This window comes from Myotis yumanensis, unplaced genomic scaffold (genome assembly GCF_028538775.1).
Source record: "Myotis yumanensis isolate MYYU_CA2020_CCGP unplaced genomic scaffold, mMyoYum1.0.hap1 SCAF_3, whole genome shotgun sequence".
Classification (NCBI taxonomy): Eukaryota; Metazoa; Chordata; class Mammalia; order Chiroptera; family Vespertilionidae; genus Myotis; species Myotis yumanensis.
The window spans coordinates 160,345,203-160,417,291 of NW_027223754.1; the positions used below are offsets into that span (position 1 = coordinate 160,345,203).

Consider the following 72,089-nt stretch of genomic DNA (forward strand, 5'->3'; position numbering starts at 1 on the left):
ATGTGAAATATGTTTTATTTATTTTTCAAAATATTTCCCATTTTTCACTTAAGTTCACATTCACTACATATCTCAGTATTCAGATACTAAGCAACATTGATGCATCTCTATCATTCCTTCCAGTTTGGTTAACATTTCAGAAAGCTTTTCTTAATCTTTAACTGGAAGTGTTATATCATAGATTAAAACCTAGGAAGAAATACAATAACTAAATACATAAATTTAACATAATTCATGATTGTAACTAAATTTTATCTTTTGGCTCAATAGGGACACAAGGGAATCTGTTGAAATCAGCAAAGTATCTGCTGAAATCAGCAAACAAACAAATAATTAAAATATTTCCCAAGAGACTGGTATTCAGAAAATACTAGTTATATTCCCCAACCCTCCCCCCCAAAATAATCCACTCAGCTTTTTCTTTTTTTTAATGAGGGAAATATGCAACAGAAACATCAACTGCTTCATAGTCCTAAGGCAATATGAAAACCTTCGTATCTGTTTTTCTCCAATACAAAATTTATCTTCCTATTGCAGACATAATAATAGTAATAACAGTAATAGGCAAGTAGCAGACTTAATGTTGCTGCAACTAGATTCAGTTATTTTAGCACTTCCAAAAGGCTTTATTTCTTTTCCCTCTGTTTTTAATCCATGGTTTTTTAATGCTTGCTTTATTATTTTTAATTAAATTTATTGGGCAGGCATTGGTTAATAAAATTCTATACGTTTCAAGTGTACAATTCTATAACATACCATCTGTATATTGCTTTGTATGTTTATCACCTGAAGTCAAATCTCCTTCCATCACTATATTTGGCCCCTTTATCCTTTGCTAGTCCCCTGTCCTCTTTCCCTCTGGTAACCACCATACCAATTTTATAATAAGGTTATTAATTGTATATTACTAGAATATTGTCTGAGGTGTTTTGTTTTTTTGGTTTGAAGAGAGTGTGGGATTTTTTAATTATGAGGGAAAAAACAACCTATGGTAAAACATTTAGTTTATGACATGAGAGCCTATTCAGGAGACTTCAAATATCTGAAACGTTTGAACTGTATTGGTTGTTAAGAGTCTGCTCAAAATGAGTAAAATGGATTGATTACATATATTATATCAGAGACCAAGCTACAAATTATTATTAAACAAAGTTTCCTATGATTTTGTCATGATCCAAAAAAGATCATCAAATGAAGTAAAAAATATGTGCTACTGGTGTTTAAATATAAAGAAAATTTATTTTTAAAATGTTAAGTCAAAAATGTTAGTTTAAGTATAGTTAGTATATGATATTATATTAGTTATATTAATTTTATGTATGCAATATAGTGATTTGACATTTTATAATTTACAATGTGTTTGTCTCACTAACTCTAATTATCATCTGTCACTGCACAGACTTACCAGAATATTAAGAAAATATTTTAAGACAACTTCAGGTCTACTATCAGAATTCACAGAGTTGAATGGCAGCCCAAACACTGCTCTTTTACAACATACACTTCAGATCAAATGTGTGTGTGTGTGTGTGTGTGTGTGTGTGTTTGTGTTGTCTATTTCTGGACTCTATTCTGTTTTATTGATCAGTGTATCTACTTGAAAATAATCAACACTGAATTGATAACTGTAGCTTTATAGTATAAAAATAGATCACAGATATAAGTGCAAAGCTTTATAGAACTTTTAGAAGAAAACATGAGAAATTCTTTGTGTTCTTAGGTTAGGCGTATATTATCTATAATAATAAAAGAGTAATATGCTAATTAGACCAGACGTCATTCCAGACCTCATTCCCGACGTCCTTCCAGATGAACCAGGGCCAGAGGAAAGTCCAGGTCCCGGGTGCCGGCCGGCGGCTGGAACGAAGCCTAGGTCTTCTGTGCCAGAGGGAAGCCAGTGCAGGTAGCCGGGGGAAGGAAGGCCTACTCTTGCATGAATTTCATGCATCGGAGCTCTAGTATGTGACATGAAAGGAATGATCTATTTTTTAAAATTACAAAGGAAACATCATCAAAATTAACCAAACTTGTTTTTTCTAAAAACACTGTTATTATAATTAAACACAAATTACAATTTGGGAGAATATATTTGCAAATTGTATATCTGATAAAGGACACTTATTATAATAAACAAAGAACTCTCAAAACTCAATAATAGAAGACTCAGCAAGATGAAGAAATAAATAATAAATCTTAGCCCTTGCTTCCTCACCGAAAAACATGAAAAAACAAAATACATTAAAAACAAAAACAAAGAAGCTTTTATAAGAAAACCCAGAAATCAATAAAAGACTGAATTACCCCACTGACCACAAAATTGAGATCAATCACACTGAAATGGGTAAGAACAGCAATTTTCATCTTACCCATGTTAGTCCCTCCATCAGGCTGGCATAGATCAGTGCAAAGAGATAACAGCTCTTCCCTGGATTTGGGTGAGCACAGGAGATAGTGAGGCTCACATTGAATATCCTCAGCTTTTTAGTATGCTCCCTGAGGGGCTGCAATTAGCCTGGCCTCACATGGAGCACTGAAAGAACTGGTATCGTACAAACACATGGGGAAGTTGGTGAGATGGGTACCTGCCTATGTTTCAAGGCATGGTTCTCCATGGCTTAAAAAAGGCACAGATCTCACACCTCTTCTCCAGAGGGAGAGAGGAATGGAGCATAGCTCCCTTTATCCTGCCCTTTAATTATGCCTCCCAAAGGGGAAGTTTCTGCCCTGCTTCACACAGAGAGCTGAATAACCCTACATAATCTGAACAGCTGGGGAAGCTGCAGCTGGCATGGCTCTGCAACATTAGAAAAAGAAGCATAAATGAGGGGTCTCCCAGAATATAGAGGAGGAAGAGTGCATTGAATCTATAGATTGCTTAAGTTTATTCCTAGATATCTTAGTTTTTTTGGTACAATGGTAAATTGTATTGTCTTTTTAGTTTCTCTTTCTGTGAGTTCATTACTCTCTATAATAAAAGGCTAATAAGCAAATAGACCAAATGGCAGAACAACTGGAACAACAAAACAACTGAACAATTGGTTGCTATGACGTGTGCTGACCACCAGGGGGTATATGCGGAACACGGCGATCGTTGATCATGGCAAGATGGTGGAGCAGGTGAGCAGGGGTGCCAGGGCAAGGCGGGTCACCAGTCGCTGTCATCGGGGCGAGCCTCTGGTGATTACTGAAAATTCTTTGCTCTCTTATGCCACAGTCCTGCCTGGCACTAGTACCTGCTGCCTGCACTGGCCCTGCTTGCACCCACTGCTGTTGCCCAGCACCAGTCCCGAAGGCTTAGTGTCATCAGCAGGTGTGAGCAGCGGCTGCTGGCTCTGATTGTCCCTGAGGGTTTCTCTACCTTCCCCTGCTCCTGAGGAGTGATTGGGGCAGCAGCCACCATTTGCACCCGCTGCTGGCGCTGTCCCCAATCACCCCACGTTGTCAGCGGGTATGAGCAGGGCCAGTGCCCTCAGCGCAAGGGAGTGCTGGCAGACAGGAGACTGGGGACCAAGGCGGGAGGCATAGGGAGGGGTCATGGAGGATAGGCCGAGATCTGCCACTGTGCCCATCACAGCTTCGCAGCCCACAGTTCCTTTCAAGGTGCACAAATTCATACACTGGGCCCCTAGTTGGTGTATAAAAAAGCCATAAATTTCTGGGTTTTAGTTTTGTATCCTGCTACATTGCCGAATTCATTTATTAAGTCTAGTAGTTTTTTGATGGCATTGTTAGGGTTTTCTATGTACAATATCATGTCATCTGCAAATAATGAAAGCTTTACTTCTTTTCCAATTTGATGCCTTTTATTTCTTCTTGTCTGATTGCTATGGCTAGAACTTCCAGTACTATGTCGAACAGGAGTGGTGAAAATGGGCATCCCTGTCTTGTTCCTGCTCTTAGGGGAAATGGTTTTAGTTTTTGCCCATTGAGTGTGATGTTGGCTATAGGTTTGTCATACAAGGCTTTTATTGTGTTGAGATATGATCCCTCTATCACCATTTTTCTGAGAGTTTTATCAAGAAAGGGTGTTGGGTTTTGTCAAATACTTTTTCTGCATTGATTGATATTATGTGACTTTTGTCTCTTAATTTGTTCATATGATGTATCACAGTTATTGATTTGTGGATATTGTACCATCCTTGTATCCCTGAAATAAATCCCACTTGGTCATGGTGTATGATCTTTCTAATGTAATGGTGGATTTCATCTGCAAGAATTTTGTTGAGAATTTTAGAATCTACGTTTATCAGGGATATTGGCTTGTAGTGCTCTTTCTTGGTGGTGCCTTTATTTGGTTTTGGGTTTGGGTTAATGCTGGCTTCATAGTAAGAGCTTGGAAGTCTGCCTTCTTCTTGAATTTTTTTGAATAGTCTGAAGAGGATATGTTTTAGTTCTTCTTTGAATGTGTGGTAGAACTCCCCTGTAAAGCCATCAGGATCAGGGCTTTTGTTTGCTGGAAGATTTTTGATTACTGCTTCAATTTCATAGGTAGTTATTGGCCTATTCAGATTTTTTTATTCTTCCTGATTGAGTTTTGGAAGCTTGTATTTTTCTAAAGATATGTCAATTTCATCTAGGTTGTCCTGTGTATTGAAGTAGAGTTGTTTGTAGTATTTTTTCATAATCCTTTGTATTTCTGTGGGGTCTGTTGTTGTTTCGCCTCTTTCATTTCTGAATTTGTTTATTTGGGTCCTCTCTCTTTGTTTCCTGGTGAGCCTGGCTAGAGGTTCATCAATATTGTTTATCCTTTCAAAGAACCAGCTCTTGGTTTTCATTGATCTTTTCTTTGTTTTTTGGCCTGTCATTTATTTCCACTCTGATCTTTATCATTTCCTTCCTTCTTTTTATGCTGGGCTTTTCTTGCTGTTCTGTTTCTAATTCTTTAAGTTGTAGGGTTAGATAATTTATTACCATTTTTTCTTGTTTTCTTTTTTTTTGTTGTTGTTTTGTTTTGTTTTTAGGTAGACCTGTAGAGCTATGAACTTCCCTCTCAGGACTGTTTTCACTGTGTCCCATAGATTTTGGATTGTTGTGGTTTTATTGTCATTTGTTACCAGGATGCTTTTTATTTCTTCTTTGATCTCTTTGGTAACCCAATAATTGTTTAATAGCATGCTATTTAGCTCAAAGTGTTAGATATTTTTTCATTGTTTTTATTGTAGTTGATTTCTAATGTTATGACATTGTGCTCTGAGAAGATGCTTGATATGATTTCTATCTTCTTGAATTTGAAGAAACTTTGCCTGTTTCCCAATATGTGATCTATCTTTGAAAATGTCCCTTGTGCACTTGAGAAGAATGTATATTCTGTAGCTTTGGGCAGAAATGTTCTGAAGATGTCAATTAATTCCATTTGATATAGTGAGTCATTAAGGAATGATGTTTTTTTGTTGATGTTTTGTTTAGAGGATTTATCTAGTGGTGTCAATGGGGTATTAAAGTTCCCTACTATGATTGTATTGCTGTTGATCTCTCCCTTGATATCCTCCAGAAGATTTTTTTATGTATTTGGGTGCTCCTGTATTGGGTGCATATATGTTTACCAGAGTTATATCTTCTTGTTGAATTGCTCACTTTACTATTATGAAGTGGCCTTCTTTATCTCTTGTTATGGCCTTCAATTTGAGGTCTATTTTGTCAGATACAATTATTGCTAACCCAGCTTTTTTTTTGTTTCCATTCGCCTGAATTTTTTCCCCCACCCCTTCACTATCAGTCTGTGTGAATCCTTTGTTCTGAGGTGGGTTCCTTGTAGATAGCATGTATATGGGTCATGTGTTCTTATCCATTCAGTTACCCTATGTCTTTTGATTGGAGCATTTAATCCATTTACATTTAAGGTTATTATTGATAGGTACTTCTTTATTGCCATTTTTATTCTTTATGCCAATATTCCTTCTTCCCTTCCTATTTCTTCTTTTTACAACAGTCCCTTTAGCATTTCTTGCATTGGTGGCCTGGTGGTAATAAACTCCTTTAGCCCTTTTTGTCTATGAAGCTCCTTATTTCTCCTTCAGTTTTGATTGATAACCTTGCTGGATATAGTATTCTTGAATTCAGTCCCTTTCTTTGCATCACTTTGTGTATTTCATTCCATTCCCTTCTAGCCTGATGTATTTCTGTTAAGAAATCAGTTCATAGTCTAATGGGAGATCCCTTATAAGTAATTTTCTGTTTCTCTCTGGCAGCCTTTAAGATTCTTACATTGTCATTGGTGTATGCCAATTTAATTATTATGTGTCTTGGTGTTGGTCTATTTGAGTTTATCTTGTTTGGGATTCTGTGCGTTTCTTGGACTTATGTTTTTTCTTCCCAATATCAGGGAAGATTTCTGTCATTATTTTCTTAAACAAGTTTTCTATTCCTTGCTGTTTCCGCTCCTTCTGGCACCCCTATTATTTGGATGTTGTTTCATTTTGTGTTCTCCCAAAGCTCCTTTAGGCTCTCCTCCTGCTTTTTAAGTTTTTTTTTCCCCTAGTTGCTGCTCTGCGTGGGTGTTTTTTCCTACCTTGTCTTATAGCTCACTGGTGAGGTCCTCAGCTTTTTCTCATCTGTCAATGCTTTCTATTCATTCTTTATTGCAGCTATATTGTTCTTCATTTCCTCCTGTTTCTTCTTCATTTACTCTTGATTCTTACACTCATTGTTGAATTACTCTTCCATCCTTTTAAGCATCCTTATGACCATTGCTCTGAATTCTTTCTCTGACAAATTGATTGCCTCCATTTCGGTTACTTCCTTTTCTGGTGATTCCTCTTTTTCTTTCATATGGGGGCTGTTCCTTTGTCTCCCCAATTTTTGTTCCTCTTAGGGTGTTTGGTTATGTGGCTCACTCTCTACCATGTTGACCGTAAGGCACAAAATATAATTCAATAAGACTTGAAACGGAGGGAACAAAACATGAATGTATTCATGACACTGATAATTCCAATAAAGGTGACCACCAGAGAAAAAGAGAATTAGGGGAGAGAAAAGAGTATAAATATGATATTGAGAAAAGGAAAAAAAAAAAAGGTAAGAGAGAAGAGAAAATAAAGAAGGAAAAAAATATATGTATACAGGAAGAAAACTCCACAAAACCAACAACTAAATAAAAAAATGCAAATAGCAAATACCCATAAAAGGGGGGGGGGCTAATCTGAAGAGGGAGAGCTTATTTCCAGACAGTAAGGTAAAGGGATTGAATGAATGTTGAATGGCCACGGCTCAGCATAGAGCAGGTTGAAGCAGAACGAGTGGATAAGAAAAAAAGTAAAAAGCAAAATAATCAATAAATAAAAACTTTAAAATTTTTTCTCCTTTCTTTAATCTATCTATTTATATACTCATCTGGTTTTGGAAAAGGAGAATAGAGTAGAGAGAAAATAGGCTTGAGTTTGGTGAGTGAAACTAATTAAACAATTAGGAGAAAAAGAGAGCAAGCAAGGAGAGGAAAAACAAAAGCATAAAAAATAGGAAAAAAATGGCTAGCAAAGAAAAAGAAAAGAGAAGGGTGCATGTACTTGGAACAAGGGAGAGGAAATTAGATATATGAGTAAGCCAACAGAGGCTACTATAATAGTAATGGGTCAATAAATCAGATAATTAAGATCAATTTTTAACAAGAAATAAAAAGAAAGGAGAGAGAAAAACTAAAGCAGGAACAGAAGAGAAACAGGATGAAAAGAGGAGAAGTGAGGAAGAAGAGGTTGGCAAAAAGGAAAAAAATAGATAAAGTAAAATAGACAAAGTAAAAAATAGAATGTAGAACACTAATCAAAAAAAAAAGGTTAAAACAATAATCTATAAATATAAAAAGCCAATGACCTAACACCGTAACAACCATAGCGACCAGTCGCTATGATGCCCACTGTGGCCAGCGAACTAGCCCAATCAGGTACATATGTCTCCTTTTTTCCCCATTGACCCAAGAGCTCTCTATGTGGTTCACTGAGGCTGATCCCTGGCCAGCATTGCAGCTTTACTTATTCCTCTGCTCAAACCTAACTTTTTTCCATTCTTCCCAGTTACTGTTCTCAAAAGTATCCTTTAATATGTACTGCCCACTACTGGACTCTCCAACCCCAATCAAGGGCAGGTGGCCAGCCAAATGCCCCACCCCCTTCCACTCGGCCCACCACACCATGATTGGCCTGCAGCTCCTCCCCCCAGCCAGCCCTGCCCTTGATCGCCCCCCAACCCAATAGGGGGTGGGGCTGACTGGCCAACCTCCTGCAGCACTTTCCCCAGCCAGCCCCATCCCCGATGAGCCCCCACCACCCTGATTGGCCTGCAACCCCTCCACCTGGCTGGCCCCACCCCTGATCACCCCACCACCACCACAATAGGGGGCAGGGCTGGCTGGCCAACCTCTCGCAAACCCTCCCTCAGGCAGGCCCCACCCCTTATGGGCCCCCACCACCCTGATCAGCCTGCAGCCCCTCCCCCTGGCCAGCCCCACTCCTGATTGCCCCCCACCCCAAAATGGCCCCTCCACCAGGCTGCTGGCCTCCTATCAGCACCCCCACCCCAACTGGGGGCAGGGCCCACTGGCCAATCACCCACGGCCCCTCCGCCCAGCCAGCCAACCCCCCGCCATTTCCTCCACCCAACAGGCCCAGCCCTAATCTGCCCCAATTGGGGCCTGCCGGCCAAACCCCACCCATGCATGAATTTGTGCACTGGACCTCTAGTAATGGTAATAATAATAAATTAAAATAAAGGAAAAAAATTTCCTTTTTCTTTCTTAAATAAAAGATAAAAAATAAAAAGGTGAAGTAGTGAAGTGTTGTTCACTTCAGCTGAGTTTTATTGTACCATGGGGGCTGGTTTGAGACCCCTCTCTACTGTTCTGTCTGGCACTTCTCAGTTTTCTCTTAGGTAGTCAGCACCATGTTGAAGTTCCCAGTGATCCACTGCTGCTCTGTGTCTGTCTCCACAGCCTTGGTTTCAGGCAGACAGGACCAACCTGCCCACTTTGTTTGTCTGTCTGCTTTCAGTTGTGTTTACACAACTGTCTATTTTTGACACTGGCTCTAGGTGGGGGTGTTGCTGTATTAGTTTCCTGGACCAAATGGCCCCTCAACCCAGTCCTCGAGGGCTCCCTGGGGGTATTCAGATTTTTTTGTTTCCCTGCAGAGCTCGAGGCTGGGTGCGGCTGCGCTGCTAGGAGGGGTCAGCTTTTCAGGAGGAAAATTGCTGCTCAGGGCTGGAGGGACTGGACTGTGTCAGAGCTGGATTCCCAGTTGCCTCTCCCTGCCTTGCTCCTCAGCCTTCACAAACCACCTTCCCCTGCACTGCAGCCTTGGTGAGTGTTTGTAATTGAAAGATCCTATGTACTGGGTTTAGTGAGTGAAAACAAGGAAAATATAAAGACAGAGCCACTGCGTGGCAATGCGCTTTTCTCCCCCCAGCACGGCCAGTGCAGAACTTCAGGCTGCCCTCCTGGGCGCAGCCTCCTATGGCTGTGGACTTAGATCTAGATTCCCCGGCTGCCAGCAGCCCTGTGGACCCCTTCCTCAGTCGAGTGTTACGCATGTCCCCCAAGGGACGCAGACTTGATGCAGTGCAGTTTCCTTCTGACCCTCTAGTCCCAGTGGTCATGCATGTCTCACTCCAGCCCAGATCCCTGATCTTACCATTCTCCAGGTGTCCTCTGACCTTTCTGGCTACAGATTGTCTCACCAGCCATGTTTAACTCACCAATTCCGGTTGGATGTTATTCGACTTAGTTGTTTCTTCTATCTGCTCTGTGGGAAGGGGCAGGACACGTCCGTCTATTAGCTGCCATTTTGTCTCCCTCCAGACAAACTTTTTAGGAGCCCATGGCTGGGGAGGTTGGACTCTCGGTGTCCGTGGGTTCGCAGCTGAGGCAGCTGGTCCTTGGCTGGTGTGGCTGGAGGGTCCTGGGTGGTGTCCGAGGTCTCCGTGGGTGGCTGTGAGGCTGGGCTCCCAGTCACAGCCTGGGAGAGATTGCAGTGGCAGCAGAGGCTGCCCAGCAATAGGAGCATGGCCCACCAGCCCCCAAAAGTCCCACGGAATATAACTGCCCCTCCACACACACACACACACACACACACACGCCCCACAAGTCCACGCACTCCCCTTTCACTCCCTCACTCCCTCATACTCCCCCTCACTGCCGTCCTGTCAGCCACCATCTGTGAATTTCCTTTCAATTCCTTTTAATAATGTCTTGTAACTTTCAGCGTATAGGTCTTCACATCCTTGTTAAGATTATTCTTAAGTGTTTTATTTTTAGTTGCAATTGCAAAAATGAATTGTTTTTAAAATTTCATCTATTTTTCTGAAGTTATATTGATGTACGGGACCACAATGTCTTTTTATACATTAATTTTGTATCCTGCAACTTTACTACATTTGTTTATTATTCCTAATAGCTCTGTGTAGGAATCTTTAGAATTTTCTATATAAAGAATCATGACATCTGTAAAAAGTGACAGTTTTACTTTTTCATTCCCAATTTGGATGCTTTTTATTTTTTTATCTTCCCTGATTGCTCTGGCCAGGACTTCCAGTACTATGTTAACAGTGAGCAAAAAGAACCCTCATGCACTGCTGGTGAAAATATAAATTGGTGTAGCCTCTATGGAAAACAGTATGGAGGTTCCTCAAAAAATTAAGAATAGAGTTATCGTATGACCCAGCAACTGTTCTTCTGGGTATCTACGGAAAATATTTGAAAAAAATTTATTCATAAAGATATATGTACCCGAATGTTTGTTGCAGCATTATACATAATGTCCAAGACATGAAAACAACTGAAGTGTCCTTCAATAGATAATTGGACAAAGATATACATAGGGAATCAGAAAGCTGGGAGTGAAGGCCGCATTCCTGAGAATTTACTTATAAAAACTCTTTTAGTCTGAGGAAAAAGCCCAGAAGAAGAGGGGAATAAAGCAAAGGGTGTTCAACATTGACTCTTTCTCAGGGATGAGTGCCAATCAAGAATGTTGTCATAGTTAGGCCAGTGTGGCTCAATGCTTGAGCATCGACCCAAGCCCTGAGAGATTGCTGGTTCTATCCCATGTCAGGGCACATGTCCAGGTAGCAAACGTGATCCCTGATTGGGGGGGGGGGGGGGGGTGCAGGAGGCAGCCGATTGATGTTTCTCTCTCAATGGTGTTTCTATCTCTCTCTTCCTCTCCCTAAAAATCAATTTAAAATACTTTTTTAAAAAAAAGAATGTCATAGAATTCTCTCAGAAGGAGTTAAAAAAAGGCCTGGACATAGCTCAGAGGGCCTTCTACAGAGATGTAATTCTAAAGAGCTACCAAAACCTGTTCTTCTAGGAAATTTCTGTTCTTAATCTGAATTTTATCTCCTTTTTGGAGCAAGGGAAAGCTCCCTGGATGCTGGAGAGTGATTTGAATATAGCAAAACAAACAAACAAACAAATAACACAACAAATTAGTGATAATGAAACAAAGGTGTGAACACAGTTATGTCTTCTGAAGACACCCAGGACTATTGCCAATGTCAGACATAGGAGATTCCTTGTACAAAATGCTACTGGTAAGATATGAAAGCTGTGGCCTGAGAATGTATACTTAATGAGAGACTGGGAATGTGAGTGGGATTGGAAAGGGCAGAAAGATGCTATGATGGACATAGTGATGCTGGGACAATTACTCATAATAAAATCCCTGATGCCAAAAGAGATCAAAGATATACATCTTAGGGAAACTATTACTTTAAAAGTTACATTTGCAAAAACTGTGTTTCTGAACACAAAGACTCAAAACAATTTTTTAAGCACACATATTCTCTTAAAGGAAATTTTGAAAGTCTGAAAAGTCATCTAGTCTGTGCTACAAATAATCATTTGGACCACTTGAAATGTAGTATCAGATTAAACAACAGTCAAACATTTCTGAAAATCAGCGATTTAAGAATAAAGACAGAAATTCTAAAGGCGATCCATTTGAGAATCTATTAACAAGGGACTCCTTATTCTTTTACTCAGAAAAATGCCCACCTGCCCTGACTGGTTTGGCTCATTGGATAGAGTGTCGGCCTGAGGACTGAAGGGTCCCAGGTTCAATTCCGGTCAAGGACATGTACCTTGGCTGCGGGCACATCCCCAGTAGGAGGTGTGCAGGAGGCAGCTAATCGATGTTTCTCTCTCATCGATGTTTCTAACTCTCTATCTCTCTCCCTTCCTCTCACAAAAAATCAATGAAATATATATATTTTTAAATGCCCTCTTGCCCTAACCGGTTTGGCTCAGTGGATAGAGCTTCGGCCTGTGGACTGAAGGGTCCCAGGTTTGATTCCGGTCAAGGGCATGTACCTTGGTTGCGGGCACATCCCCAGTGGGGAGTGTGCAGGAGGAAGCTGATCGATGTTTCTCTCTCATCGATGTTTCTAACTCTCTATCCCTCTCCCTTCCTATCTGTAAAAATCAATAAAATATATTTTTTTAAAAAAATGCCCTCTTTATTCCAAAGACTATAATTTTTATAAACTTGGGATGGTCTTTATACCACCATCATGATTCAGTAGGTATCATAGAATAGTTATTTGGTAATAAATGTACACCCTTAATGACATTAAAGCCCCCATTAAATGAAATTAATGGCCTTTCTTTTATCAATTATTACCATCCTATGTGTAATGGAGAGAGAAGTAATCAATTCAATGAATCTTGGAAAAACTTTAAGGGTCAAATTTTAATAAATGTCTGAGAACTCACTTTCCAGAGAACCATTATAAATGTGGAAAGTCTTTAGTCAAAGCTCAAATCTGTTATTATACATCATAGTCATAGTGCAGAGAAGACAAACAAATACAGTGAATGTGACAAATCTTTGAACCAATCTTTAAATCTTAGTGGTTATGAAAGTATTCATACCAGGGAAGATGCTTACAAATGTAATCAGTGTGTGAAAGTCTTTACTCAATTATCCAGTCACAATAACTATAAGAAAATCCATACTGGAGAGAAGCCTTACAAACTTGAAGAATGTGTCGAAGTCTTTAATTAGAATTCACATCTTACTCAACATGGAAGAATTCATACCAGAAAAAACAAAGCCTTGCAAATATAGAAAATGTGGAAAAGCCTTTATTCACCATTCACAGTTTACTTGACACATGAATATTCATAATGGAGGGAAACCTTATAAGTGTAAAGAATATGGGAAACCCTATAGCTGGACCTATAGCTTCTCTCTATATCAGAGAATGCATATTGAGGGGGAATTCTACACTCATAATACACGATAAAAGATCTTTCTCCAAAATATATACTTTGAAAAACCCCATAGAATTCATGCTGTGAAGTGACTTTAAAGGTTTTTTTTAAAAATGTGGGGAAATATTTAATTGAAAATAAAATCTGAAATGTTGGAGAATTCACATTAAAAAGTAGTAAGTCAATAAAACTTTTCAGATATTATGCTAAATTAGGATACATAAAGAATAATCCAAAGTTTTAAAACTTAGATAACTATTTTTAGTATGCTTCAAAATATTAGGAAGACAGATGTCTGGATAGCTGTAATTACTTACAATGTATCCTTTTTATATTGACGCTATTTGGAATTATTCTAAAAGAAAATATTAATGTGATTTTACTATGAAATCACTTGATGCTACATCTTTATCCCTCGTGCATTTGTGAAATCACGGGGTTGATTGTTGCTGCCTCAGAGACCTGAGAGCCCTTGCATATTGAGGGTTGGAGGGATTCACTCATATCTATTCTCTTGAAGATTGAGGGCAATGTGATGTGCAACATATGAAGAAAATATAAATGGATATGCTGTTTGTGGTTGACTTAAGATGTTAATGTAAGTCACCATGAGGTAGCTATTCAGAGCATTGTTCCTTGCATTAATGTAAGACATAGGAACATTTTACATTTTAAGAAAAATAAGATGGCAGTTCATTAAAATCCTGATGTATCTTCATAATAGTTACAGATAGAAGTCATGAGTATTGTCTGATGTGGTTAGAATAAAGAAATCTTTAGAAATATCTTAGAAAGTATGGAAAACTCATCTCTAAATGCATAAAATTATTGTATATCCATGTTTACCAAATAATGCACCTGTCTTAAAATCATAGAAAAGCACTGCTCTCAGATCATTGTATCAGGAGAACAGGAATGCTTGAATGCTTGTAATGTGTATTTTAAGAATTGGTCAAATATGGGTTTGCAATGCTTTATTTACTAGACTATGTGTGAACTGAATATATTTTTGTTAATAAAACTGAATAAATTTTTTTAAAAAGATGTATGTATGTACAATGAAATACTACTTAGCCATCAGACAAGGTGAAATACTGCCATTTGCTGTGACAAAATGGATGGAACTTGACATGAACATGTTAAGAGAAATAAGTCAGATGAAAAAAGTAAAAAACATATGATTTCACTCATGTGTGAAATATAAAACTGAAAGCAACCAAAGAACAAACAAGACAAACAAACAAACAAAATTATAGACATAGAAAGCAATATGGTGGTTACCAGAGGGAAATGGTGGTACGGAGGTAAGAATTGGGTAAAGGCGTTCAAATACATCGTGACAGAAGGAGACTTGTTTTTGGGTAGTGAACATACAATGCAATATACATGTGATGTGTCAAAGAATTGTACATTTGAAGCTCATATAATTTTATTAACAAATGTCACCCCAATACATTTAATAAAATTTAAAAACTGAACAACACCAAAAGCTTTTCATTAATACAGAGGAATGTTCATAGTGCATTTATGGCTTACAAGGTTTTTAAACATAAAAAATATTAAAAATTAAAAACATAACAATAAGCTAAGATTAATTATTATTTTTAAATATATTTTTACTAGAGGCCCAGTGCACAAAATTCATGCACTCAGGGGAGAGGTCCCTCAGCCCAGACTGCAAGAGAGCGCAGGCCAGGCCGAGGGACCCCCACGGGTGCACGATTGGGACTGGGGAGGGATGCAGAAGGTTGACCAGCCAGGAAGGGAACCCGGGAGGGCTCCAGGGCGTGTCCGGCCCATCTCACTCAGTCCCGATTTGCCGGACCCCAGAAGCAAGCTAACCTACCCGTTGGAGCATCTACCTCCTGGTTGTCAGTGCATGTCATGGCAACTGGTCAACTGGTTGATTGTCTGCCCCCTGGTGGTCAGTGCATGTCACAGTGAGTGGTTGAGTTGCCTTAGCATATCATTAGCATATTACGCTTTGATTGGTGGAACGGATGACCTGATGACCAGACACTTAGCATATTAGGCATTTTATAGGATTATTGATACTATTACAGATAGATTAATTTATTACTAAAGAAAAATAATTACTAAAGAAAAATAATTTTTATAGATTTAGTGTGTCCTAAGTGTACAGTGTTCATAAAGTCTACAGCAGTGTACAGTCATGTCCCAGGCCTTCACATTCACTCCTCACTCACTCACTGACTCACTCAGAACAACTTCCAGTCCTGTAAGCTCCATTCAGACTAAGTGTCATATACAGGTGTACCATGTTTTATTTTTTATGCTGTATGTTCACTGTACTTTTTCCTATGTTTAGATTTTTAAATACACAAAAAATTATTAGTATGCCACAATTGCCTACAGAGTTCAGTAACATCCTGTACAAATTTTTAGTTTAGAAGCAGTAGACAGTACCATATATCTTAGTTGTGTCATAGGCTATGCTATCAAGGTTTGTATAAGTGCATTCTATGATGTTCATATATTGATGAAATCATGTAATGCATTTTCACAATGTATTCTGTCTGTAAGTGACATATGACTGTATTTGTTTATAGTATAATAAATCTGAGCATGTATATAATTAGCTGACACTTAGGATAATTAAGTTTTATTGATTAAGATAACTTGTGTTCCAAACACTTAGAAGAAATGCACTGAGCTAGAGGGGGTTAGTGTGTTTTTTATTGTATACAGGATTGACTATTATGTTATGTGAAATTATGACTTTGTTATTTTCTTTATTTGGAGACTAAGTAAGGTTTAAGAAAATGTTTATGAGAGTCAAATTGACAAGGTCTAGACTTGAGATGGTTAATTTTATGTATCAACTAGTGGCCCGGTGCACAAAATTCACGCACTCGGGGGGGTGGGCCCTCAGCCCGGCCTGTACCCTCTCACAGTCTGGGAGCCCTCAGGTGATGTCCGACTGATGCCTTACCCAGCTCAATGGGCCTAAGCCATCAGTTGGACATCCTTAGTGCTGCAGCGGAGGCGGGAGAAGCTCCTGCCACTGTCACTGTACTCACCACTGTGCTCACCAGCCATAAGCCTGACTTCTGGTTGAGCTGGGCTCCCCCTGTGGGAGTGCACTGACCACCAGGGGACAGCTCCTGCATTAAGCATCTGCCCCTGGTGGTCAGTGTGCATCATACCAACCCGCCATTGGCTATATTTTCAGCTTTAAATGGATTTGCATATTATCCTTTTATTATATAGGATTTGACTAGGGTATAGGATATGCATATTACATATTATTTCTGTGAGAGTGTTTTCAGATGTGATTAACATTTGATTCTCTGCCTGAATAAAACAGATTGCCCTGTCCCAAATGAGGGTGAATATCATCCAATCCCTGAAAAACCCAAATAGAACAAAATGGCAGAGGGGTGGGGTGGTATTTGCTCTCTGTTCCTGCCCTCATCTTGGACTTACACCATCAGTTCCCTGGATCTCAGAATTATATCAGTACTTTCCTAGGTCTCCAGCTTGCATAGCAGATTGTGGGATGTCTTAGCCTCCATCATTAAGTGGGACAATTCCTTGTAATAAATTTCATATTGGTTCTGGTTCTCTGGAGCACCCTGATTAATACAGGCAGCATATGCTTATTTGAGATAGTGATATTTCATGTGGATTAGTTCTGTGTATGAAAGATCCCATTTTATCAATACTAATGCCTTTTTCAGTAAAATCTACTGTATCTGCCATTAGTCTAGCTAAAACTTATGTTTTATGGTTAATATGTTCATGTTACATACTTTTCCGTTCTGTTTTTTTTATATTAAAAGCATATCCAACTTAATCATTATATAATTTTATAATTCAAGTGAAAATTAGCTTGAAAAATTTTTCATCCATGTAAATTCAATATAATTACTGATATCTACCTTATTACTTTGTATCCATTTGTTTGATTTATTTTTATTCCTTATATTCATTTTTACATGCCTTCATTTGGGATAATAAACTTTTATTATTCCATTTTACCTCTATTGATTGCTTTGTTATATTTAATTATTCTTTCAGACATTACCCTAGAGATGACAGCATACATTCTTACCTTAATTAGTTTTCAGATTATTAGAATAAAAAACCTTAGAATATTTTAGCTTAATTTATCTCTTCTTACCACTTATGTTATTGTTGTTGTGCACTTCAATTCTATATGTCTCAAAATCTTCCTGAAACTATTATCTTCTTACATCATTACTATTAAATCAATATTCATTTATTTTATCTAATTTTTACTATTGCCCTTCTTGCATCTCTGTGCTTCCTTCTAACTGATATTTTTCTTTAATGACAGAACTGTTTACAACACACTTTTGAGCTACACATCTTTATTTATTATAAACATTTTATTTGAATATTGAATTCTAGATTTTTTATTTTGTGTTATTATATATGTGTTCTGATATATTTAATTAGTTTTGAAAATTCTTAATAATTATCTTTTCAACTAAACCTTTTGTTCTATGTTTCTCTGTTATTTGTGTCCTGTGACTGATTTTATTTTACTAAATCCCATAGTAAAGAATATGTATTCTGTGTACTTTTTATAAAAATAATTCTGGATATTTCTCCTAACCATTTTTCCAGTACATAATCCCCTCTTCTGCTGTCAATTATTGTATGCATATTTCTTGAATCCTCAATACCAATTATTTAAGATCATTAATTTATACCTCTTTTATGAAAATGATGTTCTAATTGTTTTTACAGACTGTGCTAAATACATGCATATCTCCTTGAGTCTCTTTCTATTTCTGTTATTTTCATGGTTTTTTATCATTTGAAACTCCCTTGGTAAGCTTGTGACTTTTTTACTGTATACTCAAAACTATACAAATGTTAAAGGCTCTGGATTATGACTTATTCCCACAAATAGGATTTGATTTAATCTGGCACACAGGTACAGGCAGACATCCTTGACCAAAACAATAAATAAGTTTATTCAAATCTGTTTTCCTTTACAATAAACATTACCATCATTGCCTTAGTCACTTTTCTTTTAGAGCAATTAAAATGAGAAAAAAGGATTATATTTTACTTCCCCTTATTCCAGTTTAGAAGCTCTTCACTTCATGGAGAAAATTTAATTTTTTTATTTAAAATATTTTGTTTCGGTCAATAGGAAATCCCTTAACATTTCTTGTAAGGTAGGTTTCTTGACAATGCATTCCCTTGGTTTTAATGAGTATTTACTTCTCTTTCATCTTTGAATGTAGAATTCTAGGTTGTGACTACATACCTTTTTTGCTTGTATTGCTTCTGATGAGAAGTCAGAACTAATTGTTATTCATGTCTATATGTCGTAAATATGTTTTTCCCCTTGCATGCCTTCAAGATTTTCTTTTTGCCTTGTTATTTTTTTTCAGCTTTAAATGGTTGTGCCTAGTTGTTTTCCTCTTTTTGTGTTGTCTCAGTTTCTTCAACTTATGTTTTGTCATTTCTCAATACTTTCAGAATATTTTCAGCCATTTTACACACTCACATACACACACTATTGGAATTAGATGTGATCCATCATTAGGGAAAGTAAGTGAATTATAAATATAATAAAGAGAAGAGCATTGGGGATTCCAATATTCAGGAATCAATTACAGGAGGAATCAGCAAAAAAGAGAAATAGATAGAGATAGAGATATATCCTCTCTAATAATAGAGAAACATGGTAATTAGCCGTAACTCCGCTACCCTTCCCATTGGCTAATCAGGGCGATATGCAAATTAACTGCCAACCAAGATGGCGGCCGGCAGCCAAGCAGCTTGAAGTGAACAGGAAGCTTGCTTGCTTCAGTGATGGAGGAAGCCAATGTTCCCCGCCTGCCCTGCCGGACTCTGAGCTTGCAGTTTAAGAAACATTGTTACAAATATAGAAGCTAAACAAAACACCAGAAACCTGCTTGCAGCCAGCCAGGCTTCAGCCAGCAGGACCGCAACATTGTTTTAATTATAGAACAAACGCAGATCCCTGCTTTCAGCCAGCCGGGATCTCAGAGCTGGAGTGAGCAGGACCGCAACAGTGTTACAATTATAGAACCCAAACAAACCAGATACCTGCTTTCAGCAGCCAAGGCCTCAGAGCTGGAGCCAAGCCTCAGAGCTAAAGCTGGCCCAGAATTAAAAAAAGAAAAAAAAAAAAGGACAGGTTGGGAGCTTAAGTCACCCGCCAGCCTGAAAACGGACCTCAGCCCCTCACCCAGGCTGGCCAGACACCCCAGTGGGGACCCCCACCCTGAAGGGGGTGTGACCAGCTGCAAACAGCCATCATCCTCTCATCCAGGCTGGCCAGGCACCCCAGTAGGGACCCCCAACCTGATCCGGGACACCCTTCAGGGCAAACCAGCCGGCCCCCACCTGTGCACCAGGCCTCTATCCTATATAGTAAAAGGGTAATATGCCTCCCAGCAGCGGAATCAGCAGAGCAGCGAGGCCTCCCGGCACCAGGATAAGCATGACAGGGGGCAGCGCCCAAACCCCCTGATCACCCTGCGTCTCTGTGTGTGACAGGGGGCAGGGCCACAACTTCCCTAACCGCCCTGCTCTGTTCGTGACAGGGGAAGGAGCCCCAACCCCCTGATCGGCCCTGCTCTGTGCCTGATAGGGGGGAGCTCCCCAACCCCCTGATTGCCCTGCAGCTCTGTGTGTGACAGGGTGTGGTGCCTCAACCCCCTGATGGGCCCTGCTCTGTGTGTGACAGGGGGCGGCGCCAAAATCCCCCTCCACGGGCCCTGCTCTGTGTGTGACAGGGGGTGGCACTGCCACCTCCCTATCGACCCTGCCTTGAGTGTGACAGGGGGCGGTGCCCCAACCCCTCAATCGGCCCTACCCTGAGTGTGACTAGGGGTGGCATCGCAACCTCCCGATCCGCCCTGCTCTGTGCATGACAGGGGGCGGCACCCCAACTCCCCAATTGGCCGTGCTCTGTGCGTGACAGGAGGCGGCACCCCAACTCCCCAATTGGCCGTGCTCTGAGCCCAACCAGGGGCTGCACCTAGGGATTGGGCCTGCCCTCTGCCACCCAGGATCAGGCCTAAGCCAGCAGGTCATTATCTCCCGAGGGGTCCCAGACTGCGAGAGGGCACAGGCCGGCTGAGGGACCCCCTCCCCCACCCCAAGTGCACAAATTTTTTTGCACCGGGCCTCTAGTAATATATAATTATATATATATATATAGAGAGAGAGAGAGAGAGAGAGAGAGAGAGAGAGAAACCTCCAGCCCTAGCCAGTTTGGCTCAGTGGACAGAGCGCTGGCCCATTGACTGAAGTGTCTGGGTTTGATTCGATTCTGGCCAATGGCACATACCTGGGTTGCAAGTGGATCCCCAGCCCTGGTCGGGGTGCGTTCGGGGGGAGGCAACCAATCAATGTGTCTCTCTCACATGATGTTTCGCTCTCTCTCTCTCTCTCTCTCTCTGCCCCCGCCCCTTCCACCCTTTCTAAGAAATCAATGGAAAAATAACCTTGGGTGAGGATTAACAAAACAAACAAACAAAAACACCTTCCATATAATCACAGAAAACTACACAATAATATCTCATTTAATCCAAAAAAAATCTATTAACTATAAAGGCAGTGATCAATTGTTAATATTCATTACTATGACAGTAAAAAGATGACTAATCTTGAAAGGCACTGTTTAAAAGGTTACTGAATTGGTGGCCTATAAACCAGTAAAAGATGGCTGTGAAGAGAATGTGAAGTAAAAGGTGGTGAGGGCAATAACAGCTAAATGTAGGCAAGGATCATACTTTTCAAAATCAGATTTCTAAACAAGCAAGAAAATATATTTATTAGGAATGGAATATTTCAAGTATTTTGATCACAATGGAATACAGACTTCAATGTTTAATAAATAATATCATGAATAATGAAAAATTCCAGTGAATTAAATAAGAAAAAAGGACACGCATAACTAAAATTTTCAAATTATGACTGACTAACTTAAAATTAGAGATTTTTTAGACAATCTGATTATAATGATTATGCCATGTTGGGAAATAGAGAGCACTAAACATGATCAATATATTCTAAAACATAGGAACTTACATTTGAGATATTCAGAAATAAACCACATTTCTGCCTAGAATTTACACTTATGGGAGAATTATCTATATGTTTTACAGACTCTAATCACATGCCAAGATGATTTCACCTTAAAAAATATTGGTGATCCTTATTAAAAGTCACAAACATCCTCTAAGGTAAATAACTTATAGAGGGCAGATATTGAAATACATATTAAGTAAAGCATTTCAGAATAGCTCAGTGATGAATTACCTGTTATATGTCAATCTGGATGAGTTCGCTTAACTCATCCTGATTGACATATGACAGAATCAAAATTAATCAGAATAGTAAGACAAACTCAGGTTTTATTTTTATTAGTTTGGCTCAAATTATACATATATATTTTTTTGTCATTTCCTTGCTCTTAAAATTTCTAAAAGTTTGATAATGTTTTAGAATTATTAAATCTACTTTATCAAAATGGATATAAAACAAAATTATGATGAAAAAGTATAATAAATTGTTTAAGTAACCATTTTCACTGAAATCATATTCATGACCTAAATATATCCTAAGTTCCTGTTCATTCTACAAATGCTACATAAATTTATATAATTGTCTACTCAATTATATACTATATATGGTTTTCTTCCCACCTGTTTTATTTTATTTCTTTGCTATTTTTCAAATATTTCTTATAAATAACTAGTTTTTATAAAATGTACTGTAAAATAGCAATTATATTTTTAATTAACAAACATTTTCCAAGATGATCATCAACACTATTGCAAATATGTTACAGTTTCCTTTTCATTATTTTAAATAGAATGTGCACCAATAAATCAGTAGTATTACAGAAAATATAAATGAATATCAGTTTTAAATAAGTTACCAATGATCACACATAAAGTACAGTAACAAATTTTGCATTGCATGCTATAATAAAACATAATTCAAATTAAATAATACTTCATAGTCTTGACTAATTGGAATTGAAAGATAGAAAAAGACAGATTAAAAATTTAGCTCAATTTCATTTACATATCCAGAGGAAAAGAAAATGAGATCAGAAAAAAATATCTCTATTGAAGAAAATAAAGAAAATTAATGTAGAACGATTTCTGTGAAAATAAAGCTTCAAAGAGATAAAGATAAACATCCTAGAAAAGAACGGGAAAAGAAGGAGAAACTATGAACTGGAAGATACTATTAGATATACTGTTATTATTAAGGGCTCCTTTGTTCATTTCTTTTATATAGACAGTACAATAGGACATTCATTTCTTTGTGAAAAAAATAACCCTGTGGATCATAATCATAAAGCCTTTTTTCACTTGTTGGTTCCGTAAAGTGTAGATGAAAGGGTTCAAAAGTGGCGCAACTGAAGTATTGAGCACAGAAATTCCCTTGGAAAAAGATACCTTTTGTTTGACTGATGGATTAACATACATGAAAATACAGCTGCCATAAGAAAGGGATATCACAATCATGTGAGAAGAACATGTCGAAAAAGCTTTTTTCCTCTGACTAGTTGAAGGGAATTTTAAAATGGTCAAGGCGATATAGGTATATGATATTATCACCATTATCAACGTGATCAAAAGTGTCACCAAAGCAGAGATGAATCCCATCAGCTCAAGAGTCTGTGTGTCTGTGCAGGAGATCTGCATAAGAGGAGTAGAGTCACAGTAGAAATGCTCAATAATATTGGAGGCACAGAAGTCAAGGTCCAGGCCTAAGATGAGTGGTGGAAAGATGACAAAAAAACCAGCCAGCCAACAACTGAGGACAAGCTGTGTGCAGATTTTACGGTTCATGATGACTGTGTAATGCAGGGGCTTACAGATGGCAACATAGCGGTCATAGGACATAGCAGCCAGCAAGTAAAATTCAGATGCTCCAAAAAGGAAGGCAAAAAACAACTGAGTGGCACAACAATTATAGGAAATGGTTTTGTCCCCTGTTGCCACAGTAAGCAAAAATTTAGGAATGCATGTACTAGTATAGGAAATTTCTAAGAAGGAAAAGTTCCGAAGGAAAAAATACATGGGGGTCTTGAGGTGACTATCCACCAGGGTGAGTGTGATGATGATCAGATTGCCAGTGATGCTTAGCATGTAAATGAGAAGCAGGAAGATGAATAACACAACTTTCCAATGTGGGTCATCAGTCAAACCTGCTAGGATAAACACTGTCACTCTTGTATGATTTCCCATTGCTATACTTGCTATATCTGAATACGGAAAAAAAAGAAAATGATGTTCCAAATGGAAAAATAACCATGATAATTAATGTTGAAAGTAAAGTTAACAAAGTGATGTTTCAGATAGAAAAATACATTTCTCTTTTATGTTTTTAAAATGTTGTGATTTTGTTTTTTGGGTTTTTTCTTTGGTGGGGGGGTTGCAGGAAAAAAGTAGTTAAAACTGTAGCTGAAAATTGTACTAGAGAATAACCTATATAGCAATAGTAATTGTTGATTGTTTTTATGTGGGTAAATTAGAGGGATTAGAGAAGATTTTCAAAGCATAGGAAAATGTTTTTTTCTCTTATTAATATTCAAGAGTCAGGGTGGCATGCCATTTCCTGTCTGAATAAAGTTTTCATCCTAGAACCAAAATTATGTCACTGCAAGCTCATAATTGGCCCCCCTCCACACACACACGTACCACAAACCTAGCCATCATCAATAAACAGGGCTAGTATACATTTACTATTTTACTCAACTAAGCAAATTCAAATGCCTGATTCTTATCTCATTTATTTTCATGGTTAATGAGATCCAATTCCAGGTAAGTGATTAGGAGGTATTGGGAGAAAATATTCTGTTCTCAAGAGTATTTCCATCCCCTCCATCTCTGTTGCAACCAAGCACTTACCAATTTGTACCCTAAAACAAAATCAGCAAGTACAGTCTGGTAATGTCAGTCTGTGCAAGAAGAAACTGCAGTTTTGTGAGAATAAGGAATATAAAAGCTGAGAGAAATAGCCTTGGCTGGGTAGGTCAGTTGGTTAGAGTGTTATCTTAATACACCAAGGTTGAGGGTTCAGTCCCCAGTCAGGGCCCATAGAAGAATCAACCAAGGAATGCATAAATAAGTGGAACAACAAATCATTGTTTTTTCCCTCAAAACAATTTTTTAAATTTTCATTAAAAAAAGAAACAGAGAGAAGTATACCAATATGGATTCATGAAATCATATGAGATGAAAGAAGTAAAGAGAAAGATAAGGACAAAGATAAAGTTTTATGGAAGCCTAGAGAGGTAAGAAGAGTTTTTGAGAGCTAGGATAGTGAATTTGAGAGGAAAAGTAAAAAGAAGATTGAAAATATGTAAATTAGTAAGAAGAAATTGTAAAGAGGAACTAGTTACCAATGCAACTTCTCTCCATCTGCTTGACTTTCTTATACTTACCATTTTGTTCTCTCTCTAAAATACAGACTGAAACATAAACAGTTTTGAGATCATCATAGCCTAAAAGAGAAGAGAATTATTTGGCAAATTTCAAACACATAATAAATCACAGAATAGTGTGACACAAATTTTAAAAGGTGTATATTTTCTTATCATAAGACTATTCAAATGTTTGGCAAACACACAGTTAAAGAAATATCTATAAAAATTTCTAGTATCAACATGAGGCATATATTAAGTGAGACAGATTGTTCAGGTTTGCACAGCTAGTAAGTTGGACATCGGCATTAAGATTTCCCAAGTTGTTTCCTTAAAACTACAGCATTTTGGACAAAATACTATGGGCCAGAGAATAACTTATTTCTTTAAAATAAAAAAGTTTAACAATATCTCTTAGGAAAATTTCTTTCCTCAGTATCTTCATCCTCTAACACATAAAATGATTAAGGTCTTATGATAAAATAATGTTTTCTGTTTGAGAATATAAAAATTATTATTTCTAACTTATTTAAAACATGTATTATCATTAAAAAAGGCACATATAGAAATAAAAATAAACTTTTAAGGACAAATAAGAGTTAGTTCCAATAATATCTAGGTGAGTTCACAGGAGGAAAGTTAGATTTAAAGTTAGGTCTTAGAATATAAAAAAATGAGAGAAGGTATTCATTCATTAGAGAGGAAACAGCCTGAACAGTGTAAAGTGAAGAGTACATGCATGACTTCATTAAAGGAAATTATTAGAGTTTTATTATCAAAATCATGTATGTTTAATATAAGACATTTATGATTGAAAACAAAGTAGTCTTTCTCCCTGGACATTTCTTTCACATTTAGATAATTGTGAAGCTGCCTGTTATAAAATTTTTCTCATTTACACAACTTACCATAATGGCAACACTGTAGGAAAGTTATATGTAAATCACCCAAATAAGAATTTTATCATGTCAAATCATTTATTTGTCCAACTTCAACAATTATGCACACCAACTATCTCCCAACACACACTGCAACATAAACAACAACAAAGTTTACAAATTGAAGCCATTAGAAGTCAGGCCTATGAATGCAGGTATATTTCTTTGTATTAGATACTGTCAATATTAGATAGATTTCAAAAGGATTTCAATAGTAAACCTTCATTATATTTCATTTGTCTTCTTCACCATTTTCCCTATGTTAAAATTTAAAAGGTTGGTGAAATAAAGTTAAAGGTGAAAATAGAACAAATGTGAGATAAAGTATATGTAACAGGAAACATTGTCGTTACTTTTGAGAAATATTGTTTTCTCTTTTTGAGTCTACCAAAAACACCTAAAAATTCAAATAACTTTTAAAATAAGATATACTCACAGATTTATTCAGACAAAAAAGTCTCTGTTTCAATATTTAGATCTCTTATCATCAGCTGAACAGAACACACCAGTGTTCCATTTTTAAAATGGATTTGACTCGATTCTACAATCTATGATTGTTTTTAGCCCCTACATTGGAAAGAGTTTGATTAACTATTTTATTACAATTTTTTAGGCAGTGAATCAAATTTCCCCATTATGTGTTAAATATTCTAGGTATTACAGATTAATTAACACTTGATCCCATGTAGTATTTATGCTTTCTGTACTTTAAAGGAAAATCATCTAAATTACAAAGAATTCTCATGTGGATATGAGATTCTTGATCACCATTTCCCAAAGCAAACCAATTTATATGTTGTTATAGAAGTGTTCTCCCCAGGCACTAAATTACTTTTAAAGTATAAATATATATTTTAAAAAATTAGTTTTTACTATGTCTCCAGATAATTCAGTATAAATTTCCCTAATATATGTGTGACCTACCACACATTTGTGTCTTGAATCCCCGCTAAAGATCTGAAAGAAAAAGTAAAGTTTATATTAGTTAGTAATAAAATGTGGGAATATGAGATGGACAATTTAGCCTGGTAGAAAATATTGTATCTCAAGCTAAGTGCCCCATCCTATCTAATAATAGACAAAGATTGAAATTAACCATACCTCTGCTACACTTCCCATTGTCTAATCAGCGAGATATGCAAATTAACTGCCAACAAAGATGGCAGCCGGCAGCCACGCAGCTGAAGCAAGCAAGAGGCTTGCTTGCTCCAGTGATAGAGGAAGCCAAGCTTCCTCCCTGCTGCAACCGGGCTCTGAGCTCCACTCTAAGCAACAAAGTTGCAATTATAGAAGCTAAACAAACCCCAGATACCTCCTTTCAGCAGGCTGTGGCCTCAGAGCTGGAGTGGCAACAAAGTTTCAATTTTAGGAGGTAAATCCCAGAATTAAAAAAAAAGAAAGAAAAAAAGGAGAGGCTGGGAGCTGCAGTCGCTGGCGTGCTTGACCAGCCTGAAAACACTCAGCCCCTCATGCAGACTGGCCAGGCACCCCAGTGGGGACACACACCCTAAAGGGGGTGTGGCCAGCCTGAAAACAGCCATCAGCCCCTCACCCAGGCTGGCCAGGCACCCCAGTAGGGACCCCCACCCTGAAGGGGGTGCAGGCAGCCTGAAAACAGCCATCATCCCTTCATCCAGGCTGGCCAGGCACCCCAGTGGGGACCTCCACCCTGAAGGGGGTGCAGGCAGCCTGAAAACAGCCATCAGCCCCTCATCCAAGCTGGCTAGGCATCCCAGTGGGGACCCCCATCCTAAAGGGGATGCAGGCAGCCTAAAAACAGCCATCAGCCCTTCATCCAGGCTGGCCAGCACCCCAGTGGGGACCCCCACCCTAAAGGGGGTGTGACCAGCTGCAAACAGCCATCAGCCCCTCATCCAGGCTTGCCAGGCACCCCAGCGGGACCCCCACCCTTATCCGGGACACCCTTCAGGGTAAACCAGCTGGCCCCCAACCATGCACCTGGCCTCTATCCTATATAGTAAAAGGGTAATATGCAAACTGACCCTAACAGCAGAAAGACTGGGAATGACTAGTCACTATGACACACACTGACCACCAGGGGGCAGACGCTCAATGCAGGAGCTGCCCTCTGGTGGTCAGTGTGCTCCCACATGGGGAAGCTCTGCTCAGCCACAAACCAGGCTGATGGTTGCCAGTACAGTGGTGGTGGTGGGAGCCTCTCCTGTCTCCTCAGCAGCGCTAAGGATGTCCGACTGCAGCTTAGGTCTGCTCCCCTCTGGCAAGTGGACATCCCCAAGGGCTGCCAGGCTGCCAGAGGGATGTCTGATTGCCAGCTTAGGCCCAATCCCCTGGGGAGCAGGCCTAAGCCAGCAGGTGGTTATCCCCTGAGGGGTCCCAGACTACGAGAGGGCACAGGCCGGGCGGAGGGACCTCCCCCGCGAGTGCACAAATTTTTGTGCACTGGGCCTCTAGTAATATATAAAAAGCCAGGGGCCATCACAACCTAAACTATCAGATGGACAACCGAACAGCAGGGTGTGTGTGGCAATCAGGACAGCAGGGGGTTAGTGAGGGACAACCAAATGACTGAACAGCAGGCTGCGTGGGGTGACCAGGTCAGCAGGGGGGGCAGTAAGGGGCAACCAGCCTGGCTGGGGGACATTTGGGGGCTATCAGACCAGAAGGGAGGGCATTTGGGGGTGACCAGGCTGGCAGAAAGGGGCAGTTGGAGACAACCAGGCCATTGGGGTGGGGCAGTAAGGGGCGACCAGGCTGGTGAGGGTGGCAGTTGGGGGTGACCAAGCTGGCAGAGGGGGCATTTTGGGGTGATCAGGCAGGCAGGTGAGCAGTTAGGAGCCAGCGGTCCCATATTGTGAGAGTGATGACCAACTGCCAGTTTGGACATCCCCCGAGGGGTCCCAGATTAGAGAAGGTGCAGACTGGAATGAGGGGACCCCCATGCATGAATTTTGTGCACCAGGTCTCTAGTTAATAATAGGAAAGAAGCAAAGTAAAGGCCAGACATTATAGGCATGTTCCCTGCAAAACATTGTGGGGAGGGGACTGGACAAAAGGGAAGATAGACTAATGCCTAGTAAAGTTGGGGTGACACCTGGAATGTGCTTGCTGTTAATCATACCTGGGGACAGAGATAGTTTGCCAGAATGAGAATGGCCCTACAAAAGCAAGAAGAACAAAGGAGTTAACTCTCTTGGCTCTTTTGGGACTCATGTGACTCTGGGCTTGTGGGGCTCTTCTGCTCCTGCTTCTCTGCATCTGCTCACATGGCACATGGCCATGTGAACCGCACACACACGGACTACTGTAACTAGCCTGATGCTGAAAGGGCCCAGCTCCAACATATGAAGGAAGCTCTGGACACTGGCTCTGATTTTAGCTTTACTGAAACCCCAGCGATACTTCTATGGTTGGACTAAGGGAAATGGGACTTTGGAAACTCAGGGGTATCCTTCCACAAAAATAAAGCTCTATCTTATCTCATCCTCCATGGGGGCCTCCAGAAATGCTCTTCCCGCAGTACCCCAGAACCCCCCCTCCCACTAGCAATGGGGGGAGATGAGGAACATTTTTCTCCTATAATGAAAGAGCATCCTATGATCTTCCAATTAAATATTGGCCTTTTAGTGAGCCTTTGTCCCTGGGCTCTGACTTTCCCAAGCATTTCTCCAGTGGTTTATCTTTTTCCCTCACTGGCCTCTACTCCTTTCCCTGCCTGCAGCTCAATCTTGTTCCTTGAAGGCATGGCACCCATTGACTATGCTCCTCCCCCTATTAGGTGAGAGAACAGAGTGAGAGGATGTCCTTTGTCCACAGACACTGGCAAATTCTTTTTCCTGGACAGTGGGCTTTGTTATAGAGAAGGCTCCAGGTGTATTTCACAGCGATTGCTCTTCACTTCTCTTGCCAAAAAACACAAAGGTTGGTTTTTCTTTTTCCAAATACTCACCATGAGAACCTGGAGCAGTTTTTTTGAGGTAAAGCTCATAAAATTGTTGGGGCTCCCTTAATATTGTGGCCTCTAGGATGTTCTCTCATTCTTATCCACATTCATGCTCTAGAGTTCATCCAAGATAGTATTTAAGTGTTTTTACTCAATTACTGTTGCAGAGGTTTCTGTGCCAGGTAAGCAGATCCCACCTGTGATTTCCTGGATGCAAGTCTGTTCACATTTCAGGGCAGCAGTTTCTCCCTGCAGCCTTAGTTCTCTAATGGGTACGAGAAAAGTAGTCGTTTTACAGTTGTCCAGCTTTCTGGTCATACATTTGGGAGTGAGAACTTTCAAGCACTTCCCATGTTGGAGTTAAAGCTAGAAGTCATGGGCATAATTACTTTTCATTATGAGTAGTCAGATGTTTACCTGTGAGTCATACAAACATCCGATATTGTATTACACCCAACGCCAGGTGTGGGGAGGCTTTGGCCCTTCCTCTTTCCTACAAAGGAGTGAGCAACAACAAAAAGGAGTGCTCAGGTAGCTAGTTTCAATCCTACCTACTTGCCCTTTGACTGTTGTGACAGTAGGGCACCCTTATCCTCCTCACTCAGCACTTGTGCAAGAAAATCCACAACTGGATATAAGAGCCTTTCATATCCCTAACCTTCCCATGGAAGGCCCTTGTGCCCTCTCTCTTCCAGCAAGTCATCCCTTACAACAAAACGGCCCAGAACAGCAAGTGCTATAGTAGATCAACCAGCCAAAGTTTCATAGATTCTGGCAAAAAGCACAAGACTCCTGAGTCAAAGACAATAAATGTTATTACAGCACAGGAAGTTTAATGAGTTTCATGTTAGCTCAGTTCCACCTGCCTCCTCATCCCCAGCAGGGGCAATGTAAAGAGGACCCACGTGGATGTTGCACATATATAATCAGTTCATGTCACAGTTGAGGAACCCCAAACTTAAGAGACTGACAATATTACTAGCAAATCTGCCCAACCTTGCCACATGGAGAGGCAATATCTTTGTAACACTGGTCAGGGAAGAAACCTGCTGTTTTCTCTATCTTCCAAGACTAAGTAACATAAAATTATCTTGTGAAATAATTCAAAACAAGAGCTAAAACAGGATTGATAGAAATACCCTGAAAAATGTCATTCCTGCACTGCTGGTCATATAAAATATACCCTTAAGAGGGGATTTTGAAATCAGTTATCTGACCTTCTAAAGGCAATATTGAAGATGAGAATGTTAGAAGTCCATGGCTTCAAGTTGTTGACAGAGTTACTTAAATCATCTCTTGGAAAGAGCATGGCATTAAAGGCTGACCTTTCTCAACTGAATGTAGGTCATACAGAGCCATATGATAAGCATATAAAATACAATCACTAGAGGAATTTTAACATTACTCTGTAAGCAATATAGGGAGGGTAGGGGTTTGTCAAGGGCGGGGGGGAAAAAAGGACACTTATGTAATACCCTTTGTAATACTTTAAGCGAAAAATTAAAAAAAAAAAAATTTCTTAGCAGGGATTATCCAAAGAACTTATATGTATAACACAGACACAGACAATGGTGTGGTGATGGCCAGAGGAAAGAGGGGTGGGGGGGAGCTGGGTGGAAGTGGGCAGAAATGGGGGGAAATAGAAACATCTGTAATAGTGTCAACAATAAAAATAATCTTAAAATTTTCTTAAGGAAAGTGCCATGAGCAATTTGTATCTTAGGAAGTGTTCCAACAGCAATGTGGAGGATAAGTCAGAGATCAAAGACAAGAGGATATTTAAGAGACAATGGATGTGCCTTCAGTCTAATTTTTCTTAACAATTATTCAATATATATCAGTGAAACACAACTGTTAACAATTTTGTTATCTTTAAGTTCCAGGGGGGAAAAGAACATCAGAGATGGCAGAAATAGATGCACAAAGGGGATTTTAATATTTTTTTAAAGTCCAACACAATATATAATACATTCTTATCCTTGCTATTAACAAAAGTAAAAATTTATTCACAAACTTCTGATTTATTGCAAACTAAGTAGAAAATTACTTCTAATTATTTCTCATTCTACCTAAAGCCTGGGGTTTCCTTTTTTGCATTTTCTATTATTTATTTATATACAGCCTACTAATGAAAGATGAAAAAGGGCCTGTGCAGTGTAAGTAGTTAAACCTAATAAATATAATTATGAATTTTACAAAAGATATTCATAATTCTTTTGGATATAAATGAAAAGGGAAGATATATAGTCTTTTATCTATATTAAATTACTTATGTATTTATCTATGTAACAGACTGTAAGGAGAACTAAATAGACTTTACATTCACATATAATGAATGGTCAGAAAGCAAAATAACCTAGAAATGTAGAATAAATATTTCACATATTGCATTTGTCGACAACCTGAGACGTAGGCAAGAGTGTGCACATGAAATCTGAGAAATTCTGGCATATATCAGATGTCAAACAGTTTGCAACTGCTTTTCTGGAGTGCAGTTGTTATCCATAAGGTAGGAAATTTTGTGCATATAAACTTAATATATGATGTCTTCAGAAGAAATTGATCTGTAAAAATGGGAAAGGGGGAGGGGTAAGGGGAGTTGGCAAAGTGGGCTGGAATGGGGACAAAAAGAGACTTTGCTTGAGGCAATGGGTGCATAATGCAGATGATATTCTGTTGGGTTGTACACTTGAAACCTGTATGGTTTTGTGAACCAATAAATTCAATTTTTTTGTATGTATATCCTTTTTTATTTCTTTTTAAAAAATCTTTATTGTTCAGATTATTACAGATGTCCCTCTTTTTTTCCCCCCCATACCTCCCCTCCACCCGGTTCCCACACCACTCCATGCCCTCACCACCCCACTGTCCGCGTCTATAGGTACTGCATACATGCATATAAGATCTTTCTCCCATCTCTTCCTGCACCCCCCATATCTCCTTCCCCCCAAGAATTGTCAGTCCACTCCATTTCTATGCCCCTGATTCTATTACATTCACCAGTTTATTCTGTTCATCAGATTTTTTGTTCATTTGACTTTTAGATTCACTTGTTGATAGATATGTATTTGTTGTCACTTTGTTTTTCATAATTTTTTATCTTAACCTTTTTCTTCTTCTTCCTCTTCTTAAAGAATACCCTTCAGCATTTCATATAATACTGGTTTGGTAGTGATGAACTCCTTTAGCTTTTTCTTGTCTGTGAAGCTCTTTATCTGACCTTCAATTCTACATGATAGCTTTGCTGGGTAGAATAATCTTGGTTGTAGGTTCTTGGTATTCATCACTTTGAATATTTCTTGCCACTCCCTTCTGGCCTGCATAGTTTCTGTTGAGAAATCAGCTGACAGTCTAATGGGTACTCCCTTGTAGGTAACTAATTGTTTTTCTCTTGCTGCTTTTAAGATTCTCTCTTTGTCTTTTGCATTTTAATTATGATGTGCCTTGGTGTGGTCCTCTTTGGAATCCTCTTGTTTGGGGTTCTTTGCATTCCTAGGCTTGTAAGTCTATTTCTTTCACCAGATAGGGGAAGTTTTCTGTCATTATTTCTTCAAATAGATTTTCAATACCTTGCTCTCTCTCTTCTTCTGGCACCCCCATAATTTGGATGTTGGTATGCTTGAAGTTGTCCCAGAGGCTCCTTACACTGTCTTCATATTTTTTCATTCTTTTTTCTTTTTGCTCTCCCAGTTGGGTGTTTTCTGCTTCCTCATATTTCAACTCTTTGACTTGATTCTTGGGATCCTCTACTGTTGAATCTCTGTGTATTATTCTTTATTTCAGTCAGTGTATGCTTAATTACTGACTGGTCCTTTTCCTTCTTTTTTTTTTTTTTTTTTTTTTGGCATTCTCACTAAGATATTTGAAGGTCTCACAAATTCCTCAAAGGTCTCACTAAGTTTCTCAGATGTTTCTAGAAGATTCTTGAGTAACCTTATATCTGTGGTTTTGACTCTATATCCAGTAGTTTGCTTTCTTCCATTTCTTTCATTTGTGACACATTTCTTTGTCTCTGCATTTTGGCTGCTTCCCTGTGTTTGTTTACCTCCAGGTCAATTGGCTGTGAGGATCAGCTGTGTCTACAGTGGAAGAGCTGCTATGCAGGAGACACCCTTATGGGGCAACACTTGCTTCAGTAGAGCTTTGGTGCTCACTGAGTCTGCCCCTTGAGTGTGTCTCTTACAGATCTGAAGAGATATAAACTGGATGGTCTCACGCTGACCACTGGGTATACCGGCTCTTGGATCTCCAAAGACATGCAAAGTCAGCCACTGCCTGGGGCCACCCAGCAGCAGCTACAGAGAAATCTGCAGATTCTGCCTCTTTGTATGGGGTTTGGAAGTGCCCAGATGAAGCCAAGCTGGGAAGCAAGGCATGCTGCTGCAGTGTTGGCTTTTGCCTCCTTTAGATAGCTTTGGTGCTCCCTGACCCAGCTGCAGTTTGACAGGTTTTAGGCTGAGAAAGGACAGGCCATTCATATGCAAAAGCCGCTGCCCACAACTTGGGTATGATTGTAAATTGGTTTGGGGTGGGGTCTCAGGGAGTCTCCCAGGTGGAGCAAACAGCAATGGCTGCCAGTCAGTCCTGCACCGGAGAGTTCTGACCACTGCTACATGCACCTTCATTTGGAAGAAAGTTGCCCCTGTGTTCTTGCCCCAATGCCAGACAGTCTAGTTTCTTCCTGTATGCGTCTGGGTCCCCAGAAGTCTCACCTGGCACTGGAACTCAGAGCACGCCAGAGCTTGTATCTCCCTCCTGATTAAAAAGCGGCACACCCAGGTGCCAGCCCCTTCCACACCTCTGCACCTCCATACCTCCACACCTCCTACCAGTCTCAATGATCTTTCTTCTTTATTTTTCTAGTTGTAGTTCTTCTACTCAGCCAGGTTCCCCATGGTTCTGGATGATAGTTTTTAAGTATTTTACTTGTAATTTTGATATGGTTGCGGGAGGCAGAAAGTACAGGTGTTTACCTATGCTGCCATCTTGTTTCTCCTCAATTCAATTTTTAAGAAAGTCAAATAGGGAAGTTGAAGGGTACCTTTTTTATATCTCAATTTTTATCATCTAATAAAATATTCTTAAAATGTTATTAAGGTTTTATGGAAACCACTTACACAAACATGGTCCATATTTGAAATATAAATTTGAGTCTTTCTACCTCTTCTCAATGCCCCATTTATTATTTATTTAGAAATATAGCTTTATCTTTTTATTTCTTTTTAATTGAATTTATTGGCGTGACATTGGTTAATAAAATTACACAGGTTTCATGTGTACAACTCTATAATACATCATCTGTATATTATATTGTGAGAACACATGGATAGCTGTCAGAGTGGAGGTGAGTTCTAGGTTAAATATATAAATTTTAAAATTTCACTAATATTCACAAAGTTAATGTTAAATTTCTTGCTAACCTGAACATCTAACAAAGTAATATATTCCTTTTATATGTGTAGGATAATTTATGTATGTAACATTCTGATAAATCAAAAAAGTGATAATCCTACAAGTCACAAAATATTCATAAAGTCACTGTTTACATTGTACAGAAGCAAGTGCTAGATAAATATTTATCAATGAAATTTATATTAGTCAGAAAAATATTTTATTTTGGTCATACTGCGGTATAACAATTTGGGAAAGGGTAAAAATGTGTTGTTTAGCACAAGATCAGTCATTATATCTAATTTTTAATGCTCAAATCACTTAATTTGAAAAATAAAGTACCTTCCTAGATTTCATGAGGCCTACTTTTATATAGGTCATTTCATTAACTTAATGGAAATTTCTTAAAAGATCTAATTTCATTTGCCTCCTAAATGGCATTGGAGATTGAAAGGATTTCCACTTCATTTTGTTAACAAAATATAGAAGATGCATGTACAACCAAGGACTGTATTTTGTCATCAGTGAGGTGTTGTTTTTTCTGTCATCAGCAAGTTACTTAGGCTCTAAATATGCCTTAGTTTTTATTAATAAACAAGCATGATGATACCTGTCATACAGTTTTGAAGATGGGAGCTAGTGCATTCTCATTGTAAACATTCGCTAAATGTTAGCAATGAGTTCTATCTAATAACTGCAAGGTTAGTAATGCTTAGACCTCTCTAGACCCTCCTGTTTCTAAAAATACACAATTCAAAGCTTAGTTAAAAATTTGAAACTATCAAAATGTGTAACATAAGAAATGCCACTATATTAATTTGCCCTGCAGTTCTACTAAACACACTAATAAATCAGATTTCAAATTTGCAATCCACCAATAAAAAACAAATTAGCTGATCAAATCTGAGAAATGTATTAAATTCTATTAGAATATATGCCAAATTGGGTCGCTGGATTACAGAGCAGTGAAAAGAAACATAGAAAAAATTAAGTCTCACTTTGTCTTTCTGTGAGAGAACTTTGCAAGGAAATCTAGAGACACACACACACAAAAAGACAAATGAATTTGTCTACAAACAAGAAATATCTTTTATATATGCTCTCAGCATGAGGAAGAAGAAGTCTAGCAGTGGAGGACAGACTTTGGAGATTAGGTAAGCCACAATGAGAATTACAATTCAAAAGATAGATAATATTTTGAATAAAACATTGACGAGCTCTGTGACACACCCCACACTTCCTTTTTTTTTTATTTCATAACCTCAGTTATATCACTAAAGTGGTTCACTTTGTTGAAAAAAATTCTTTTTGATCATGTGCTTAAAAGCATCTTTCACTTGTTTGTTTCTCAGTGTGTAAATGAAGGGATTCAACATGGGGGCAACAGAAGTACTGAGCAGAGCTATCCCTTTATTTAAAGACACTCTCTCCTTTGCCGAGGGTTTCACATACATGAAGATGCAACTGCCATAGGAAATAGACACAACTACCATGTGAGAAGAGCATGTAGAAAAGGCTCTCTTCCTCTGTTGAGGAGAAGGTATCTTCAGAATAGTCCTGATGATGTTTGTGTAGGAGAGAATCACTAATACTAGTGTAACCACGAGCGTTAAAATGGCTGAGAGAAGCATCATTAATTCTATTATATCCGTGTTTGTGCAAGAGAGCTGCAATATAGGAGAAACATCACAGAAGAAATGATCTACAGTGTTGGCTGCACAGAAGTCTAGCTGGAGACCTACAAGGAGTGGTGGAAAAATTATTATGAAACCGGCCAACCATGAAGCAAAGACCAACAAGGTGCAGGCTCTGCCACTCATGATGGTGGTGTAATGCAGGGGTTTGCAGATGGCCACGTAGCGATCATAGGACATAGCAGCCAGAAGAAAAAACTCGGATGCACCCAAGAGAATAGTAAAAAACAGCTGTGCTGCACAGTTATTGTAAGAAATGGACTTATCACCTGTTGCCATACTGACAAGAAATTTGGGGATGCATACAGTTGTGAAGGAGATTTCTAAAAATGAGAAATTTCGGAGGAAGAAATACATGGGCGTCTTTAGGTGTGGATCCAAGAGGGTGAGAGTGATGATGGTTAGGTTCCCGGTGACACTCAACATGTAAGTGATAAGAAGGAGAAGAAAAATGACAACCTGTAATTGTGGATCATCAGTCAGTCCAAGAAGAATAAAGACTGTCACTGTCGTGTGGTTTCTCATAGCTGTTTTCTATTAAAAGGGAAAAAGAAGAAATAAAAATTAAAGGGAAAAAGGTTGCATGAGATGACTATTTGCTTAAGATGCTCCATAAACATATTGCTTCCCATATCCAACTCTCTTCTCTGTCCTCCTAGTCAGCAGTAACAACCTATCAAAACTCACTCATATTTTTTTATTTAAAATTTGTTAACTAAATGGAACTCTATTTTCTTTTCTAAAGGGTTTAAATCCAGGCATTTCAAAAAGATAACATATTACATTGTTAATGTCATATAAAAGTAAATACAAATAACAAAAATCTATAATATTTTAACTATTATCTTCTGTATTTGCAATTTTTCCCAATCTATTTATTTTACATTAAATTATTTTACACCAACCTGTGACCCATTTTTATTTTGTTTATTTTAATTAAAAGAATCATTCATGTTTTTATTTATACAAATACAAAACTATATCAGTATAAAACTATTTCCTTGGGTCATAAATCTTAAAGCTACACAGAACCTCAAGAGATCTTCAGAGAAGCCCGCTGCTTTGCAGCAAGTAAAGTTTCATCATCTTCATCATTTTACAGAGAAATAAGACCCCTACTTCTTTGCCAAACATTTTTTTTCTGTGTTTACTACTTTATGGTGACTTTGTAATTCTGTAAGTCAGATTGCAGCTAAGGAATCTCTGCCTCTTAAAATTAATATAAAATTGACCTAAATATTTCTAGCCCATTAGCAGTGGGAATTCAATACTTTCGCCAAACTTCTGAAAATTTAAGACTTAAATCCTTATAACTTTTGGCTTAGCTTCCTCCATTGTTCCTGAGACTTGAATTTAATTCATCTCACCCTGGTTGCTTCTTTCCTCTGATATACACCCAAGCAGATAATAACGTGTATCCTCATGTATGATATTTATTTTGTTTAAGTAGCGTGCTTAATATCTGCAGGGATAGAAGAGGGTTCTAGAAAACTAGCTATTTTAAAAATATAAATGTTAGCTAGACATGGCTGGTAGTTATATTAGTCCATTACTTCCTCTGTTGCCTTTCATAGCTTCTTCTCTATTTTCAATATTCATTCTCTTCCTGGTTCGGCACATGACAATTCAAAATTATGGGAATTCTTATTTTTTCTTGTTTTTCTGTCTTCTTGCAGACCAGCCTACACCCTTACATTCATCACCTCAAAAGTCTTTCACTATTTTTTTTAAAGAATGACAATATCTGCTATAAAAAAAATATTATGCTAAATTGTATTTTAACTTTATTGCATTTTATATATTCCAATTTGGCTGTCATAACAATGTACAAGTGTTTCCAATGATTATTGTAGGGGAGCAAAATTCACTGCCCTAAACTATGTCTCTTTGGCATGAGGATTATTTTAGGCTGATTATTTTTAAGAACAGAAGACTTGGGAACTTTTTCTTTTTACCTCCCCCTTAACTACCTAAAAGGAATTCAGATAAAGGACCTATGCTAGGAAGAAAGCTATTACCAGAAGATAACTGCAAAGAATATGAGCTAGGTGTGGTGGACTAGGGGGAATTTAGCAAGACCTGTTTGCTCTACTCCTCTCAGTGTCCCTTTGTCTCTGCATGTCATAGCAAACATTTGTTTACTAAACATTTCATCTTCCCATCTTTCTATGAATTGTCTTCCTTTCCTTTGAAGTCCCAAAACCCTATCCTGTTCTTCTTAGTACAGGACAGCATATAAGCATCAGTTACCAGACTGCCTATGGGCCTCATTCCTATGGAGCCCTGTACATACAAATTAAATTTGGGTTTCCTCCTATTAATCTGTCTCATATCAATTTAATTATTAGGCCAGCCAGAAGAACCCAGAAGAGTTGAAGAAAAGTACCCCCCATACATTATAAATAATTGCCACTAATTTATTTCCTTCTCCCTTTTACTTCTCTTTTCTTTCCTTTTCCATTTTCTTCAATGAATCATTTTTCTAAAAATGTGAATATTCTAGCCATATAAGTAAAAGTCATACTCACTAGTGAGATGTTTTTTAAATCCAAGGTTATTCTATTTTTAAAAGTGAAAATCATAGGAAAACATCAGTCAATGATATGTGTTATATAGAGTGCTAGAGTGTAAAGTCAGAAGTAAGTTCATATTTGGGTACTGTCTAGCCTAAATTTAAATTACAAGATTCTAAATAAATAAATGTTACAAACTATTAGGCAACATTATTTTTCTTCCAAATACTATACTAAGTTCTAGCTAGATAAAAGTAAAATAATCACTGTTTCTAAGCCCCCTTATAGTCTCAGGGTTTCTGTAATTGCTTTTGAAGTTTATAGGTAAGAGGTAAGAGATTCCTTTGTGATATGAAATGTTAAATTTCTATATAATTCAATGTGACTGATTCACAAATATGAAACAATAATTTCCCAAGTTCAAGAGTTATCCATAATTCACAATATTCAATGACCATGCTGTTATAAATTCATATGCTGTTATAATTATCTAGAGAAAATATATTTATTTAATAAAGAGCATTTCTCTGATTCTGTTGGATATTATGAAGGATATCTATTCAAAGCTTGGTTCCTACAAAATGAAAGGTTTAAAGATTTCCTATTAAGATAGCACAGTTGATTCTTTCTGTATAACTATCAAAATAGCTTTGTAAAACATTAGTCCTCACTTCATGCCATACTATTTCAGTGAATTTAATACAAATCAAATTTTAGAGTTTCGTGAAAAAGTTCTTATAATTAAAACAAAACCACAAATTTTTCTAAACTTTAATGTGTTTAGTAGCAATTTCATTCCTACCTCTCTTCATTTAATGTGAGTCCCAGAATAGAAGCAGTTTCTGAAGGTCTCCATGCCATCATTTTGGGGTTTTTTTTGCTTTAGCCCATACCTTTCTCTTACATTCTCTTCTAAATATACATTGGCTCCAGCAACACACACTGAGAATATGTAAAATCAAAGATTTTTAACATAACAAAAAAACTTATCTAGTTTCATTTTTTTTCTCGTGGTTTTTAAAACAGTGCTCACCAACTTATGTAATATTTCACTTAGAACATATTTTTTAGGATTATCCACAAAATGAATATATTTATCTTTTTAAAAGTATAAAAATGAAATATAAAAAGAGATTTCAGACTTGTTCTTTATTTTGAGAAGTTTCTGTCCTTCAATAAGAAGCCTAATTGCTTGTTTTGTAGTTCTTAAGATTACAAGAAGTGTAATCTTTTTTATACACAGTGCCACTTGTCTCAAGAGCATTAACTGATTAAAAATATTAAAGAATGAGAATTATAGAGGGAAAGGCTCTATGAGATACTTATTATTTTGAGGTCTGTTGCCACCCACACCAAATATTTTGCTAGTCATCAGTAATAGCATATAATAATTAATTCATTAATTTTTACTCAAAATACCATGAACTCAATTAAGATCTTTGAATTTGTTTTCTCTTAATCCAGACTTTTCAAAAGAATAGTGTACTGCATTGATAAAGTCATGTAGAAATACAAAGGAAAAAAAGAGAGAGACTATATTTTAATATTGATGTCCTCTATTTGTAATTTTTAAAATGTATTTAGTTTACATTAAATTATATTACACGATATGGTGACTCATTCTTCTTTGTTAATCTTATCTTTTTCTCTTTTTATTATCTACACTAATAAAAGAGAAACATGGTAATTAGCGTACTACCGCTACCCTTCCCATTGGCTAATCAGCATATTCTTATGCAAATTAACTGTCAGCCAAGATGGCGGCCAGCAGCCAGGCAGCTGGAAGTGAACATGAGGCTTGCTTGCTCCAGTGACTGCAGACTCCAACGTTCCCCGCCTGCCTTGCCGGCCTCTGAGCTGGCAGTTTGAAACATTCTAACAAATATAGAAGCTAAACAAAACCCCAGAAACCAGCTTTCAGCCAGCCGGGATCTCAGAGCTGGAGTTATACATTGTTTCGATTATAGAACGCAAACAATGCTTTCAGCAGCGGAAGCCTCAGAGCTAGAGCCAGAGCTAAAGCTGGCCCAGAATAAAAAAAAAAAAAAAAAAAAAAAAAAGGAGAGGTTGGGAGCTTCAGTCAACAACCTCCAGCCTGAAAGCAGCCCTCAGCCCCTCACCCAGACTGGCCAGGCACCCCAGTGGGGACCCCCACCCTGAAGGGTGTGTGACCAGCTGCAAACAGCCATCATCCCCTCACCCAGGCTGGACAGGCACCCCAGTGGGGACCCCCACCCTGATCCAGGACACCCTTCAGGGCAAACCAGCCGGCCCCCAGGCCTCTATCCTATATAGTAAAAGGGTAATATGCCTCCCAGCACTGGGATCAGCGGAGCCGCGAGGCCTCCTGGCACCAGATCAGCGTGACAGGGGGCAGCACCCAACCCCCTGATTGGCTCTGCTCTGTGCGTCACAGGGGCTGGTGCTGCAACCTCCCCATCGACCCTGCCTTGAGTGTGACAGGGGGTGGTGCCCCAACCCCCCAATCAGCCCTACCCTGAGTGTGACTGAGGGTGGCATCACAACCTCCCAATCCGCCCTGCTCTGTGCATGACAGGGGGTGGTGCCCCAACTCCCCAATCAGCCCTGCTCTGAGCCCGACCAGGGGCTGCACCTAGGGATTGGGCCTGCCCTCTGCCACCCGGTAGCAGGCCTAAGCCAGCAGGTCGTTATCTCCCGAGGGGTCCCAGACTGCGAGAGGGCACAGGCCGGGCTGAGGGACCCCCCCCCCCCCCCCCGCCCGAGTGCACAAATTTTTGTGCACCGGGCCTCTAGTTCTTTATAAAAGACTAATGTAAAGCAGATTTTAGCTGAGGGCTTTCTACCTTTTAAAATAACATAAACTTACCATTGCACCAAAAAAGTTAAGATATCTAGGAATAAATTTAACTAAGGAGGTAAAAGACCTATACTCAGAAAACTACAGGACATTGGAAAAGAGATAGAGGAAGACATAAACAAATGGAAGGACATACCATGTTCATGGACTGGTAGAATCAACATTATTAAAATGCTCATACTACTCAAAGCAATCTACAGATTCAATGCAATCCCCATTAAAATACCAATGGAATATTTAAAAGACCTAGAACAATTCCAAAAATTCATCAGGAATTTTAAAAAAAGACCCTGAATAGCCACAGCAAACCTGAGAAAGAAGAACAAAGTTGGAGGGATCATAATACCACGTATCAAGCTATATTACAAAACCACGGTTCTCAAAACTGCCTGGTACTGGCACAAGAATAGACATATAGAGAACAGAGAACCCAGATATTGACCCAAACCATTATGCTCACTTAATATTTGATAAAGGAGGCAGAGCATACAATGAAGTCAAGACAGTCTCTTCAACAAATGGTGCTGGGAAATTTGGTCAGATACATGCAAAAAAAAAAAAATGCAACTAGATCACCAACTTACACAATACACAAAAACAAATTCAAAATGGCTAAAGGACTTAAATATAAGATGGGAAACCATAAAAATCTTAGAAGACTTCATAGGCAGCAAAATATCAGACATTTATAGTAACAATATCTTTACCATTATAGCTCCTAGGGCAATGATGGCGAACCTTTAAGCTCGGCGTGACAGCATTTTGAAAAACCCTAACTTAACTCTGGTGCCGTGTCACATATAGAAATTTTTTGATATTTGCAACCATAGTAAAACAAAGATTTATATTTTTGATATTTATTTTATATATTTAAATGCCATTTAACAAAGAAAAATCAACCAAAAAAATGAGTTCACGTGTCACCTCTGACACGCGTGTCATAGGTTCGCCATCACTGTCCTAGGGCAATGGAAACTAAGAAGAAAATAAACAAATGGGACTACATCAAAATAAAAAGCTTCTGCTCAGCAAAATAAACCATCAACAAAACAACAAGAAAGCTCACTGCATGGGAGAACATATTCACCAATGCTCTTTCAGATAAGGGGTTAATCTCCAAAATTTACAGGAACTTATACAACTTAACAAAAAATGGGCAAAGGACTTAAATTGACACTTTTCAAAAGAGGACATACCGAAGGACAAGAGACATATGAAAACATGCTCAAAGTCACTAATCATCTGAGAGATGCAAGTCAAAACTATAATGAGGTACCATCTCACACCTGTCAGAATGGCTATCATCAGCAAATCAACAAATGACAAGTGCTGGCGAGGATGTGTAAAAAAGAAACCCTCTTGCACTGCTGGTGGGAATGCAGACTGGTGCAGCCACTGTGAAAAACAGTATGGAGATTCCTCAAAAAGTTAAAAATGGAACTCTTATTTGACCAGTAATCCCACTTCTTGGAATATATCCCAAGAAATCAGAAACACCAATCAGAAAGGATATATGCACCCCTATGTTCATAGCAGCACAATTTACAATAGCTAAGATTTGGAAACAGCCTAAGTGCCCATCAGCAGATGAGTGATTAAAAAACTGTGGTACATCTACACAATGGAATGCCACACTGCTATAAACAGGACAGAACTCCTACCATTTGCAACAGCATGGATGGACCTGGAGAGCATTATCCTAAGCGATATAAGTCAGTCAGAGAAAGATAAATATCACATGATCTCACTCATTGGCGGATTATAATGAACAACCTAAACTGATGAACAGAAACAGATCTAGAGACAGAGAAGCAACAATCAGATGCTCAAACCACAGAGGCAAGGTAGGGGAGGGTGGGGTTAAGGGGTAGAGGTCATATACTCGTATACATGCATATAACATAACCAATGGACATAGACACCAGGGAGGTGAGGACATGAGTGGGGGGGGGGGACAATGGGGGGATAAGTACAGATATATAATACCTTAATAAATAAATAAATAAAAATAAAAAACGAAGAAAAAAGGAAATTCACTGGAAAGGTGGGAGGTTCACCGAAAAGGTAGGGAAATTTCTCATGCACAAAGCCCGTGCCAGCTGGGATTCGCAAACCTTAAGTGGACGAGGAATGTCTTTTACTTCAGTCAGGCTATAATGGGGAAGAATTTGAGAAAAAGGCGAAAATATCATTGTAAATTTTTAGCTTGCATGCTCAAGGATAAAGGAATTAAGGTGTCAAAAGCACTTTTTTAAATCAGGATCAAGGAAGACAAGTGCCCTTGTTGTCTTTAAATATGTGGGCTCTTGTTCGAACTGCATTATACCCAATTCATATTGGGGATCACAAGTCTGTAATACCTAAGGCCCCAGATCCTCTGCCTCTAGTGTGGAAAGGCTCAACAGCTAGATAAAATAGGGCTAACAATCCTTTTACAAAAGGGCTCTTTAATGCATTGTCTGAAAATTACCATAAGACAACTTGGGACAGGCAGATTTTAGCAAAAATAACTTTAGATGCCAGTCAATGCTATGGAGAGCAGAATATGATAAATCTGTGAACAACAGGCTGAGAACTAGGCTGCATTCTGCCTGTAAGTCCCAGGCAATATAAAATATCTGAAAGATCCATGAAAAGAACTCTGCTTTATTAAGTCTTGTCTATGTGTTATGGGTGCTTGTCTGTTGATTGTTGTTTTATCTGTCCTTTTTGTTTGGTTTAATGTGTTTATTGTTAATTTATTAAGCATGCCTTTAATTTAATTTAATAGAAAAGAAACAGTAGATGGCCAGACCATTACAAAATTTCCCCAGAGCAAACAGAATGTGGAGGTGGGGAGAAAGAATATGAGTGGTATATGTGGCTGATAACACAGGTTCTAGGAAAATTCCTTGGACAAAGGGAAGTAACTAAAAAAGGCCCCAGCCCATGAATTTACTAGTCTTTTAGTGATCTTGTAAAATGGATGCCCACTCCCGGGAGTGTTATTAAAAGTCTCATGTTCGCCATGTTTTTATTTCCCAGTCTGTCATTTGAAATTTGACTAGATGAGACATTTCTCACAATTTAGGGATGCATCTGGGATTTCTGTACCCATGAAGAGAAAAAGGCTAGTTTCAGAGAAGGCACCCCCTGCCCAATTTTGGGTGGCCTCTTGGTCTGAGCCTCATCTCTTCACGATGCTATAGAATAAACCCAGGTCTGTTTTTCTTTAAAAAAAAATGGCAAAAAAGACACAAGGAAAATATACAGGCCAGGTTTGGGCAACAAGATTAGTATTTCCATAATGATGGGTAGTTCTTGAATAATAATGGGCCACATTTCAAGGTTGACCCCCAGGTCCCGGGGCACTCCTGTCTTTATCAGGAAAATAAAATAAAATAATATTTTAACATTAAAACCACTGAAAGTCAGTAAGTTGCACCTGTCTTTTAAAAGGAACAGCTGGGTCTCCAGCAGCCTACATGTCAACAAGCCTCAATTCCCACTGTTTTTTATAGCTCATAGTTGCAGGATCTTCTTTTCCAAGCTCTGGGACCCTGGGCTGGGGGTCTGATGTTGGACTGGGTCCCCTTGCTCCTCAGATGGGGCCTCTGCAGAGAAGATCTCCCTCCTGATTAAAAAAGTGGCACACATGGGTACTGGTCCAGCCTCCCACCCCTCCTACTAGTCTCAATGTGCTTTCTTCTTTACTTCTCTAGTTGTAGGACTTCCATTCATTCAGCTTTCAGGTGGTTATGTATGAAGGTTGTTCTGTATTTTACTTGTAATTTTGATGTGGCTGTGGGAGGCAGTGAGTACAGGCATTTACCTACACTGCCATCTTGGTTCTCTCCTATCCATATTCCTTTTACATTATTATTTAACACTTCCATATTCAATTATAGGTACTTATACCTAACATTTCTAGGATAAACTTTTTAATTGTTTTCTTTAAGATTCCAACTTAAGCATATATTAGGAAGAATATTAATTTTGTTCATTTCTCCATTTTTCTTGATCTATTTTCATGTATTATTTTTCTCCTCTATTATTAATCATTGCTTCTAATCAATACTACTAGAAATCCTTTACTAATCATTACATAATTAATTACTCCTCAGTTGAAGTAATGAAAACTAAGTATTTTGCTCCTTTGCATAATGCTAATAATAATTATATATTATACTGTAGTTCTCAGAATTACATGTATAAAACACCTACCAGTGCCTGTAATTTAGTGACTAGTCAACAAAATAGAGGTTATATTTTTATATCTTATTTATTATTCAGCTTACCTAACTAGAGCATTTCAAGTAGAAGCTCTCTTAAGAAATAAGTTGTACTGTATTTAAGAAGCTGTGTTACTTTGTTAAGACCTAATTTACAAAAACAGCTTTATTGCACTACTGGGGTTCAGAATTCAGAGACCAATGATAGTCATTCTATTAGATATAATGTGAAGTGATATTTCATAGACTAACTGAAGTACCAGAGAGACAGGTGCTATAACTTTAATCTGCCTGGAAGTAGAAAGAAGTGGGAATAGGGACAAATATATGGTGACAGATGATGATTTGACTTTGGGTGGAGGGCACACAATACAATATACAGCTCATGTATCATAGACAAGTACATGTGAAACCTATATGATCTTATTAACCAATGTCACCCCAATAAATTTAACTTTAAAACATTAATTAATAAATGGCCATTATAAAAATATTTATAGAAACACATAGTTTAATCCCAAATTCTAATCAATGGATATAAACCTTAAGAAATCATAATTAAATTAAAATAGTCATCACAAGTTGTGATTCTTTTAAAATTTTCCTGAAAATTGACAAACAATGTTGGAGGGTGGTTATGATTTAAATAAAATCTGTACAATTAAGATAAACATTGGCTAATGAAAACTTATAACAGATATCCTATCTAATAAAGAGGGAATATTGTAATTGACCCTCATGCCGTCGCAAAGATGGAGGCACCACAGCCAATAAGGAGGGAATATGCTAATTGACTGTCACACCCTCAAACACGGCGGTGCCCACAGCCACAAGATGGTGGTGCCAAGTCCTCTCAGCCCCACTGGGGTGGCAGGCGCATGGCAAGGCTGGGCCCAACCCCAGGTGGGCCCAGCTGCTCCACATGCCTGCCTCTGAAGTTCCCCAGGCCTCTCAGCCCCTTAGCCACCCAGGGCTGGCCTGAGGTGCAGGCAAGCCTTGGATGGCAGCTGCCCAGCTGCTCAGGGCTGGCCCGAGGCACATGCAAGCCTCGGATAGCAGCTGCCCAACCATCTCTAGTCATCTATAATAACAAAAGGGTAATATGCTAATTAGACTGGATGTCTTCCGGACATCATTCTGGACGTCCTTCCTGATGAAGCTGAGGCCAGAGGGAAGCCAGCCCAAGTACCGGGTGCCTGACAGTGGCTGGAGGAGGGAAGCAGCCTGGGTTCCGGGTGCCAGAGGAAAGCCAGTGCTGGCAGGACAGGTCCCGGGTGATGGAGGGAAGCCAGTGCCTGCAACCAAGGGAAGGAAGGCCTACTCTTGCATGAATTTTTGTGCATTAGGCCTCTAGTCCTATATAATAAAAACCTAATATGCTGTGTACAGTTGTCCGGTCATCCATTCAACCAATCAAAGTATAATATGCTAATGATATGCTAAGGCTGCTCAACTGCTCACTATGTTGTGCACTGATCACCAGGGGGCAGACAGTCGACCAGTCGCTATGATGTGCACTGACCACTAGGGGGCAGACGCTCTGACCGGTAGGTTAGTTTGCTGCTGGGGTCCAGGTGATTAGGACTGAGCAAGAAGGGCTGGACATGCCCTGGAGCCCTCCCACAGCTCCTCCCCTCAGCCGGCCCTACCCTCGATGGGCCTTCATCAGAGTGGGCCAGCTGGACCCTATCCATGCACAAATTCATGCACTGGGCCTCTAGTTATATGTAAGTTGCATATTCAAGCCAATATATCCTTATGTTACTAAAAATAAGATTTTCCAAAATTAAACTTGATTCAATCTCATTTTGTCTTTTCTGTTGTTTTAAGGTCCTTTAAGGCCTTAAAGACCAAATTCCCATATAAGTGGTGCTTTACCATAATGAAAATATGACTAGATATTTTTAAGAGGTTAAAATATTGGATTTCAAATTCATTAGGGCCTAAATTCAAACTCTTGTGGTCACCTCTCAACTCTTTGCCTTGTCAAGTTACTTAAACATTCTGATCATAATTTGTCTTTTATGAAAAATAAATGTATAATAAGATCTATCTCTTGAGTCATTACAAAGGTATTTTTTAAAGACAGTGCCTCCATAAAACATGTTGGTTACTATCATTACTCTATTGCTTTTCCTATAGTGTCAAGAAAATGTTTGTTGTTTAAATTCTAAGAAGTAAGAGCTGATGAATATAAACTAATAGCTGATTTAGCCAATCATCAAAGAGGCCTAGAATCATGTCACCAAACATTAATACTAAGGTAATTTTATTAATAACCTCATTTAAACAAGCAACCATATAAAGAATTTGCACCATGAATTCTTGCCAAATACAAAGCTTCACCTTTCAATATATCTTTTAAAAGTCACTTACAACACATTACATAATTGACCTTAGCACCATATTAGCTGCAAAATGTATAGTGGTTTGTGGTGTTATTTTCATTTACCCTTCATAACTTTTTCCATCCTGATCTGTGCCCCAGAAGGCTGGCCTTTTTATAATTCATTCACAGACATCCTTGCCTTTTGTATCAGATTTGGTTTGATCAAGAACAGGCACTAGCAATAGATTTAAGAGAAAGTAGAATAAAGCTGGCATGCTTGTCTTCCTTTACTAATGAACAGAGCTCCTGGTAGATGGCTTTTTCTTATAATTTTAACATTATCCAGGTTCCACTTACAACTCCTTCACCTTGCCCCTTGAGATCAAGAAATGGAATTTCCATCATATTAATTGTGTGACAATTATCTAAACCTGTCCCCCAATTTATAAATTGTCCCCTCATAAAGATTATCTCAATTATCCCAATTTGAGACTACCATCTATTTCTTTCTGGGACTCTGACTGGGCACGGTGATCCACCCATCATAGTGGCACTGACAAAATAACAGCAAATATTCCCCTCCTTTTAACCTTTTGTTTATGGGTTCTGCTGCCCTTACTTTGTTTAGAAGCAGCACTACACCATAAGATAACTCAAAACATATTTAACTTTCGCAAGACTTTTCTAGTGAATGTCCTCTTAACTGCCCCCTTCACTTCATTGTTCCTTAGGCTGTAGATGATGGGGTTTAACATAGGAGTGATGACAGTGTAGGACAATGACACTAATTTCTTGCTCTCCGGGGATTGGTTGGATTTGGGCCGTAGGTAGGTCAAGCTGGCTGTTCCATAGAAAAGGGATACCACAATAATATGTGATAAACAAGTGGAGAATGCCTTCTGGCGACCAGTCGCTGAGGGCATCCTTACGATGGTTGAGATAATACGGATGTAGGAGACCAAAATGAGGGAAAATGGAAGCATAATAAATAGTAGTGTGGAAGCAAGTGCTTGCATTTCATATATGGTTGTGTCCTGAGTGACTAGTTTCAACACTGAGGGACCATCACAAAAGAAGTGGTCTATCGTGTTTGGCCCACAAAAAGGAAGGGCCATCATCCAAGCTGTCTGTAGCATAGAGACAGGAACACCAGACATCCAACAGCCTACAGCCATCCACAAGCATAAAGACCTATTCATTATGACTGAATAACGAAGAGGGTTACAGATGGCCACAAAGCGGTCATAAGCCATCATAGAAAGGAGGAAACATTCAGAGCTACCAAAGAAGAAGAAGAAGTACATCTGGGTACCACAGCCTACAAAAGAGATGATTTTCCTTGAGGACACCAGGTCTACCAGCATCTTCGGCATCATGACCAAGGTGAAACAGACTTCAAGAAGTGATAGGTTTCGGAGAAAGAAGTACATGGGTGTTCGAAGAGCAGGATCCACACTGGTAACTGTGACAATAAGGAAATTTCCCAAAAAAGTGACTGTGTAGATGACCAGGAACAAAACAAAGAGAGAAATTTGCATCTCAGGGTTGTTTGTAAAACCGAGAAGAATAAATTCAGCGACTCTGGTGTGATTTTCACAAATCATGTCTTAAACTAGTTTCTTTCTAAGAATCAAAGTATGTGCACCAAAAGATATGTAGATATAATTTCAAAAATATCAATAAAGTCTATACACATATGTCTGTTTTCAGTTGCCTTACCATTCTATTTCTTTGAAGCAGAGAGAATGTTTACAATAAGATAAAAATCACTGAAAAAGAAATACTTTGCATGAGTCCTACTAATTGCTTATCACCTACATGAGTTTTTCTCTCAACAGGGGTCATGGTCTACAGTGCATATTCTTCATCAGAGCCATGCTATTTTTCAGAATTAAATAGAAAGAGTTAGAAAATAATCAAAATAGAATCATCTACTAATTTTATTATATTATTTTATTTTAAACTATTATATTAAAGATAAATCCAGGGTGCAAAAAGATAAATTATAGGATGGTTTGACTTTTCTAATGCTTGATTATAAGAGTTAAAAGTTTTTATTGAATGGGTTATACTTAATACCATCATCCACTATATACATACATATATACATAAACATGCACACACATATATGTACATATGAGAGAAACAGTAAGTAAAGAGAAGCAAACAAGTAGACATATATAATGATTTTGGTGCTTTTTTTGTCTTCATTAGCCTGATAATTTATGGGATTTTTGATAATGTCTCTTGAACCATAATTTGACCATAAGTTGCCCATTTCTTATTATGCATATGGTCATATCATTTGAGTTGGGGTTTTAAAAGAACAACTTTGAACAAATATGACCAAAAAAAGAGAAGTCTTCCTTCTAATACTCATCTCAATTTCCACCCATCAAAATAGTTCTGCTCCCCACTGTGTTGTGACTGTTAAATTAACATGTATTAGTTAGAGCCCAAGAGTGTAGGATGGTAAACCATGGTTCAACAAAAGACCACAAGAGAAACTGAGATAGAACTTATTATGCACAGGTCCTGGAGGAGCTACACGGAACACCTCAAGGGGCTAAACGGGGAAGTCAAGGCAGGGTGTGGGACAATAGCTGGGCCACATGCCTTTATTAAGGTCCCGGGGTGAGGTAATTTGGAGTTCCCTGGCTAAAGCTAGATTGGTCAATTCTAAGCAAAAAGAGCAAAGTTTTTATACGCTCCCCAGGGTTTATAGAAAGGGCACACAAGGGGAAGACCCTAGGAAGCAAGGGAGACCGTTTTGCACAAGGGCAGTTGAGGAAGTCATGTCAGAAACTTAACATTTACAGGCTGTTATCTAGTGCGTGTTCTCAAGGGAGGGGCTAATCTAAGTGCAAGTCCCCCTCATCCCTGCCTGCAGGCCACTTGGCTACACAAGATGGATACCAAGTCAGCATTATTATGCAGTAGTTTGCTGAACTCTCAACAGACTCAGTTATCTCAGCTGCATGGTCAGAAGTGGAGGCCAGTCAGTTTTTATTGTACACCCAGTAAAAATCCAGCCAAAAAGCACTAATTCAACTACTATAAACTCAAATACTAGACCTTATTTAAATTAATTTTAAATAAACGTAGAATTATACAAATATTTTCTGTACAAGTCTTACTTCGCAATAGCATATCAAACATTAGCAATCACAGAAACTTATATGGAAAAAATAATTATTCATAATGCTACACTGTAGCTGAGGTGAATGATGTTTCATTTTTTCAAATGTGGGGGTTAGATAAATATTGGATCAATGGATTATTTTATAATACATTTTTCAAATTTAATTCAGAAACTTTTATAGTCAAAATTATTTTTGAAATAGATTTACCCTATGAAAGTAAAAAATTAGCAACTCACAGCCTGTAGATCCATATTGAAACAAGTGACCCATATTTTAATCCTACTCTTAAAAATATGGTCTTTGGTAATATCTCACCTGTTTATTTTGTTTACTAGAAGTCCTCAAACCAATGTCCTCAATAGCAAAAGGACACTCTGGTGATCCCAACTTATCATGTCTTTAGAAGTCTCTGACTCTAGGGTAACTGATGTTTTAGTGATTATGACCATTACCCTCTCACCGCAATCGCAAAACCTGCTTCAGTACCATTCTCATCATCAGTAATAGCAACAACATTCTTATTCCTGGTATATTTAGCAAAACTTATAAAATGATTTGCATGCATTATCATGCCTACAAACACTTTACAACAATTCTAATCTTGTTATGGCTCTAAAAATAATCCATCATTTATCTTGAGGAAAAAAAAAAAGAATATGAGAGTTGATGAAGGTATCAAGAACATATTTCAGGCTAACAATTTTCAGTGTATCCCTAAAATGCTCCAACCACCACTGCTTCTCAGAGTTCTGATACTGATGTGGCATAAAGGCATGGCTGGTCGGTCCTTCCTGAAGTGACCAAGGTCTATAGTGCCATCCATAGTCTTCAATGGGAAATATAATAAGGCTATCCAAGAAAATTGTCAGTTTCCTGATAACTAGTATTGCACATATTCTACCTTGTCTGAGTACACTTAATTAAATAAAATTTGGTAAAACTAGAGGTTTATAGTGTCACAAATTATACCTCCAAATATCCTTCTCAGTCTTTCTATATCCTAAAAAAACCTACTGATTACTTTACATATATCCATATAAAAGAGGGGATTCATCAGCAATGATGTTGCAATAACTGCCACAGATTATACTGATGTGTTTTTTTAAAAAAACTTTGCAGACTGTGGCTGAGTTGTATGAATACTACATAGCTCTAGATAATGTACAAATTTACACGTTGCATAGGATTTTAATAATTTAATGATATTTACTTAAGTCCTAATTTAGTTGGCTATGTCCTAATAAGGCCAAATAATTTTTTCCTTCCCATTAAACAGGTCAACTTCAACATTTGCTGAGAAAATAGACTTTACCTCTCATTCCAGCTAGCTTTACTGCAAGTATATGTTTTCTCATAAGAATGATTACAGGTCAACCCAATCACATCACCAGTATTTGGAATACAATGTGAAGTTAAGATCATCTCTAACTTTCTCTAATTGAAACATCACTCTAACAACCATAAATATAAGTTAGTGAAAATTGGAGAGCAAATAACACCAATATCTGAATTGAAAATACTCTACTAGTATATGTTTATAATCCAAAGCATTTCTTAAATTACAACTATTGTTTTTCTGATACACTTTTCTTTAGCAGTCTAATGCTTTCTAGAGAGATAAGAACCTCATAATTTTTTTATTTTAATAAAGCATAAATTTGATCCTTTTCCCATAATTAAACAAGTTTTCATATTTATTTTTCTTAAATTGTTCTTATTATACACAGTTGCACAGATAAGACTACTTTTAAAAAAACAGAAAGAAATACTGGTATATGGATATATCTTACCAAATAAAACCCCATAATTCTTCCTTAATTAAAAGATTAATGATTTTTAAAAGATACGTAATATTTTGTAAGAATTGTTCTTTGATCTATAGATTATCTCAAATCTTCAGAATTAAGCAAATGCCTTAGGCAGACTAATCTGCTTTGCCCTGATACTAAATGTTGATATATATTTAGTAATAATATTTAAAAGTGTGACTGGCCTTGGGGAAATGATCCCTGGGACATTAGAAGGAACTGCTTGGTACTGTTAATTAGACAACTATTTTTATTTCATAAGGGAGAATATAAAATTTTAATGGAACTGTCTATATTTTCTTTAAGTCATAATGACTAAAATTCAATATGTGTTTCTCAATATTAGATATTTTGTATAAGTCTATTGTGCACATGGGTCAAATCCCTTGGGATTACAACTAGTAATATGCCAAAACTTTGTGAGGAATATAGGTTTTAATTTTCTTTATAATTTTTTTTATAATTTGTGATATATATTTGTATCCACTATTGATAAGAGAAATTTATACCATGCCCTTAAGACAAATGGTTTTGAATTTCATTTTTAATTAATTTATAATTTTTATTATCTTAAAATATATGTTTTAAGAATAATATTTTTAAATTATTAAACACAAGTTAAACTGGTAACTGGCATGTGTTTTATTGTTGTCTTATACCCTAAATAGTTTGGCTATTGGTTTATTTTTACTATGAGAACATTGTAAACAGTACCAAGATACATATATTGTTCCATAGAAGCAGTATCTTATATTATCTGACATGATTCGTATTATAAACAAGTAAGCAATTTTTTTTTCTTTTTAAATCCCTGGAATTTTTTATAGTATAATAATTTTATAAATTAAATTTATAGGGGTGACATTGGTTAATATGATTATACTAGAGGCCCAGTGCATGAAGTTTATACATTGGGGGTGAGGGGAGTCCCTCAGCCCAGCCTGTACCCTCTTGCTGTCTGGGACCTCTTGGGGGATGTCCAACTGCTGGCTTAGGCCCACTCCCTGCAGGCAGTTAGACATCCCTCTTGTAGTCCAGGACCCCTGCTCCTTACTGCCCGCCTGCTCACTGCTCCTTACCACTACCATGGAGGCAGGAGAGGCTCCTGCCATCGCTGCTGAGCTCCCCAGCAGTGAGCCTGGCTTCTAGCTGAGCAGCACTCCCACTGTGGGAGTGCACTGACCACCAGGGGGCAGCTTCTGCATTAAGCATTTGCCCCCGGTAGTCAGTGTGCATCATAGCGACAGGTCATTCTGGTTGTTCCACCTTAATGGTCACTTACATTTTTATTATATAGACTAGAGACACAGCGCATGAAATTGTGCACAGGTAGGGTCCCTAGGCCTAGCCTGCGATCAAGACCATCTTCTGCCCACTCAGCAGTCCCCGTCCCACCCTGTCACCTCCACCCACCCCGGTTCCCCTTTGGTCAGGAAATCAATCTGAGTCTGTGGGCCCAGGGGGAGGGACCAAGAGGTCTGCCTTCTGCCCACTCGCCAATCCCCAGTCCCACCCCACTGCCTCCACTCACCTTGGTTCTGCATTGGCTGGGCAATCAATCTGAGCCTGTGGGCTGGATTGGGACCAAGAGGTGGTTAATGCACCTCATAGCGACTGGCTGATCAGTCATTCCAGTCGTTATGCTGTTACGGTTGCTGGCCTTTTATTATATAGGACTAGTGGCCCGGTGCACGAAATTTGTGCATGGGGGAGGGTGTGTTCCTCAGCCTGGCCTGCACCCACTCCAATTTGGGACCCCTCGAAAAATGTCCTGCCAGTTTACAGGTATCAGGCCTAAACCATCAGTCGGACATCCCTCTCATAATCCAGGACTGCTGGCTCCTAACCACTCACCTGCCTGCCTGCCTGATTGCCTCTAACCACTCTGCCTGCCGGCCTGCTCGCCCCCAACTGCCCCCCTGCTGCCAGCCTGCTTGCCCCCAAATGCCCCCCCGCCAGCCTGATCACCTCAAACTGCCCCCCCTGCTGGCCTGCTCTCTCCTACCTTCCCTCCCTACTGGCCTGATCATCCCAAACTGTCCCCCTGCTGGCCTGCTCACTCCAAACTGCTCTCCCACTGTCCTGATCACCTCCAACTGACCCCCACTGATGGCCTGCTTGCCCCCAACTGGCCCCCCTGCTGGTCTGCTTACCACCAACAGCCCCACCCCCCACCAGCCTGATCACCCACAACTGCCCTCCCCTCTTGGCCTCTAAACATCACCATGGCTTTGTCCAGAAGAACATCTGGAAGGTCTCCTGGAAGGTCTCCCAGTCTAATTAGCATATTACTCTTTTATTAGTATAGATATATTTGTCTGTAAATATGATTATGATTGCAGATATGAGTAGGACAAGGTAAAATTTTATAGAATGGGCCTTTTATTACAGATGGTTTGCCATATATGCATTTTTTTCTAAAGAAGTAAAAATTACTTTAAAAAATGTTTCAGGAAGACTTTGATAAATTTACAGTATCTTCTTTTCTTCCAAGAAAGTTGTCACTTTTATGCCAGAGTGAGAAATATTTGTATGCTTTGTATGTCAGCATTGGGCCACTGTGACTGGGGGGCACTTAGCTTGACTTGAGAGTAATTATCTTGCTCACTGGCTGGGAGGGAGGGTGTGAGGCAGAGGAGATAAATACTCAGTTCTGGATTATTCATAGATTGCTGACTTTCTGGATTGATTGTGTAAGTCCCTTCTTTTATTGATGTCCACCTTCTGTTGACAGACATCTACGCTGGGAGAGAAATGAGATGAAACTCTCTTTCTTGTCATTGTAAAAAGCATTTGAATTCTTAAGATGTGATAAGGCCACCCAGCCATCCAGTCAAGGTACACATTTTCATGGAGGATGTTCCCACTCTTGAATAAATTAAAACAATTTTTTTCTTTTAATTTAAACTTTCTTCTATAACTGTTTTCTTGTTACTTAAAAGCTAGGTTTTTTTTTGAAACTGCTTCCAAAGCTTTTCAAGCTGTATATGTCCTTGGAATGAATTTATAAATAAGAATTGACCCTGGCAGGTGTGACTCAGTGGTTTAGCATTGACCTATGAATCAGGAAGTGACAGTTTGATTCCAGGTCAGGCCACATCCTAAGCTTGTGGGTTTGATCCCCAGTACGGAACATGTAGGAGGCAGCCGATCAATGATTCTCTCTCATCATTGATGTTGCTATCTCTCTCCCTCTTCCTTCCTCTCTGAATCAGTAAGAATATATTTTAAAGAGAGAGAGAGAAAGAGAGAGAGAGAGAGAGAGAAGAGTATATATGTTTGTAAATAAGAAAACATGTATTTGATGCTCTTAGAAAGTCTTATTTTCTTTCATTAAAATTTGTGCAGTATAGGGAACTCCATAGATTCTCTTAATTTGAAGAAAGTTAGAGGGAAAGGTACTAATTCAGAGTTCCTTGGGAAAATGTGTCACATATATTTTTTTATGTTTATTTTTTCTAAAACAAAAAATGAAATATTTTCTATTCAGAAAATATATTTGGATCTAAATATCTTCTATAATTTTAACCCTAAAATATCAATTTAAATATTTTAAAAATGGTTTGGATGTTTCTTTTTTAAATAAGTTAGGTTACTGGAGTTCTACATGTTACTGGATCACCTGGGGTAATTTTCTGATTGGAAAATTAAGAATTATAGTCAGAGGGGAGGACATGAGAATTTTTAAAGAACATATTCAATTTACTTTAGAAGCTGAACCTCTTTTATCATGTTACTTGTTTTGTATGTTTGTTAAACCATATTATCACATAAGCATTGCTGCTATTGGGACAAACAGTGACAGTTGATTCGGGTCATCTGAATGTCCACTGTCTGTTTTAATTTGTATGTTCGTTTTGACTCTGTCATATGCTCAATCTTCAGAGGAAGTCATGAGAACCTATTATTTTTGCCTGCTCCCTCCTTTACGTTGGAAATATTCTTTTTTACCCAGATGGACCTTAACTTTGATGTAAGGGATTGTTTCCGTTGCCAACTGTTTTCTTCCTTGCCAAGTAAGAGAGTTGTGAACTTTTCAGTGATGCCTTCCCCAGGATATTTGCATATGTGGTTGGGGAAAGACATTTCATCCCCGACCTTTGCATGTCTCTCTCCCTCCAATTGCCATGGCGATCACAGGCCACAGGCAGCCGGCAACCCCGGCCAGGGGGTGTTGCCTTGCCTGCTGCTCGACTTTCTGATGGCGATCACTGGCTGGGGGGTGGGCAAAGGTGGCTCTTGCCTGCTGCCTGGGTTTTTGATCACCGTTCTTCCATCCTTCCCCTTTCACTTCCCATCATTGTGCATATGCAAATTAACCGCCATCTTTGTTGGCGGTTAACCACCATCTTTGTTGGCAGTTAATTTGCATATTGCCCTGATTAGCCCATGGGAAGTGTAGCAGAGGTATGGTTAATTACCCTTTTTGTCTTTTATTAGATAGGATAGGCTTCAAGTATATATTTCTATGAAACATGATTGGTATATTGCATTGTGTGTCCTGGAATTTTTTATCCTTGGAATTTCTAAGGCTATTTTAATTTAAGTAATAGAAACATATCATTCTTTGAAATGTTTTTTAAAGAGCTAACAAAACTGTGAAAATTACTCCCTTTAATTTATTATAATCTATTTGTGATAGAAGCAACTCTTACAAATATATAAAAACTCAAAGCAATTATAAATTAGCACTGTGGGAATGATTCCCCAAAAATCTAATGAAATATTTGGGAGACAAAATGCCTTGAAAAGGCCCCAGGAGATTAAAGTTAAACTGTACATAAAAAGGAGATGTAATAAATAGTTCAATGGTAAACTCATCACTTCCTTATTTTACTTCTTTCTGGAAAAGATAAAAAGAAGCTTTCTACATTAGTAGAAATTAAGGGGAATTCCTTAATCCTTATTTTCCAAGCAAACTAAATAACAATGGTATAATGATTTAAATATTTTTAAGTCATCTATTGGATACATACACATTTAAAATAAGTAAAATAAGTAAAACAAATTTCTAATCATTTCCCAGGAAAATTTATGGCATAACATATATTGGATTTATTTTATTTCATACCTGTATCAAATAAGTAATTATATATCATACTAAATAAAATATTTGTAGTATTGCACAAGGAAAATCAAGGGGAAGATGATGCATTACTAAATAATGTATCAGGGTTTTATTTTAAAAATTTTTTACTGTAAGGTTTTTTAAATTACATTTATTGGGATAACATCTTATATAATAAAAGCCTGATATGCTAAGTGTCCAGTCGTACAGTCAGCCATTCAACCAATCAAAGCACAATATGCTAATGATATGGTAAGGATGCTCAACTACTCACTATGACGTGCACTGACCACCAGGGGGTAGACGCTCCAACTGGTAGGTTAGCTAGCTGCTGGGGTCCGGCCAATCAGGACTGAGCGAGATGGGCCGGACATGCTCTGAAGCCCTCCCATGTCCCTCTCCAGCCCTGATTGTGCACCATTGGGGTCCCTTGGCCTGGCCTGCACCCTCTCACAATCTGGGACCCCTTGGGGAGATGTCAGAGAGCTGGTTTTGGCCCAATGGCAGAATGACCAGTCACTATGATGCACACTGACCACCAGGAGCTGCCCCCTGGTGATCACTGCACTCCCACAGGGGGAGCACCACTCAGCCAGAAGCCAGGCTCACGGCTGGTGAGTGCAGCAGCGGTGGTGGGAGCCTCTCCTGCCTCCACGGCAGTGCTAAAGTTGTTCAACTGACAGCTTAGGCCTCAGACTGCAAGAGGGCACAAGCCAGCCTGAGAACACCCTGAGTGCATGAATTTCATGCACTGGGCCTCTAGTTAGATAATAAAATTATTATGTTTCAAGTGTACAATTCTATGACACATTGTTGTATACTGAATTGTGTGCCCACCACTCAAAGTCAGATCTTCTTCCATCACTATATATCTGATGCCCTTTACTACTCCCAAACCGTCTTCTGTCTGTAACCATCATACTGTTGTCTGTGTACACTATTCATGGTGGCCAAGACATGGAAACAACCGAATTGTCCTTTGATAGATGATTGGATAAAGAACACATGTTACACATATACAGTAAAATATTACTCAGCCATAAGAAAAGATGAAATACTGCCATTTACAACCATCGGTGAAACTTGAGAATATGGTGCTAAATAAATAAATCAGACAGAAAAAAATCAATTTAATTAACTTTTTCAGTTTTATATCCCACATGTAATTTCACTCATATGTGGGATATAAAACTGAGTAACCAAAAAAAATGAGGAAAACAAATAAATGAAAGTTTTATAAGATCTTTCAAAGTCATGAAAATTCCCGAAGATAAGGTAAAATGTCAATGGAGTTATTTCTGCATTATCTGTTCTTAAATGAATATCACTTACTCCTCTACTCCCGTTAAAAAAAAAAGTTTTTTAAAATACAGTTCACTGTGTAGGTACCCAATTACTTCTCTAGAGTAGTCCAACTCTTTATCAATTCCTAAATTCAGATCACACAATGACTATATATTACTGCCACCTTGTGGGTAGTTCATACTTAATTATTTTAGCTAAAAAATGTTCATGTTACTCTAATTTTGGATTTGCCTGGAAACAAATCAGTGATTCCGATAGATATTTCAGTTCACCTACTTAATAAATGGCAGTCATTGTGCTAAGTTGCAGGTTTGAAGGACAAAATAGGCACAGATTCCCATCTCAGAAAGATGACATTTGCCATTCTCATTTGATGAAATTCATTTTGAGGGAGTAAAAAATGAAGACATCTCAGTAAGAGAGACTGTCAGTGGCTCATGAAAAAACATAAAATATGAGCTTGGACTAGGGTTTAGTCCACAGGTTTCAGTTTCAGAATGATTGGCTGGTGGGCATAGTGGAGTGACACCAATTTGCATGTTTCTCTTTTATTAGTGTAGATTTTTTCCATTAAACCTCAATAAAGCAGGAAAAAATAAAATAAAATGAAACTGCCTTCTCCTTTCAATGGGGAACCTTGAAAAAGAAAAAGTTTTTTTGTTTGTTTTTTGAAGACAGTAAAAAAAAAACAACTTTCACATTTTTGATCAATTATTTTCATTAATTCCATTGGAAACTTAGAATTTCTTTCATCAAGCCCATTTATGCTGCTAACAATTTAATCATAGGTAATGAATAAAGTGAATGCTCTATGGGCGGTTTATGGAGCCTACTCTGTGTACTCTACTGGGCCTATTGGTATCACAAAGTCCTGAGCCGTCACTGCCCATTGAGGAGCTTAAGGAAGATTATTATGTCAAATATCCATAAAGTCAAAAATTAGTATGATGACGTAATGAAAATCTCTTAGAAACTTTTAGGTTTACACATCAAAGCCTACGTGATGTAACCAATAGCAATAGATTATCTCTGGAAAATGCATTAAAAAATAAAAACCCAATTCTACATTGAACGTTCATTGTTGTTTCTGAACAAATTCCTCTTGAGACAAATATAATTAAGCCACACAGTGGAAGCAATCCCTCCGGTCTTTAGTCAGAATACAAATACTACTGATTCCATCCCCATGTCATAAGTTGAAATCGCGGTAAGTCTAGAAGCCCAGCAAGGGAAAGTTTACCTGTGGTTGTAGGTATGTTCTCTTATTCATAAATTCCTGTAACATTACATTGAGGTTGTAGAAAGGAGAGTCTGTTAGTTTGGGTTTCCCTGGTTTTTAGCTGCCTATTGGCTTATTCTTTTCAAATCAAAATGCATAAAAATATGTATGAAAATGAATACATAAATGGCTAGAAATATACTCCCTTCCAAATGCATAAGGAATGCTGTGAAATTTGAAAGACCAGCATATAGCACCTTTATTTTTAATCATATGTACTTAGGTTTTATGTGACTTCTTTACAGTTAGAATGCTCTCGTATGTTACTTATATAACAGCCTGTGTATATAAGAATATTAAAAAGATAAAACAAAAATATCGTAATATTCAGAATTCAAAACCAGGAAGAAATACTGCACCCATTTTAGTTGGGCAGCTATGTAGAATGCTTGAGCAAAAGGAATCCAGTGTGCAGGTTCTCATGGCAGACCACTGATCCTAGGAAAGCTCCTATTTCTGAGAGGTGATCAAGACCTCTGCTAGGTGACTGGATTACATTAGGTATTATCTGCCCTCTCTGTTATCTCCACAGATATCTGGCTCTGAGCCTATAATGAGTGGAAACGAATCCTTCTGCACCAGATTCACATTTGTGGCTTTCTCATCTCTAGCAGAGTTGCAATCTGTGCTCTTCCTTGTGTTCTTAATCATTTACTTGTTTACTGTGGGAGGAAACCTCATTATCATCTGTCTGATCTGCGTCACCCCTTCTCTGCACACTCCCATGTATTTCTTCCTGGTTAACCTCTCCTTCCTGGAGATGTGCTATATCACCAGTGTGGTGCCTCAGATGCTGGTGCACCTGCTTGTGGATACCAAGACCATAACTCTGGGAGGCTGTGCAGCTCAGATGTACATATTTGCCATCTTGGGACTGACAGAGTGTTGCCTGCTAGCAGCCATGGCTTATGACCGCTTTGTAGCTATCTGTTACCCACTGCATTACACTCTCTTGATGGGCCCTCAAATGTGTTTGAAATTGGCTGCAGCATCTTGGACCACCGGGGTGGTGGTGGAGTCAGTCCAGATCACCTGGATCTTCACTCTACCCTTCTGTGGAACAGGCAAGATTCAGCACTTTTTTTGTGACATCATGCCTGTGGTGAAACTGGCTTGTGTTGATACCTCCCATAATGAGATTGTGATGTTCGCTGTCTCCGTGATCTTTATCATGAGTCCCTGTTTCCTCATTCTATGTTCCTATGGGCGCATTTTTGTGACCATCTTAAGAATCCCTTCAGCAGCTGGCAGACGCAAAGCTTTCTCTACTTGTTCTTCTCATATCCTGGTGGTTTCTCTCTTCTATGGCACTGCCTTGTTCACCTATCTCCAACCTAAGACTGCACACACCCCAGAAACAGACAAAGCAACTGCACTCATGTACACGGTGGTCACACCAGCTCTGAATCCTCTTATCTATACCTTGAGGAACAAGGAAGTGAAGGAAGCCTTTCAAAGGCTAACACAAAGGAACGCTCTTAGGCAAATGGCCTAAACCAGCCATCATAGACAAAACTTACACTATTGTACAGAGAGGTTACACAAGGTTTTATGATCCCTCTACCAATATATATTGTCATTAAAGTATTTACAGCATAGCAACCAAGAAACAGTTGGACGTTTTCAACATTTTTTCACTTTGTTTGAGTAAAAGCGAGCTATGCAGTAGGACCATTAAATAATGTATCATTTATTCAATCAACAATATTTAATGAACATAATTACTGAGCATCTCCTGTGTTCTGAATACCATTCAGGTTTTTGCTTCTACTGTGGTAACAGGATTAAGGTTAGTATGTTTCACACCATTTTATGAAGGAAAATGAAATGCTCTTCTTGTGGAAAAGAATTAAAAATGAGTAGAAAGTAATGAATACATTTTTGGTGTCAAATATAGACTGTTGGATTTAAATTCTTAAGTAGAGTACATGCTTTTAATTACTCTGGTCTCTATACACCTTAATAATCTTGCATCTGCAATAATCAATGTTAGTAAATATTGATGAGTGATATTCACTGTTACATGACAACACAACTCTATTTAACTTGAAAGTCCAGGGAGGGACCCTGATTGTTTATCTAATATGTATATTAGGTGTATATATTTCTAGGCCAATGATAAAAATATGACAATTATATAAGATCTTTAAATTGTGGTTATTTTCCCCCCATTTTCCTGTCTTCCTCTGTATTGAATACATAGTACATTGCTTTGTTCAAATTACCATTCTTCTTAAATCATCACTGATGTCCTATATTTTTCAGAATAGCAATGATCAGAATCTGGAATGTTAATCAATAGAATTACAACTGAAAAGGGCATACCTGGGGATTTTAAACTCAGAAACTAACCATCACTGCAAATGGAAGCTGAACAAATGAATTCATTTCCTGTGACTGAACAATATGAATTTTAGGAGAAGTGAGTGTTTATGTTTATACATGAGATACTGTGATAGTCTTAGATGAGAGACTTCACAAGAGTAGAATAACTGAAGGTCCATAGGCACTACCTGTGTACAAGCAGAGCCTCACCCCTCCCAACATTACCTCTTAGTTGTCTTTGGCACACATAACAAATACTTTATATGCAAGCATGTGTGTGCAGGCACACACACACACACACACACACACACACACACACACACACTAGTCCAACAACTGCCAGTCATCACAGGTTTTCTGATCTTTTGCATTGATTTGCTCCCATTTAAAATATTCACTGCTCTGTAAAACCACTTAGGGAAGCTTTGGTGTTGTGATGTGTTACCAAACTGTTAAGAGATCTGTGCTTGCACCAGAAGTAGTATTTCTGGATGCTGTCAACCTCCAGTTCTGCATGAGTCCAGGATGATGCTGAATTCCCAGGAAAAAAGCTGAAAGAAATCTCTTTACCAAACTTATGTGTCGTTTTATTCCTTGAGCTTCCAAAGTTATTTCCCAAATTAAAAGCTTAAACAATATTTTCCACACATATCATGAGAGGCAAATCAATCTTTTGGTTTAAAAGAATGAGGACAGGTTCCAAAAATCAACCTCAAAAATGCCCTATTTGAACATTTATGGAAGGAAAAGAATGTATACAGATCTGAGTTTAAACAATAAATAATCATGAACAGCAACGAGAGGCTTTCCAGCACGTGCCCACTTCTCTAAAACTTACCCAGCACTCAGCTCCCCCATTTAACACTTGATATCACTTCCACAGTCCAAACCGATGCTAAGAACCAGAAATTTCCAGTAGTCAGTCCTTCAAAATGATAAAAGCTGATATTACAATTATCATTCTATATTTTGAAAGATATTAAAGCATGTTTAAAATCATGTAATAATGTTGATCTTACATGCTATTTCCTCTCTTTAAAATCTCTCTCTCCAACAACTATCCTCTTTCATCTAATTAATCCACATTTTCCCTTTAAATCTCAACTCAATAATTGCTTATTTATAAAGGCTTTCTTTTGTCTCTATAATTACATTTCTTCCTCCCATTACATGTTTTGTGACATTGTATAATTTTCTTTGGGCTCTAGTTTCCTTTTCATATTTACAGTGCTTGGATTGTGTATTTAATTGTTTTATTATTATATGTATTTGCAATAAATTGTAGGCTCCTGAAGGTAAGAACATGTCTATTTATTACTGTATCCCAAAACTTAAATCAGAGACTGATAAGGATAGATATTCAATTAATTGCAAAAATATTAAAAAATAAGTATAAGAATAAGTGACAATTATTTTAGGTTTTTTACCTCATTTGAGATATTCAAGTATATATTTCTTCTCCAAACTGCTTGTTATTATTACCCCACAGATCTTGTACTTTTCAGATCTCCTTTGATATAGTTACATAATTAACCCTTGGGAGTATATATAGGCTAACTCTTCACCTCAAGCTATCTGTCCTTACAGGAAAGTGGACACTAATAATTAAATCAAATATTTATTTGGCACCTATATGCTGGGTATTGTCCTGTGCTTTGCAAAGTTTATCTCCTTTATATCTCACAACAGGCCTGCAATGAGAACATTATTATCTACATTATAGAAATGAGAAAACTGAGGCCCAGAGGGAAAAAAAAAATAGGAGGGGTAAAGATACAACACATGCATGGAATATTAATTCAGTCACTTGGTATTATTCTACCTAACCATACTCCAATCCCAAAACCAATTAATCAATTTTTATTTTAGTTTCAGAAATTTGATGGAAAATTAAAAATGTATAAAATACTCAAACTGTACACTTCTTAACACTCTGCCAACCATGTGTTGGAGGAGACAGATCTATTCTAAATACATTCTACTATGTTTTTGCTTCTATATTCTATTAATCTTAATGTGTAAGAGGTATTTTTGAATTTTTATTTCCTTCACAACTATTATCCCTTTGCTTTGTTCCTCATTGGAAAAGCACAACTTCATAAACCTCAAATTATGTGTTAGAACATGGGTGGGCATGTGACCAAGGCCTCACAGAAGAGACTGGCTTAAAGGTGTATACATGACTCAATAAAGCCCAATAAAGCTAACTCCTGAGTTTTTACTTAAGCAAACAAGAAAAAGGTGATATTGGCAAAGGTGGGTGGGAGGAGAGCAATCAACCAATGAACTTGTATGCATTTATGCATAACCCGTGGACACAGACAATGGGGTGGTGAGGGCCTGGGGTGGGGGGGAGGCTGGAAGAGGTTAATGGGTTAAAAAGGAGGACCTATGTAATACTTTCAACAATAAAGATCAAAAAATAAAAATAAATTTTAAAAAAATAAACGAAAAAGGTGATATCTTTTCCATTAGAGTTGAACTTGGGAACATGTGATTCTAGAACTCCTGAGGGCTATATCACAAGGAATGAGTGACTTAACTATAACGTCAATGGGAGGAAAACACCACTTAGAGCTGCATACATCTTGAGTCGTGATGACATATAGGCCTGTGAATCCAGTAATACACTGCAATTTTCTATTGCATGAGACAATAATGCCTTCCCCCTCTTCTATCATTTTCTTACATCATTCTGAGATGAGGTATTCCTTACCAGTAAGTGAGAAATCCTCAATAATTCAAAACCATTTTAACTGAAGTTCTAGAGATTTAGACACAGCTATTTTTTTTAACTGTATCTTTTTACTCTTCTGGAAAAGATTAGTTATTGCCACACATTCTTCTTCTAGTCTGACACATCCTTATATAGAGTTTAACAATCCCATATTAATAAGATAAATCTAGGACACATGTACCCTTTAAGAGTAATTCAAGAATAATGCAAATTACTTCAACAAATATTATTAATATATTATAAAATAAATAATTCAGAGTCATCCATTTGTTTGACAGAATTCCCAAGGATTTTAATTTTTATGAGGTTTTTCTATTGTCCTCAAAAGGAAGGGGCTACAAATAACCTTTGTAACCAGGTCACCTGACTCAAGAGAAGTTTCTCAAATACAGGACCCAAAGTATAGGGTTAGTCTCCAGACTCCTTTCAAAAAAGATATGAATGTACTATAATTATGTTTTAATTTTTGAATTAAAAAAATAATGCTTAATTAAAACAAAAAATAATGCTTCCTCAGTTTCTACATACAATTGTCACTAGGGGAAAGTAGATGCCAAATATTTGTTAACAATTATTGATCGATCTAGCAACATTGATTAATCTGGCAACAAGGATAATAACCCAGAATAGAATTTTACATGCTTGTAAGTTTTCACCAAATTATGCATGTTTTCAATATAAACAATATAATCAATTCAAGTTACTAATAGCTGATTAAAAGCCTTATAATAAAGGAAATAACATATACTATATTCACATCCTACCAGTTAAAGAAATTTATCCAGAGTCTCTTTATTTTACTCTGTAGGGTTAGAATTACTAGACTGCCTATTTGAAATTCTTCCTCGCAGTGCCATCTGGTGGGAAAAAATTATAGTGATTGGTGTGAATGTCTTACATGGATTTTTTTTTAAGACAACACATTTAATTTAAAAAACTATTCATATCATTTTTATATTCTTATCTTGATAACAGTTTAATTACAAATTATATTATTCAGTTTTCATGTAAATATTGTTCACAATTTTATTTTTTTTCTTTATTGATTAAGGAATTACATATGTGTCCTAATCCCCCTATTGCCCCCCATCCCCCACCCCCACTCATGCCCTCACACCCCTGGTGTCTGTGTCCATTAGTTATGCTTATATGCATGCATACAAGTCCTTTGGTTGATCTCTCCCCCTTACTCTCACCTTCCCCTACCTTCCCTCTGAGGTTTGAGCATCTGATCGATGCTTCTCTGTCTCTGGATCTGTTTTTGTTCATCAGTTTATGTTGTTCACACTACGGTGTCGGGTGAATTTCCCGCCAAAATATAAGATGGCGCGGGCAATTATTTAGGTTTCCCGCGCAAAATCAGAGTTAGTTTAAACACGTAATAATATTCACAAAACTCAAAACTAAAGACGTCCGGACACAAGAAGTATTTCTCAATAACTATTCTCTTTGCATGGTGAGATATCCAGGGATATCGGTTATAAAATGAGAAAACAATACATTGGTACCCTAACGGTATTGTACTCGACCAGCGCCATAAAGTGTTCTCTACTTACAAGGGATTTTTATGATACCTATTACCCCAATGGGTATGAAACGGTTCGCATACGCAGGTGGGTATCTTTGTGAACGGCAAACAAACAAATATTTGGTAATACGCAGTTATAATCGGCCCGAGTTTACACGTTTCCCGCACTCCACCGCAAATCTATATGAACCGAGTTAAGACGGCTCCCGCGGAGTACGCGCAATTCACGCGAGCCGACTTAACTCGTTTCCCGCACTCCAAGTGTTCATTATATTTCACAAATGAGTGAGATCATGTGATATTTATCTTTCTCTGACTGACTCATTTCACTTAGCATAATACTCTCCAGGTCCATGCTGTTGCAAATGGTAGGAGTTCCTTCCTTTATACAGCAGCATAGTATTCCATTGTGTATTTGTACCACTGTTTTTTATCCACTCATCTGCTGATGGACACTTAGGCTGTTTCCAAATCTTAGCTATTGTAAACTGTGCTGCTATGAACATAGGGGTGCATATGTCCTTTCTAATTGGTGTTTCTGATTTCTTGGGATATATTCCTAGAAGTGGGATCACTGGGTCAGACACTTTAAAAACGTATCTGAGTCCATGAGGTTTTTTCTTTGTATTGTTTTGTTTTGTTGTTTGCTTAATCCCTTCACCTTTTTCATGCATCCCACAACAGAGGAGAATGGGGGTGGGAGGGATGTAAAAGAGAGTATAGGGTAAATAAATGTTGATGGAAGGAGACTTGACTTGGGTGGTGAACACACAATACAATATACAGATGATGCATTATGGAATTGCACATCTGAAGCCTACATAATTTTATTAACTAATGACCTCCTAATAAATTCAATAAAAAAGTAAAAGGAAAAGAATATCTGATACTTTTTAGCTCTCAAGATAATGTGACTTATGTAATTTCATTAAAGTTATTACATTTATTTTTTTTAATTTTATTGATTTTTTACAGGGAGGAAGGGAGAGAGATAGAGAGTTAGAAACATCGATGAGAGAGAAACATTGATCAGCTGTCTCCTGCACACCCCGTACTGGGGATGTGCCCGCAACCAAGGTACATGCCCTTTACCAGAATCGAAACTGGGACCCTTGAGTCCGCAGGCCGACGCTCTATCCACTGAGCCAAACCGGTTAGGGCAAAGTTATTACATTTATTAAAGTTATTTAAAATTTACCCAAAGAAATAGAATCATTCCCCCCTTTATTCTTTCACTGTGCTCTATGTGCATACCAAATGAAGAACGTGTTACACCTGACTGATTTTTTTGTCATCTAATTCTATCGTTCTCTATAGCATATGTAACTCCTTGGCATATCTTTCCATAGTAATTTAAAAGCTGCCTGAGAGGAGAGGTGGCTGCTGGCTACTCTACACTGAAGTCATGGCCATCAATAATTTTCACATTATTCAATCCCAGAGGTCCACAAACTGTATCTCCATCCTTCAAAGATGACCTAAAAGGCATTAAAAATATTTTTAAATAAACAAATGAATTACTATTTTTTAAATTCTAAGTGTACCTGCATTTGAAATACACCAGTTAAAAAAATAGAGCAAGTGCATACAGTTGGATAGGATTGCTATGTTTGGCCGTGACCCTTAAGGTTTGTCATCAGGAAGGATGAATATTATGCAAGAATACTGAAGTTATTATCATTACATATTTAAATGACTTATTCTCAAAGATAAAAAGGGTAGAATTAAAAATATGGGAGGAAGTCACAGGAAAGCACTTTCCTGCTCAGTCTGAAGAAAACATCTAGCAGAGATTTTTGAAAACAAAATGGACTGCCTTCAAAAATGTGAAATTCTCAACTGATGAAACTATTCAAATGTATCCTAATTGGTTATTGACTGAGGATACATATAGATAGAATTTACTTTGAATTATTTCTTACATTAAATTAGTTAAGGCACCTCTATGACATAAAAATACACAACCTATTTTGCTTGTGAAAGTATAAAACACTAAAAGGTGTCTAATAATTAAAACTCCATTGTCTTCCTCCTTCCTATTCCCACCCTCTATCTTTAGGTAGAACATAATTTTCAAACTTCCAGGGGATTACTTATATGCATGAATAATATAAAATAAACAACTAAAACTAAGCATTCCTTTATGAATAATGTCATATCATCTGATAACTTATAATCTAAAATAAAATTATCTTATTTAACTGAAAGTTATTAACACAAATAGCTATCTACTTTAGGAAAAAGCTTTAAAATTTAAAACACTACTTCTCTTAAAATAAGAAATCTCCCACATCTACATGATATGAGATTCTGGAAAATGTAAAAGAAACATTTGAATTATACCTTAATTATTTTGTGTCTGGAGTTAGCCTCAATTAGAAGGTGTACAAAGTGATATTTTTTATTGAGAGCTAACATGGACACAGACAATAGTATGGTGAAAGCCTGGGAGGGGCAGGTGCGGGGTAGAGGGGGTTGATGGGAAATAATGGAAGGCATCTGTAATGCTTTCAACAATAAAGATAGAGCCTTGTTTTCTTTTCCTGAAGGTATAAGTATAAAGACCCTATTGCATTGTTTTAGGTAGATTACAGACAGATTCCTTATTCTCACCATTTCACTCCCTTCTTTCACATTTACCAATTTTACTCATCATGCTCAGAAAATGTGTTTCCATAATTATCTTCCCAGAACTATGCCTAACTTTTGGTGGGTAATGTGAGGAAAACTCTTTTAAGATTATTGAGTATAATAGATGTCTTTGGGAAGACTTGGACAAGGATTTTTTTTAGCAGCCATTACTCAAATCCTGTTTATACCTGATATTGCAGTTTGCTTGTGATGTGATTTTTATATTTAATTGATATCAGTCCTAGCAGCATTAATGGTGAAGTTAAGTCATTGGTATTTTGTGTGGCTGCTGTTGTTAAAGGACTGGCTGAGAATAGTGCATCATAGTGTAGTTTAATATAGTTTCTAATATAGTTTAAAACAACTACTCAATCTAAACAAACAAGCAATGGTCCTGAGGTTATATGTGTGTGTGTGTGTGTGTGTGTGTGTGTGTATGTATAAATGGAGAGAGAGACCTTAAAAAAAAGAATACAAATGATAAGTATATTAATTGGGTGAAGTAAAGAGTGTAACATATTTATCTGATTGACTAATGTAAATATCTTCTTTCAAAAATTTCAATTAAAAATTTTGGATCATCTCAAAATACATTGTTTAATTTTATTTTGCCATTCAAACCATATATATATATATTCAAGATGTGGGGTAAAATGTCATTTTACATGTGTGTACTAGAAATAAGAGAAACTGTGGTTCAAATCTGTCTGCATGAGGAAAACAGTTTTAGAAAAAGAGCTCTTTATTTTTTTGCCATTATCTTATTAAACCTGATTAATAATATAAAATCACTATTTCTACTAAAGGAAATAAAAAATGTAAATAAAATATAAACTAACTTCCAGAGATTAAGGAATATAAAATGAGTTTGAAATGGAAGCTATTAGTTACTCTTTCAAATAGTTTATTTTTATTTTTAAGATGTGGTCAAAGGCAGATATAACTCATCATTGATGGAATCAGAAAATTATGTTTGCATATATATTAAAATTACTTTTAATTTGTGGAGTTTGGAAACTACTATAATAATGTTGACATTCACCCTAGAGATTCTTGTGAGTGTATATGTGTGTGTGTGTGTGTATCTCTTTATGAAAGAATAAAAACGTAAGGAAACACGTCTCTCAATCTATCTTTTTTGCCATTTAATGTGATGTACCATTTAAAACTATTTCAAGCTTGAGTTGTCCTATAATCTCCTACTCAGGGATCTCTTAAGGTTCTTTCTAATTTTGTTCTTTGACTGAATCCACTTTTTAATAAGGCCCAATGAAACTGATTAAAGTCACAAGTTATTTTACATGGGCTTTATTTAAGGTAATTCATAGCAGGATACAAAAGTTTCATTCCGCCAGTGGGAATTGCCTGGTTGCCCTGATGTAACCTATAGCTAATTATGGCAAAACCAGATCAATTAGTCTTAGGAAGTATAAGAAATTAGCTACTCTACACTCCAATTGTATCTTGAGACCAATGGGGTCGCATCTTCTCATTAACCTCATCAAAGGCATGATTCTATCTCTCTTAGGATATATCTCTCTAACTGGCACACTTAACTCTGAAAATGGAGTATTACTGTAGCCATCCAGTGGGAATCACACTATTTGGAAAACATTAGCATAGAACTGGCTCCAAACATTCTACCAAGCAGATGACTTCATTTTTAATTTAAAATATTTGTATAAATATTCTCTAAGGAGAAAGGCAATTAGATAAGTGCTATGGGAGTTTCTGATTGGTCTCCAGGGTTTGCTGCATTAAAGTTGCAAATTTCTTTTGACTACTAGTATAAACTCCAGAAGTCATAT

At 37.9% G+C, this 72,089-nt stretch overlaps 4 protein-coding genes across 4 annotated transcripts; 1 reads left to right on the plus strand and 3 right to left on the minus strand.

Moving 5' to 3' along the window:
- Positions 1-22,503: 22,503 nt before the first annotated feature.
- On the minus strand, positions 22,504-23,442 carry LOC139005471 (olfactory receptor 6C75-like). The gene has a single exon (XM_070407702.1). The coding sequence runs from the start codon at positions 23,440-23,442 to the stop codon at positions 22,504-22,506; it is 939 nt and encodes a 312-aa protein (XP_070263803.1).
- Positions 23,443-36,145: 12,703 nt separating this feature from the next.
- On the minus strand, positions 36,146-37,090 carry LOC139006411 (olfactory receptor 6C74). Its single transcript, XM_070408798.1, has one exon. It carries the CDS (start codon positions 37,088-37,090, stop codon positions 36,146-36,148), a length of 945 nt encoding a protein of 314 aa, XP_070264899.1.
- A 12,020-nt stretch (positions 37,091-49,110) lies between these two features.
- Positions 49,111-50,061, minus strand: OR10A7 (olfactory receptor family 10 subfamily A member 7). The gene has a single exon (XM_070407703.1). The coding sequence runs from the start codon at positions 50,059-50,061 to the stop codon at positions 49,111-49,113; it is 951 nt and encodes a 316-aa protein (XP_070263804.1).
- An 11,552-nt stretch (positions 50,062-61,613) lies between these two features.
- Positions 61,614-62,555, plus strand: LOC139006413 (olfactory receptor 10C1-like). The gene has a single exon (XM_070408799.1). The coding sequence runs from the start codon at positions 61,614-61,616 to the stop codon at positions 62,553-62,555; it is 942 nt and encodes a 313-aa protein (XP_070264900.1).
- Positions 62,556-72,089: the final 9,534 nt, after the last annotated feature.

What these genes read in the sequence shown, in the direction of transcription:
- LOC139005471 (XM_070407702.1), bottom strand. Translation starts at nt 23,442, where the DNA reads ATGGGAAATCATACAAGAGTGACAGTGTTTATCCTAGCAGGTTTGACT.
- LOC139006411 (XM_070408798.1), bottom strand. Translation starts at nt 37,090, where the DNA reads ATGAGAAACCACACGACAGTGACAGTCTTTATTCTTCTTGGACTGACT.
- OR10A7 (XM_070407703.1), bottom strand. Translation starts at nt 50,061, where the DNA reads ATGATTTGTGAAAATCACACCAGAGTCGCTGAATTTATTCTTCTCGGT.
- LOC139006413 (XM_070408799.1), top strand. Translation starts at nt 61,614, where the DNA reads ATGAGTGGAAACGAATCCTTCTGCACCAGATTCACATTTGTGGCTTTC.